The sequence below is a fragment of the Moschus berezovskii genome, chromosome 21, assembly GCF_049115385.1.
Source record: "Moschus berezovskii isolate FMDL1 chromosome 21, NW_MosBer_1.0, whole genome shotgun sequence".
Lineage (NCBI taxonomy): Eukaryota > Metazoa > Chordata > Mammalia > Artiodactyla > Moschidae > Moschus > Moschus berezovskii.
In genome coordinates, this window is record NC_142480.1 from 59014283 (window position 1) to 59086371 (window position 72089).

Consider the following 72089-nt stretch of genomic DNA (forward strand, 5'->3'; position numbering starts at 1 on the left):
GGGAGGGGGGCGAGCAAGAGAGAAAGAAGCTGAGAATGGAGCAGAAAGAATGATTGAGGAGATAATGGCTAAAAAAGTCAGAAAATTGGTGAATGATCTCAAATTCAAGAAACACTATAATTATAATTATAATAAATAACAGTAAATCTGCACCTAGAAATATTATATTACAATTGGCAAAAACAAAATATTAAAGAGAAAATCTTAAAAAAAATATTTCAATGTGAGAAAAGGCAGATTTCCCAACTTTTCAAAAGAAAAAATAGGAGGCAGATGGTAATGGAAATTTTTTCTTAAAAAAAAATTAAATATTAAATTAAAATAACATCTAGCTGAAAATTTTATATCCAGCAAAAATTATTCTTTCAAATAAAAAGATAATTATAGCAATTTTTAGACAAAAATTGAGTTTAAGAGATATATTACCAGCATTCTTATACAAAAGAAGTGTTAAAAGAGATTTTCAGAGAGCAGAAACTAGTACCAGATGGAAGATCAAAGATCCAGAAAGAAATAAAAGCATAAATAGATGAAAATTAATATCAACTGTAGAAAAATAATGTCTTGTGTTTATATATTTAGAATTAAATTTTAGCAGTAGCATATAAATAAGAAGAGGAAAACAAAGGGCCCTAAATGTCTTGCATTGTCTGAAAATAAGTGTCAATCAATATGACATTGATAATCTCAGAAATGCACATCTTTCTCTAAGGTAGAGAAAGATAAAATAGCAAAAGAATATATGAGTGTCAAGCAACTGGAAAGAAAATGATTCAATTTAAAACAATATATGTATATATATATATTTCAAAGCATTTAATATATATAAAGAAAAAATAAACTTAGATCATCATAAAAAATAGAAATAATTGAATAAAATGATGCATGAAGCAAATATATCAGAAGTATACACATATAAATGGAGTAAGTCCTCTAAGTAAAAGAAAAACTCTGAACGTATTAAAAAGTCCAACTATATACTATAAATGATATCCAAAATATAATAAAAATATAATAAATTTGTAAACATTGAAAATAAAGAATGGAGAGGGATATAACATGTAAATATTGATCAAAAAGTAAGAAAGGTGTGTTTCGCTCTATTAATAGAACTTACAGTAAATTTGAAAGCAAGAAAAATTCAAGTGTAATAAAAATAATTCTAAGAATTCAAATTAGAATGCAACTAAGAACATAGCCTCAAAATACATAGAAAAAATGTGGACACAATTAAAAATAGAGACAGACCTATAATTATAGTGGGATATTTTAAAATATAACTCTCGGTAGTCAACAAAAATCAAAAAACAAAAATCAAATGGAAAAGTTAGTAAGGATGTGAAAATATACAATAACAATACTCACAAAATTGTCTTTGTAAAGATATGTAAAGCATGGCACCCCATTGTTGAAGAATACATATTTTTAATGCATATATGCAATATTTTTAAAAATTGACTGCATAATGAGCCATAAAGACAATAATCACAAATTTCAAAGGATCAAAATGATACAGAGTATGTTCTGATTTCAATAGTTATTATTTTAAACAACTAGTAACAAAAAGCTAGAAAAATATTCTTGTGTGTAAAAGTAATCTCTTGTAACTAACCCAGATGTCAAAGAAAAGTTAGCAACAGAAAGTTAAAAATATTTTCAACTAAAAGAAAATGAAATACTGCATATCCAAACACACAAGTAAAGCTTTTGCCCAATGGGATAAGTTCAGTAACATATATTAGAGAATAAAGAAGGTAGAAGTCAATCATGTAACCATTCATTTAAAAATTTGAGGAAAAAAAATGATAAAGTAAGCCCAAAGAAAGAAAATGATGGGAATTATATATAAAATCATTAAATAATGTAAAACTAATTTAAAATGGGACTTCCCTGGTGGCTCATCAGTAAAGAGTCTACAGGAGACTAGGGTTCAATCCCTGAGTGGTGAAGATCCCCTGGAGAAAGGAATGGCTACTCACTCCATATTCTTGCCTGGACAATTCCATGAACAGAGGAGCTTGTTGGGCTACAGTCCATGGGGTTGCTTAAAATGATGAGCACAGTAGTCTGTTATCTGCATACACTTAGGAAAAACAAAAAACAAAATTAAAAGACCTGTAGTAAGACTGATTAAAATGAGAAAGACTGCAAAAATAATTAACGTTAAGAAGGAAAATATAAACATCACTGCAGAGACTACGCACATTAAACAGAACACAAGAAGTGTTATAAACATGTTTAGCAATTTAAAAATTTAATTAAAATGAACAAATTCCTTAAAATAGAAAAATTGACATAAGAAATAGGAAAATATAAATCTGTAATTTTGTATGTGTCATTGCACTCACACACCAAAAAAAAAAGAAAGAAAAGAAGGGAAAGAGAAATTAAAAAAAAGAAGGGGGAGGGAGGGAGGAGAAAAGGAAGTACAAAATGCAGCCAAATGTCCAAATGGCATCATGGTTGAATTCCATCAAAATTTCAAGGGAAGAAATGCCCATTCTATTCACTCTTTAAATCTTTTCTTGAGGACAGCATAAATTCATTACCAAGATCTGATTACAATAAAGTAAAATTATTGTATCTAAATGCTAAAATTTTAACAAATGAAATAAAGCAAACTAAAAATATAATAGGCCATGGTAACTATTTGTATTGCTTCAAAGTAGGTTTAATATTTAAAAGAATCATTGGATTTACAGCATTAATCAAAGGAAAGAAACGTTTTGTGAACATTCCAGAGGATGCATCCAGAGCATCTGGACACCATTTAAATAGGTGTCAACAGCAAGAACATTGTGGTATATAAATATTAGTATGTGCATGCATGCTATGTCGCTTCGGTGGTGTCTCTTTGCGACCCTATGGATTATAGCCCACCAGGCTCCTCTGTCTATGGGTTCTCCAGGTAAGATAGCTAGAATGAGTTGCTATGCCTTCCTCCAGGGGATCATCTCGACCCAGGGATGGAACCTGCATCTCTTGCAATTCCTGCCTTGCAGGCAGATTCTTTATGCTGAACCACTTAGAAAGCCCAAATATTAACGCAGTGAGATACAATTCAGCAGTAAGAATGAACAAGCCAGAAATGTATACACATAACAACAAGTTGCATAAGATAATGCTGATCAAAAGAAGCCAATATGGATGAATAAATGTTTGATTTCATTCATATAAAGTGAAAACCCAAAAATTAAACCAGTGTTGAGGACGCAAGCTTAGGTGGTACAAAGAAAGGAAAAGGTGATTATATAAGTGCCAGGGTAATGATTACTTTTAGAAAGAGCTATTATTGTTGCTATTGTTAGGTTGATAAGTCACGTCCAAATCTTTGGTGACGCCATGCACTGTAGTCCTCCAGGTTGCTCTGCCCATGGGATTTTCCAGGCAAGAATACTGGAATGAGTTGCAATTTCCTTCTCCAGAGGATCTTCTAGGTCTAGGGATCAAACCCGTTCTCCTGCATGGTAGGCAGATTCTTTACCACTGACCCACCAGGGAAGCTGGCAGAAAAAGCTATAGGAGGTGTAATTGAGAGGAAGTAGCTTCTGGGATGTTCTGTTTTTTGACCTGGGTGGAATTATATGGATATTTATTTTGTGATAAATCATTGAGCTACTTATCTTTGTTTTGTACAGTTTATTCTTTTGCATAATTTGTGGCTGTATTTCATAAAACATCTTTATCAGTCATATACCACTCACAAGGAGAGCTGTAGATTTTAGTATCAAAGGCTATATCACAAATGTGAAAAGCTGATATTTAAAGAATTAGTACTCTAGTGACTCAACTTAGCAAATGCAAAACACCCCTTTTTTTTTGCCTTCCTTCTTATTTATGCTTCATGTAAGGACTAAATCAGCATGCTGCTGCTGCTGCTGCTAAGTCGCTTCAGTCGTGTCCGACTCTGTGCGACTCCATAGACGGCAGCCGGCTAGGCTCCGCCGTCCCTGGGATTCTCCAGGCAAGAACACTGGAGTGGGTTGCCATTTCCTTCTCCAATGTGTGAAAGTGAAAGTGAAATTGAAGTCTCTCAGTCGTGTCCGACTAGTAGCGACCCCATGGACTGCAGCCCACAAGGCTCCTCTGTCCATTCGATATTCTAGGCAAGAGTACTGGAGTGGCTTGCCATTGCCTTCTCTGCTAAATCAGCATAGAGACATACAAAATGTAAAAGCTCTACCCCAAAGGATAATTCTTATTTAATATCATTTTGAAATTCTGAATACGTCACGGTTAAGTGAACAGTGACCTTAGCCACAGAAAATACACCAAAAGATTTTGCTCATGCTATAATTTTGAGAATTGTGCTTGAAACATGAAGCATAAACATAAAACTACAGCAGGTAATTCACAGATTACAAAGTGAATAAATGAGTTTACCTGTGTAGTTTTTAAAAACAACATGAAAATTGCACTGAATGCATCTTTTTAAATCTGCTTTGATGTGCAAATACTTTAGCAAACACTCCATTCACTAGTTAGATTGTCACTTTAGATCTATCAAAACCAAGATGCTCCTCATGGAAAGAACCTAGGCAGAATTCTCCTTTTATTACTTCTAAAAGCACCCATCAGTAAGTTCTTATTAATGATTTCTCTTAATTTTGAACAGATCAAATCTGAGGCAAAATCTGAGGTAAGAAAGCATATTTGGGGAAGAATGACATGAGTTAGGAGAGTTGCAGTTGAAATGGGCAGTTTAGAAAGGAAGTCTCATCCTAAGAAAACTCTAAATTTGAAAGAAAGGAAAAATGGTATCAATATAGAATTCTACCAGAACTCAAACATTTCAGAAACATGGAAATCATACTTCACCGTATAATTGTTGCTGTGCGTTCACTAAGTCATGTATAACTTCTGCAACCTCATGGACTGTACACATCAGGCTTCCCGTCCTTCATTATCTCCCAGAGTTTGCTCAGATTCACGTTCATTGAATCCGCGATGCTCTTTAACCTTTTCATCTTCTGCCACCCCCTTTTCCTTTTGACTTCAATCTTTCCCAACCTCAGGGTCTTCCAATGAGTCAGCTCTTCATGTCAGGTGGCCAAAGTATTGAAGCTTCAGCTTCAACATCAGTCCTTCCAATGAATATTCAGGATTGATTTCCTTTAGGATTAATTGGTTTGATCTCCTTGCTGTCCTAGGGACTCTCAAGAGTCTTCTCCAGCACCACAATTTGAAAGCATCAATTCTTTGGCATTCAGCATTCTTTATGGTCCAACTCTTAGATGGGTACGTGACTACTCTACCGTGTAAACTCCAAAAAGGTCGAGGTATGTGAGATTTGAAAGAAGATGAGAAAGTAAAACAGATAGGAGAGGAGCAGAAAAGGAGAAAACTGGAGAAGTTCTGGAAAGGGACACAGTTTTTATGAGATTCTGAGCAGAGGGCAGCTACATAGAAGACTAGATACTGAGATAGAAAATTATTGTGCCCCAAGTCAAACACAACTCATCCCATATACATACACAGTGATTTTAATATTTGATGGTTTTTTCTACCCTTTTTTAGGTTCTTTTCCCAAATAGGTTATTACAGAGTATTGAGAAGAATTCCCTGTACTATACAGTAGATCCTTAAAGTTACCTCTTTAACATATAATAGTATGTATATGTCAATCCCACTCTCTCAATTTATCCCAGACGCTTCCCCTGACATAAACAAAAGTTTGTTTTCCACATCAAAGACTCTATTTCTGCTTTGTAAATACATGAATTTGTAGCATTTTTTTAGACTCCATGGGTAAGCCTTAAGTTGTGTGTTTATGTGTGTGTGTGTTATTTGCTCAGTTGTGTCTGACTCTTTGCAACCCCATGGACTGTAGCCCACCAGGCTCCTCTGTCCATGTAATTCTCCACACAAGAACACTGGTGTGGATAGCCATTGCCTTCTCCAGGGGATCTTCCCGATCCCTGGATCAAACCCGAGTCTCCTGCATTTCAGGCAGGTTCTTTACTGTCTGAGCCACCAATTTTTTTTTCAGAATCATAAAGATGCATATCCGACTAACTTGTATCAGTCAAGAGAAATCCCTTCTGCTGTGATTAAGGGGAAGATGGTTTAAAATGGCTCCTGGCAGAGAAATATAAAATTATTAAAAATAGAATCCTGATGGGAACCATTTAGCAGTTCAGGTCAAGTCCTGCAAAGGGCCAGCCTCCAAGCACTCTGTTCCTCCAGCAGAGAGATTAGGGAAGCTCTTGGTCCAGGGGCAGCAGAGGGCACTCCAGGCCACATCAGGTTAAGTTGTGGTCACTTTATCTCTTGTTGTTGACGCAAAGTCCCGAGGCCAGGGCCCAGAGTTTTCCTGCAGAAATGTGTTTACAAGCAGGTCAAGGACTTGTAGACAGATAACCATTAGCAAAACAGCTTTTCTATTGACAACAGAGCAAAGAAAGGTGTGTTTGCTGATGAATTATCACTTGCTACTTAAAGGGGTGGGGGGGAAGCTCAACCAAATCACTAAATCCCAGCTTTCTTACCCCAGGACTGAATTTTCTGAGTAAAAAGAACTGCTTCTTGTTTTTCTCACTGTTAGTCACACCTTACCAATGCAGAGAAGTCTGCAATGACACTTTTTAGCCTTCAACAATGACAATAAATTATTCATTTGTATCTTATTGAGATGAAGAAATGATTTTATGCTGGAACTAGGAAAAAATCAAATAAATAGCAAGAAAGTATTTAAATCTCTTGAGCAAGCCTTGGGAGTACTTTATTGCCAGGGAAAGGGGATTCTCAAAAACCAGCTGAGACCTTCTGGTTTGAACCTGTGTCATGACCTTAAGGCTGCTGATATTTGGGGTGAAATTCTAAATACATAAGGACTGAAGACAGAAGAAAGGAAAGATCCCAGGAAGTGGAGGCAAGTGGAGGAAAAGCCAAAGAAAACCAATCAAAAAACAAACAAACAAAACAACTTCAAACAACAAAACTGTGGGTGATCAGAATCCACAGGAATGGAAAGCTGAGCTGTTGAACATGTTTAAAGCTTTGAAAACCGTAGCTTATTTCGGCTCAGAGTGTGATGTAACGGGTGCATAGAAACTGGGGAGAAATGAGCCTATCCTGACATGGCTACTTTTATGCTAAAGAAAGGAACTGGCATTTTCACTAAAGAAGAAAAATCTGAACTTGGAAATCTGTGCATGGGTAAATATGAGCTGTCTCCTTAGAAAGATACTTCTCAATTAGTTTTCTTTTCATCCCTCTCGCCTTTGGCTCTCAGCTCTCTTATGCACACCCCCCGCCTCCCCCTCCCTCACCCTCCACACACACAGAGTTCTGCACTAGCCAAGGGTCAGAAAGGTTCCTGCCGATTTCTCTCCATAGAAGTCCTGACAATGTGGCATGTGCAGTGTCCACAATGACATGCCACTCAAAATCCCTCCCTTCCGATTGTCCCTCCCTTTAAAGGAGACAGCCAATGTGAATGAAACAATTTTTTTCCCCAGGGACATCTGACTTGCTTTTATTAACCCAGATACAAAGTGCCACTCAGAGGCTTCGGACAGTCGAATTCTTTATTTCCTTAACTGGCAATTCGTTTGACCCTCAAGAATAGTATTAAAGCTCCATCGTGTTTCATATTATTTATTTTATGCTCCCACTGCTCCACAAAGCATGCTTCTAAAAACATTGTCATGTGCCGTAAAGTCTTATTACAAGGACGTTTGAAACGGTTTCATCTTAACATGCTTCTGTCACTCAAATTGGAAAACTTTATGCTAGTTCCTTTCCAAGCTGTTAAAGATTAGCTTGATGTAGATAAGACTATTCCCCAAACTCATTATCTGTCTTCCAAATGCACCTTAAGGACTCCTTAATAAAGTCAAGGTTACGCGAAGAGTATCTTACTGAAAACCAGTGAATGACTATTAATAAATCTGCATTAGAGAGGAGTTATTTCGTCTCTGCCTCTCATCTTTACAATGAATGGTCCTTCTCTTTTATTAGCTTTTTCAAACAATACGGCTATTTCTTAATTTTCCCTGGTGGCTCAGACGGTAAAGAATCCACCTGCAATGCGGGAAACCTGGGTTTGATGACTGGATCAGGAAGATCCCCTGGAGAAGGGAATGGTAACCCATTCCAGTATTCTTGCATGGAGAATTCCATGAACAGAGGAGCCTGGTGGGCTACAGTCCACGGGAGCCTGGTGGGCTACAGTCCACAGGGTTGCGAAGACTCGGACACAACTGAACGACTTTCATTTACTTCACTTTATATTACCAACAAATCTGTAGCAACCAGTTGGAAGAAGCTAGAAAATAACTCTACCAGTTTATAAACAGATGTAGGCCACCTATTCTACTGTATTTGTTACACAAATATCTTTGACCTCTACGTCACCCCAAAATTAAAACTCCACCCCATCCCATATCTTTCTTACTAGCTTATAACACACACACACACACACACCTTCTTCCTAAATAAAAACATGAATAGTTCCCATCTGACCATTATGCTTTTAGTTCTGGTGGAAGAAAATTCCAGTCCATATAATTAATGTAACAGGTGTTTCTCCAGTTTGTACAGATCTAAAAATACCATGGACTTGCAAAGTCAGTAATTCTACCGTCACCTGTATCTCTAAGTAACTGGAATTCCACCCAATGTTGTTCCTACTATTTAGTTATTCACTAAATCTGCACCTTTCCTACTTCATACAGTTAATATCACATGTTGCATATTTAAGAATCACCTCTTTAATTCTGGAGTCAGGCTTTCTAACTTTTCTGCATTCTCCTGCTTTCTTCACCAGACTGAGGACCCCAGAGTTATTTGGAATGTGGCTTCATAGATATCTTAAGTCATCAGGTGGTTAATCACTCAGCCGTGTCCGACTCTTTGTGAGCCCATGGACTATAGCCCACCAGGCTCCTCTGTCCATGGGATTCTCCAGGCAAGAAAGATTACTGGAGTGGGTTGCTGTTCCCTTCTCCAGGGGATCTTTCCAACCCAGGGATCGAACCCACATCTCTGGCACTGCAGGCAGATTCTTTACCATCTGAGCCACCAGGGAAGCCACCTTATGAGAGTCATCAGGAGGTTCTGTCATAAGGTAAGATTATTTCCTAGTGGAATTTTTACATATCTACTTTTACTACATACAGCAAAGTGTATGCACATCTTTAAAGACTTCTGAATAACAGAGAAATCTTTTATCAGCGGTTCCTTTCTGGAAAATCCTAGCCAGGCTCAAATCTTTTGGTTGAAAGCTTTTTACCAGGGTTCTTTCAAGCACTGGCTTTCTAAGAGTGATTCTCTCACTTTTCTGATGTAAGTCTAAACTCCAGTGTATGCGAATCATCTGTATTTATTGATCACGTCGGGGTAAGCCAAAATCACCATCCGCAGACATATAATCATATTAACAGTAATAGTGCTACAGCAGGCCAATGATATATGGACCCTACAGAGGCTGCTCCAACTCGACTCCTTGGAATGAGTCTGGACTCATAATAATGTTGCTTAAACTGCACCTTCACACACTTGAATATGAGTAAATAGAATCTTTGTTCCCTGGGTTACATCTTCTCAGTCGAGAGGCTCACCCACTGTTTAATGCCTTCCTGGTAGCCTGAGTTCCACATCCCAGTTTATAGCCCACAGTCAGCAGATTTCCCAATGGGAAAGGACAAATCTGGCTGCAAGTTACAGAGAAAAACATGAAATAAAGATTTCTCAATGTGTCTTCCATTTTGTTCTCTGAAAGACATTCCGGGCTGTTTTGGTTCTGCAGTTCTCCCAAAGGAAGCCAGCCTGGCCTTCTGTCTGCCTTCTCCCCACATTTCCCTCCTGTGTGACAGACGAGTGATGGAGAGGAAGGGCAGGTGCCAAGGAGGCCTACGGAGTGAGCTGTAGGGCAGCGGTGTCACCGGCTCCTGTAGACGGCAACCCCCTGCATCAGTGGGCTTTCAAGGGTGGGGTAAGTACGGTCACTCCAGATGGTCCCCCCACGACTAATCCCAGCAACCCCGGGGGGATCCGTCCTGATGGGGAAGTGAATAACTCACAGGAAAAAAGAGATTTAAGAGACAGAGGTTGCAAATGAACCTATAACTGAAAGCCTTTAAAATATTTTTATGTCCTGTAAGAGAGAATCATAAAAGCAGCACATGAAATAAAGAAAATATCAATGACATTTTATACATTTTAAATTAGTGATAATGAGTACTGTATATTTTAACTTCCATTTGCCATCTTTTACATGCTGTAAATTTTCAGGATCTTCCTCTGGCTTCTGTTACACTGAGACACTTGGAGATTTAAAAAAAAAAAAAGTATATCAAAACATACTTAAAAACAACTCAAATATCGTATATATGTTCAATGCCTTCTGGAATTTGTGATTCACTGGGGTCCTGAGATCAACTCTTTTCTGGCCTTGTTGATCTACTTATGAACCATCACCAGAGACAGGAAAGTACAGTGGTCAAGTAACACATTTACATTTAGACCTGAATTAAAACCCCAGATCCATCATTTGCTAGCCATTTAAATTTCTATAAAAGTGAATAATAAAATAGTAATTAACTTCCCAAGTGGTGCAATGGTACAGAATCTGCCTGCCAATGCAGGAGAGGCAAGAGACATGGGTTCAATCCCTGGATCAATAAGATCCCCTGGAGGAGGAAATGGCAACCCGCTTCAGTATTCTTGCCTGGAGAACCCCACAGACAGAGAAGTCTGACAAGCTACAGTCCATGGGGTTGCAAAGAGTCAGACACGAATGAACTACTGAACACACACACAGTCATTGAAATTAAGGAAAAATGACATGATATATTTTATACAACTGTTTAACAATGTACAGTTTTGTTTTCTGATCTGTAAAATTGGACAATATTATTAACTTCAAAAGTTTATTGGGATAATTAAATTATTTAAGAAGTATTTGTCTTGTCTCACCGATCACAGCCAACAACCAATGACTGGTCTTGCCCATACACACATGCAAACATACACACATACATAACATACATGGCTAGCTATATGTGTGTTTATCAGTTCAGTTCAGTTCAGTCGCTCAGTCGTGTCCGACTCTCCGCGACCCCATGAATCACAGCACGCCAGGCCTCCCTGTCTATCACCAACTCCCGGAGTTCACTCAAACCCATGTCCACAGAGTCGGTGATGCCATCCAGCCATCTCATTCTCTGTCGTCCCCTTCTCCTCCCGCCCCCAATCCCTCCCAGCATCAGAGTCTTTTCCAGTGAGTCAACTTGTTGCATGAGGTGGCCAAAGTATTGCAGTTTCCGCTTTAGCATCAGTCCTTCCAATGAACACCCAGGATTGATTTCCTTTAGAATGGACTGGTTGGATCTCCTTGCAGTCCAAGGGACTCTCAAGAGTCTTCTCCAACACCAGAGTTCAAAAGCATCAATTCTTCGGTGATCAGCTTTCTTCACAGTCCAACTCTCACATACCAAAATTCTTGATATTGCATAAATATATCACTGATTACTGTCTCACTTACTGGATCTGATGCATGATGGTACAGGGCTCCTGTGGCTTCAGATATTGATACCTCCTAGGTACTTGGCATTGGAAAGCTTAATTTGATCCATCAGCCAGAATTGCAGAAGGCATAGCTCATGCTAACGTTCCTAATAAGGCATCTGGTGTCTCTCTACCCTGGTGGCACAGATGGTAAAGAATCTGACTGCAGTGCAGGAGACCTGGGTTCCATCCTTGGGCCAGGAAGATTCCCCTGGAGAAGGGATGTCTGTCTACTTCAGTATTCCTAGAGAATTCCATGGACAGAGAAGCCTGCCTGGCTATGGTCCATGGGGTCACATGACTGAGCAACTATTTTCTTTTTTCTTTTTGATTCAGACATAGTCATTTTTCTCTGTAAATAAATTAAAATGTATATATGCTTTATATATATTTAATACATATGTATAAAATTTCAAAATATTTTACTTCTAGTCATTCTAGTGAGTATGATTGTGTGTTAAATTTATGTTTTCCTGATGATTATACTGAGCACTTTCTTATGTGTTTACTATTCATTTTCATATTTTCATACCTTCTTTGGTGAAGTGTTTGTTAAAATTCTTTGCCTACCTAACTGGGTTCTTTGTCTTTTTACAGTTGATTTGAAGGAGTTCTGTAAAAGTTCTGGATACAAATTTTTGTCAAGTATGAGATATGTTAAATATTTCCAGTCTATAATGGAACCTTCTGAGGAACCAAAATGATTTTGAAAAATACCATATTTGTTAATCTCATGGTTACTGCTTTATGTATCTGTGTAAGAAATTGTTTTTCACTCCAAGGTTGTGAATATATCCCCCTTTGTTTTCTTCCAGAAGCTCTATGGTTCAGAGTTCACATTCTGGCCTTAACTCCAGTTGGTTTTTGTATGGGAATAAGATAAGGATTGAAGTTAACTTTTTCTAAATGTGTATTAAGATGCTCTAGGAATATTTGTTTAAAATGTTTTCCCATCCCTCATTGAAACTGATCAAAAATCAGTTGTCTGTATATATCTAAATCCAATTGTGTGTAGCTTATTCAGTTTGTTATCTACATGTCCATTCTTAAGATGAAACTACAATACCTTGATTATTATAGTTTTATAAATCTTAAAATTAAATAGTATAATTCCTTAAGCTTTATCTTCTTTTACAAAATTGTTTTAACTACCTAAATTCTTTGAATGTACATATACACTTTTAAGTTAGCTTGTGTGTGTGGTTACACTAAGTCACTTCACTCCCATCTGGCTTTGTGACCCTATGGCTGTAGCCCGCCAGGCTCCTCTGCCCATGGGATTCTCCAGCCAAGAATACTGGAATGGGTTGCTATTTCCTACTCTAGGAGGTGTTCCTGACTCAGAGATAGAATCTGCCCTGAGTTTCTTATATCTCCTGCATTGGCAGGTGGGTTCTTTACTACTTGGGCCACCTGGGAAGCCCAAATTAGCTTGCAAATGTGTACAAATTAGCTTTCTGGGACTTTGACTGGGATCATGTTGTACCTATAGATTAGTCTGGGGATAACATATCAACTTTATTAATCTCAAAAAACTAGCATTTGACCTTATTGATGGTTCTATATTGAACATCAATATCATTGATTTCTTATTTTATTTTGATTAGTTTTTTCTTTTACTTATTTTGGGTTTAATTTACTTTTGTTTTTTCATTATCTTAATGTGGAAGTGCAAATTATTGATTTTACCTTTTTTTTAATTTGATCTATAAACTTTTAAAGTTATAAAATTTTCTATTAACCTTACTTCCACTGCATTCAACAAATATAATATATTGTGTTTTCACTATTATTTAACCCAAAATGTTTTCTAATTTTTGCTTATGATTTACTTTTGGATCTATATTTTATGTAGAGGTTTGCTGATGAATTTCCAAATACTTAGAGAATTTTAAGAAATATCTAATAATGATATCATATCTCATCACTATTAATTTCTAAGAACTAATGTGGTCAGATGATATTTACTGAATGATTTCATGTTTTCAGTATGTATTAAACATGTCTTAGTATCCATTCAATATTCTGTTTTAATAAATGCTCCATGTATATTTGTTAAATAGTAAAAAGAAGTGTTAGTATATCAGTTGTGTCCAGCTCTTTGTGACTCCAGGGACTGTAGCCCACCAGGCTCCTCTATCCATGGAATTCTCCAGGCCATATTTGTTAGATAATATTCAATAAATGTTAACTAGATCACATTGGATAATAACGCTTTTGATATCATCTGTATTTTTGTTGTTTGTTTGGGGTTTTTTTTTGGTTTGACTGTTTTATCAGATATTGAGAAAATGTTGTTAAAATCTCAAACTATGCTTTGTGTTTATTTTCCTCTTTATTTCTGCCAAATTTTCTCTCACGTATATAAAAGTTTTAAAAGGGCATACACAATTAATATCGTTATAGCTCTTAATGAACTTGATCCTTTCAACATTATAAAAAAACAAATTTAGTACTGTTTTTCAAAGTTTAATATTTTTTATAGGCACACCATAGTACATGTTTTTTTCAAACATTTAATTCAAAATTATATGTTTGCTTATATTTTTTAAAAACATGTGTTTCAATTCTCTTTAATTGAGTCTAGAAATGTATGTCTTTTAAGAGATTGTCTAATCAATTGACAAGGTAATTATCAATATGATTTAATTAAGCTCTTCTATCTTGAATTTTTTTCACATTTACCCCATTTCTTTCCTACTTTTTTGTTGTCTTTTGTATTAAGCATTTAGCTATATTTCTGCACTCTATTTGATGAATCTTCCAGTGATTGCAAAGGCAATGGCAACCCACTCTAGTACTCTTGCCTGGAAAATCCCATGGAAGGAGGAGCCTGGTGGGCTGCAGTCCATGGGGTCACTAAGAGCCAGACACAATTGAACGACTTCACTTTCACTTTTCACTTTCATGCATTGGAGAAGGAAACGGCAACCCACTCCAGTGTTCTTGCCTGGAGAATCCCAGGGACGGGGGAGCCTGGTGGGCTGCCGTCTATAGGGTCGCACAGAGTCGGACACGACTGAAGCGACTTAGCAGCAGCAATCATTGTCTACCTTCAAATAATATTATACAATTTTTAAAACAATGTAAGAATCTTAAAATTCAATGCAATTTATCTTCCTCTCACCTTTGTTCTTTTTTTAATATTTTATTGTTATATATGCTATATGTCATGCAATATAGTATTATTATTTTTGCTTTAAAAAGACATGAGTCTTTTAAAACTTTGTGTCTATATGAAATGAAAGTTCTCTAAAAACAAACCTTTTATGTTTACCAAGATACCATTTCCGGTATAATCTTTAATTTTTCCTGAAGAAGATCCTCAGTTCCATCTGCTGTTATAATTTTCCTTTTGCTAAAAAAATTCTCATTTTAGCATACATTATAGTGTTAAATTTTATGTTTGAATTGCTTGAGATTTAATTCCAGCTGAAAAATATTTTTAAAATTTTTGGAGAAAACCTCTGAGTTTGGAATACAGGAAAAAAATGTGAATTTCTATTTTTCTCCTCAACCCTCCCATATGAACACTCAGGAATAAGAGTTCCATTTCACCATCACTCCGAACGATGAATATTAATCAATGATATTTCAGGCATCAGGAAAATACCCACCTGCCTGGCACGCAGGAGTCCCTCTGGCATTTGGGTATCTTATTTTGGGGTGACAAATACCAAAATGCCTCCGAGGTCTCTGTTAGAAGAGATGTCAAGGATGTGTCAGAGGATGTCAGGCCAACTATTGGTCTGTGCCCAGCAGGACACATCTACAGAGGAAATTAAAGGCTTCCAGGGCAGTAATTTACCTGGAAGAAAGAAGAAACTAAGCACAAACATCACTAGCCAGTAAGAGAGTTCATCCCCTCAGTCTCTCCAGGAGAAAGGACAATGACTCTGAGTCATGAATTTTTTTCACCAGAATATAAGGAAAATCTCTATGGACACTTGTAAGAAATTTAGGGATATATGCTCTTATTACTCTGAGTGTGCTAGTTGTATGTGGTTGGCCAAAAAGTTCATTTGGGTTTCCCAGAAGCTGTTATCAGTTCAGTTCAGTCGCTATCATGCCCGACTCTTTGCGACCCCATGGACTGTAACACACCAGACTTCCCTGTCCTTCACCAACTCCCAAAGCTCACTCAAACTCATGTCCATCAAGTCGGTGATGCCATCCAACCATCTCATCCTTTGTCAGCCCCTTTTCCTCCTGACTTCAATCTATCCCAGCATCAGGGTCTTTTCCAATGAGTCAGTTCTCATCAGGTGGCCAGTGTATTGGAGTTTCAGCTTCACCATCAGTCCTTCCAGTGAATGTTCAGGACTGATCTCCTTTAGGATTGACTGGTTGGATCTATAAGCTGTTACAGAAAAACCCAAATGAACATTTTGGCCAGCCCAATATTTATATGCTCATAAGACTACAGATACGTGAATTGTGTAGTGATAATGACAGAAGCATGGAGAAAAAGATTGTTGGATTTGACTGAACACAGACGTAAACTTCTAAATTCTAGTTAAAACTTGGAAATTAACTAAAGCAAATGGTGAACTCAGGAAAAATCAAAACTAAAAAAAATAATAATAATAACTATTACATTTTAAAAGTTCTTAGAATAGAATATCTTTTTTAGAAACAAGTGAAAGCAATTTTTAAAAAAAATTCTTTAACAAAAGAAAAGAACATAGAAAATAAACATATCAAGGGTATTTAAAAATGCCTAGTAGTCAAAAAATGCAAAGAAATATAATAATAAGATAATTTAATTATAAAATGGTAAAGATGTTTTAATGATATATCCAACAATGTGAAGGTCCATTCATAAAGAATTAAGAAGCTTTAAGAAATTATGTTTTCATCTATTCATGGGAATCTATACAACCATTCAAAATTATTTAAAAGAAAATATGACAGCATAGAAGAAAACCTATATTCTGATGTCAAAGAAAAAGCAAGTTACAGAGCACAATGATCTCACTTAAAAAAGTGATACTATATAAATCAACAAGACTGTAAGGATATATGCATGTAGCTCTTATCAATACGGAAGTTAAATTTCCGGGACTGTAATGAATGAGAAAACTGCAATTATATTAAGAGTTAATGGGAAATAAGGGTTTTACTGGAAAAACAATAAAATGCATTACACTTAAAGTAACCTGTTACAAAGTGAAAGAGATATGTAGAGTTAAAAAATACCTGCTTTTGTAATTAATCATACTACTGATTTGCCATCTTCAATCTCCCAGTGAAATGTTATTTTTAACACCATTTATGGGCAAAGACAATATATTCCACTAATTGTATTTCACCTACACACTATTTGGATTTGAAAATTTTTAACTTTTATTAGTATTTTGTTTTTGAACCTGTGTTTCCCTTTTGTATATTTTTTTAACAGATATCAGAAATTTAAATAGTCCTTTGGCTTTTGTACACAATCACATTTTGCATGTCTCTTGTGATATTTTTATATATAAAAGGGATGGAGTTTAAAGCAGTCTCATCATGTTACACTTATTCAAGGAAATTGAATTGAATGCTATATATGTAAATAGTTTGTGGGTTTTAAATTTTGGCATGATAATACAAAACAATATCAGCTCAAACCTTTGGTTGGCAAAGCTGAAATTGGCAAAGGATTATGATATCTCAAAATATAAATCATGATTTTCTGGGTAGAATTATAAAGATTTTTATCCCACTGTATTGTTATATAATTTTCCAAATTTCTAAAATAGCATGTCATAATCAGAAAAAAATAATGAAAGCTATATATCTCTCTATATAGATATAGATATAGATTTGTGGTTGTTTGGGGGAAAATAGCTCTAGAAATTATTCTGGAGGTGCACTAGATGTTAATAAGTGAGTGGGGTTCCCCTTCCCCCACCAACCAGAAGACACAGCATCTTACAGTGTCATTTGAGGGTAATAGGAAGACATAAATTTGTGTCTTTGAGCCCTGAAAATATCTTGTCTGGTCTCAAGAAGAAATGTGTAATAAAATAATTTGAGAAGTCAATAGCAATTGCCCACATATGTATGCCCAATTTCATGATGCATGTAAAGCTTAAAAAAATTATTTAACCTGATACTAGTGCAAATGAAGTTTGATGTATGAGTATGCCAATTCCCTTTGAGATTGCCATTTTAAGAAATAGTAATAAAAACCCAAAGGAGAAAAAAAAAAGAAAAGAAAAAGAAAACATCCTTTCCCTGGAAACAAAATTGAATTTTCAGCACTTCGCAGTTTTGAATTTCACATGAAGATGACCTTAAAAACAGTGACCATTAAAACAGTTGTTAGAAAAGTATATTATTTACACGGCATGCACTTTTGAAATAGAGGTTACAGGAAGACATAATCGGACCGTACAGTGTAACCTACTTTGAAAGGTGTAGGCAGCATAGCAAAAAATGTCCTTACATCACACTTGTCAAGAAACAGAAGTTTTATTACCAAGGAATTTCACTTTTGCTGCTTATTCTTAACACTAGCCCAGGGACTGAGCGGATTTGTTGATCTAATATAGATAGCGATGTCTTGGGTTTGTTCAGATTTATATGGACAGCATCTGGGGATCAGGAATTACATTTAAAATGTAATAAAATGTCCCCGTGCACTTTAACTTACAAATACTATACTTAAAAAAGTAAACATCAAATAGTATCAGGTATCTTTCAAGAAAATGTTGACATAGCTCAAGGAGCTCATACAGATATCTTTGAATCATTTCTAAGTAAACTTAATAAACTCATTTTTGTATTCTATAGCTGTACAATAAGCGATCGTACCTGGGAGAAAAAGAGATACCAAAGCATATAGTCTCATTTGCTCATACTACATGCTTTCTAGTTAAAATAAAAAAGATGTTTTTCTAACACTATCAGAAAGATCCATTCAAACTAAAAGTAAGCACATATAAAGGGCAATCTATTACCAAGAGACTACAACAAAAATATCAGTAATCACACATAAAAGAGCAAGAACACTCACAGTATTCTTGAATCATGCTCCTGAAGCATTCATATCACGGTCAGAGTTACCATTAGACTCTGGTGTTCCAGAATAAAGGCACTTTCATTTAATTTTTTAAAAAATCTTTGGACCAAGAAACACCCTCCTTATACTTCCTAAATGACAAAACTAGGAAATTCACTTAAACTGGATTAAAATACAATTGAACTAAAAAAGAAAGAAAAAAAAATAGTCTCCATTTTTCAAATTGCAAGTTTTACTTTTGTTTTCATGTCTAAGCTACTATTAACAAGAACCTTCCCCCCACTACTCAAATCCCAATCCACTCATATTCCTGATTTGTTTGATTCACGGCCAGACCACTGAGAATGCACAATTCTGTTGTTGTTTAGTTGCTAAGTCATGTCTGACTCTTTCACGGCTCCATGGACTGTAGTCACCAGGCTCCTCCGTCCATGGGATTTTCCAGGCAAGAACACTTGAGTGGGTTACCATTTCCTTCTCCAGGGGATCTTCCCAATCCAGGGATCAAACCCACATTTCTTGCATTGCAGGTGGATTCTTTACCATCTGAGCCACCAGGGAAGCCCATACTTCAGTTAGGAAGATAATAAGTGGGCTAGGAAGAAGGCTACAGTTCTATAGGCTTGCAGAGTTGAAAACAAGTTTCTATTGGAATAGCTAAATGTAAACAACTTTAACAAACCATACTTTGAGGAATGATATTCTCAGTCAGCGTTTTTAACCTATGGAACCTCACAGCACAGTCAATAAATGCAAAAGCAAACAAACAAAACCTGCTTTATAGTATTTGAAGATTTTGTCCCAGATATTTATTTTCATTGTAAGTAACATTAATAGAAATTTGTTTACTTTTAATAACCTGCTTGTGGCAGAGAAAGTTACCTTCTAACACCAAGATATGGACCATCATTATCATATTTCACCCAGTTCCATTTTGACTAAAATATTTTTTTAAAAGCCTGCCTATGAAAATTATAGATCTATATTATATATACTAAAACTTATAAGATTACTGATTTATATAATTTCCATCTTAGATTATAGATATAGGAGTTTGATAAGGTTTATATATCATCCTTAGTTCAATTTGCTTTTAATGAAAGGGGGGAAAGCATTTTTTTTTTTTTGTCATTTAGTGTCAGAGTTTTTTCTGAAAAGACACTGAATGGTGTGAATCTTTGTATGTAAGTGTGTATTGGTATGTGAGAGAGGGTGAAAGCAAAAATGGGAGGAAGAGAGAGAAAGAGACAAGACGTTTTCTTAGAATTTCTTCAATACCAAACCTTTTGCAAAGCATTCCACAAAATGAGTTTTCATTTTCCCAGATAGATTGGGAAGCCATGCATACGGTATATGCCTTATGTGACTTAAAACACAAAAACACCAAAGGAGCATATTTTTAAAGTAGAGCCTATCACCTCTGAACTGAGGACATTTCTTTCAATATCTGGAACCAAACACAGAGTTCCTGGCAAAACTACTTCTCTTTAGAACTCATCAAAATGAAATAGCTTCTGTCTCTAAATTGCAAACTAAGGTGTCCATCTCCTATGGGTACATTTTGCACTCAGTGTCCGAGGGCTCATGCCTCCTTAATTCAACCAACTGCATATCTATTAGTTCACTGGATGGAACAATTCCATCTGCAGTTGGTTTCATCTGTGGGTGTGGAGCGTGGATACTGAGTCTACCTGTGCTGTTCCATTTTATGTAAGGAAATCGAGCATCTGCAGATTTGGGTATCCATGGGGTCCTGAAACCAATTCTTGTGGTTGCCCAGGGATGTCTCTACTCTGATGACATCAAAGAAACATTATTTCTGAGCAATTTTTGAAAAATTAAATGAACATAAATAGCTTTAATGTGATTATTTATTGGAAAAACATGTTTTCCAAAACCTCCTTAGGCAAGTTGCCACTCTGGGAGTGAAAAGAAACAATGATGCCAAAGTTACCTTGTCCAGGACATTGATTTCTGCTAGGCAGAAATGGGTATCAATGCCTTTCTTTTTTTCATCTAATTTTTACTGAAATTCAACTAGATGCCAGGCACAATGCTAGGCTCTTTTCAAAATCTGACAGGAGAAGTCTGAAGAATCCACTTGAAGTTCAAGACTTCTAACAGTTTTACTTTACATGGGATAGTTATTTTGTTGATGGAAACAATGTGCTGGTATTATTAATTCATAAGGTCAGAAAAGTGATACTTGAGTTTATGATAAATATCAAAAGTTAAGATGAAAATCTCTATTCTAGAGATAGAAGATGGAAAATAAGAAACCCAACACCAACGTTTTGAAAATTTCAAGCAGAATTTTGAGCTATCAACCAAAAATTAAACAAAAATGCAGATAATTAAGATTACTGTCGTTGTTCAGTCTCCAAGTCCTGTCCTACTCTTCACCACCCGTGGACTGCAGCACACCAGGCCTCTCTGTCTCTCACCTTCTCCCAGAGTTTCCCAAGTTCGTGTCCACTGAATCGATGATGCCATCCAACCATCTCATCCACCCATCTCAACCTCATTGCTCTCTTCTCCTCCTGCCTTCAGTCTTTTCCAGCATCAGGGTTTTTTCCAATGAGTTGACTTGTTTGCATCAGATAGCCAAATAATTGGAGCTTCAGCTTCGGCATCAGTCCTTCCGATGAGTATTCAGGGTTGATTTCATTTAAGATTGACTGGTTTCATCTTCTTTCTGTCCAAGGGTCTCTCAAGAATCTTCTGCAGCAGCACAATTTGAAAGCATCAGTTCTTCGGTGCTCTGCTTTCTTTATGGTCCAGATTAACCGGGTAAGAATCCCTGTATCTATGTATCTCTCTGTCTAGAAACATCTATTCATCTATCTTACCCATCTATCCATTAAAAGGAGCATAAAGGAAATCAACTTTATAAAATAATAAAATTTCATTTAAGATTCAAAATTCATTGGAATTGTATTAAATCATGATTAATGATGGGTTAGTGATATTCTCTTGTGAGCCAAGACCAAGTACTTATTAGTCCCTGCATTAGCCACATTTAAGGAAAACATCAACTGATAGGAAACATGGTCTCTACCAAGAGAGAAATTACAAAGTCCCAACACTCTCATTTAATGAGATTCTATTACTCTTGGGTCGTGTACAGGATTTAATAGTGTGTGAGTTACAAATATCTAGAGGTGCCTCACAGCAGAACAATTCTATATTCTGTGTTTTTCTATTAATATATTACCATGAAAATTCCAGTCTTACTCTTTGGTCATGACTTTGTCATCTGTGAAATTAGGGTATTAGACAAAATGATGTATAAAGGTACTTCTAGACCTAAAATTCTGAGCATACTTTTTCTATTTTTAATCTGGTTTTAAATTTTTGACTTTTTATTGTCATTCTAGGTTAAGGGATGAGGCAAGACATTCCAGAGTACAAATTATATCAATTTTTCACCCTCTATTCATTATAAGCATGAATAGCAAAAAGTAGATGATCTCTGTAAGGTTTATAAAATGCATTAAAATAGTATAGAACCTTATGAACTTTAGGTTTTTTCCTAATCTTAAATATTATTACATTATTAGGTGGTCTAAGTTTTCCTTCATATTCTCCAGATAGTTCTTATAAAACTGTGTTGCAGCTATCACACACACAGTGCTGCTAAAATCAGGAAAATTAAAGTTGAAAAAATGCAGAAAAGTTATGCTGCTCTAAGAAAAAATTTCCTCTTGCATGTTCTTTTTCTGTGCTTGTCCATTTGTATGCAGGCATACATTTGCATTTGTAATCATTTTATAGATACAATTTTTGTGTTCATTTTTTTAAAATTTAACTTTCATAACAGTCATTTTCTTACATTGTTCTGCATCTTTGCTTTTCTCTTTAGCGCAACTCCTACTACTTAGAACTACTTTCTGGAACTGGAAATATCCTACCAGGTAGCAGTTAAATGTTTATTTTTCCCTTGCCCTTACCAACATTTTTGATACCTTGCCTTATTGAAATAGAGATAGTTATTCCAATAATAGATCAACAGGTACTTTAGATCTATTCTCATTTTGATAGTACTGCATCTAATTAGCAGACACATACTTTAAAAGGAATAGAAAACATTAAAGTTAGTACAGATGGAAACAATAACAATGATTAAAGGACAGGAAAATGGGACCCCTGAGGAAAGATAAAAGGAGATGGAATTATTTGTTCTTCAGAGAAGAAAACCAAAAACTGAGGGGTAGTTTTATAATGTTCTTTAAAGAATGTGCAGAATTATCATAAGAATGAATGTTTCTTGTTGTTTCTTCCATTTTGTAATAGCCCGTGGATAAATAGGTTTAAATTGTGGTTAAGGTGGTCTTAAAGATCGAATGATGGCTGACATACCTCTGAGATGGAGCTCCGAGAAACAGTCGACCAGGAAATATTTGAGGGGTAGGCAGTACTCAGGTGTTTCCCACCTTGCTAAGGGGAATGTTTCCCACCTTGCTAAATCACCATATGTTGATTATAAGTTGTTCCATTATCTCTTCCTTCAGAGCACTGCTTATTTTCCAGAGGGACCAGTATCTATTCTCAGTAATTATAGCCTCTGATTAATGTATCTGTGTTGCAGACACCTAACCGTTGCTATGAGGTATATCACAATGGATACCAAGTTGTGAGTGTGTGTCCTTAGTCGCCCAGTCCTGTCTGCCTTTATGCAACCCCATGGACTATAGCCTGCCAGGCTCCTCTGTCCATGGATTTCCCATTCAAGAATAGTGGAGCAAGTTGCCAGTTCCTCCTCCAGGGAATATTCCAGACCCAGGGATCAAACCCGTGTTTCTTGTGTCTCCTACATTGGCAGGCAGATTCTTTACCACAGCACCACCTGGGAAAACAAACTAGTTCCCTAGTGGATACCAAACTAGTTCCCCACAGAAGATTTGCCCTTCAATCCCTACTCCTTTTACCTGGGTGATTGAGTGCTGTTGAATGTCAAGATCCCAAAAACAAAGAATTTTACTTAATATTATTCTGTTTCTCCCACAGTCTCTCTTCTGCTTTCAGTTCAGCTCAGTCGCTCAGTCGTGTCCGACTCTTTGCAACCCCATGAATCACAGCACGCCAGGCCTCCCTGTCCATCACCAACTCCCGGAGTTCACTCACACTCATGTCCACAGAGTCGGTGATGCCATCCAGCCATCTCATTCTCTGTCGTCCCCTTCTCCTCCTGCCCCCAGTCCCTCCCAGCGTCAGACTCTTTTCCAGTGAGTCAACTCTTCGCATGAGGTGGCCAAAGTATTGGAGTTTCAGCTGCAGCATCAGTCCTTCCAATGAACACCCAGGACTCATCTCCTTTAGAATGGACTGGTTGGATCTCCTTGCAGCCCAAGGGGCTCTCAAGAGTCTTCTCCAGCACCACAGTTCAAAAGCATCAATTCTTTGGTGATCAGCTTTCTTCACAGTCCAACTCTCACATCCATACATGACCACTGGAAAAACCATAGCCTTGACTAGATGGACCTTGGTTGGCAAAGTAATGTCTCTGCTTTTTCATATGTTATCTAGGTTGGCCATAACTTTCCTTCCAAGGAGTAAGCGTCTTTTAATTTCATGGCTGCAATCAGTATCCGCAGTGATTTTGGAGCCCAAAAAATAAAGTCTGACACTATTTCCACTGTTTCCCCATCTATTTGCCCTGAAGTGATGGGACCAGATGCCATGATCTTAGTTTTCTGAATGTTGAGCTTCAAGCCAACTTTTTCCACTCTCCTCTTTCACTTTCATCAAGAGGCTTTTTAGTTCCTCTTCACTTTCTGACATAAGGGTGTGGTATCATCTGTCTATCTGAGGTTATTGATATTTCTCCCGGCAATCTTGATTCCAGCCTGTGCTTCTTCCAGCCCAGAGTTCCTCATATGTACTCTGCATATAAGTTAAATAAGCAGAGTGACAATATACAGCCTCGATGTACTCCTTTTCCTATTTGGAACCGGTCTGTTGTTCCATGTCCAGTTCTAACTGTTGTTTCCTGACCTGCATACAGGTTTCTCAAGAGGCAAGTCAAGTGGTCTGGTATTCCCATCTCTTTCAGAATTTTCCACAGTTTGTTGTGATCCACACAGTCTTCCACTTTAGTCAGTCTAATCAGCATATTCAGCCAGCTGCTCAGATATGTATTCTACTAATGAAAAATTTTGGAGACCTTATGATAGGAAAAAATGTATATCAACTAGGTATTAGTTTTTCATATGTTATAATTTTTTCAGTTCAGTTCAGTCGCTCAGTTGCGTCTGACTCTGCGACCCATGGATTGCAGCACACCAGGCTTCCCTGTCCTTCACCAACTCCCAGAGCTTACTCAAACTCATGTCTATCGAGTCAGTGATGCCATCCAACCATCTCATCTCTGTCATTCCTTTCTCCTCCTGCCTTCAATCTTTCCCAGCATCAGGGTCTTTTCTAGTGAATCAGTTCTTCACATAGGTGGCCAAAGTATTGCAGTTTCAGCTTCAGCATCAGTCATTCCAATGAATATTCAGGACTGATTTCCTTTAGGATAGACAGGTTGGATCTATCACTTTTTTAAGTAATTATAAAAATACCCTTTTAAGAAAATTACTCTCTCAGAACCATTTCTTGTTTCCCTTATTTTTAATCCTTAGAATTATATGAAGTCTCTAATATTATCCACAGCTCCCATGCCACAAGAACAGAGACCTATGACTTCTCTTTTTTAGTGGGTCAAAAATTGTTCTATTTCTGCACTATGATTCTTTAAATTCTTAAAAGCAGCAATTACCCCACCATTTTAGGAAGACTCCATTTCATAACAATTTACCATGCAGACTCTGGGCTTCCCAGGTGGCACCAGTGGTAAAGAACCTGCCTGCCAATGTATGAAGATGTAAGAGACCTGGCTTCGATCCCTGGGTCGGGAAGATCCTCTGGAGGAGGGCACGGCAGCCTACGCCAGTATTCTTGCCTGGAGAATCCCATGGACAGACAATCCTGTGGCTACAGTCCACAGGATAGCACTGCACTCCAAGCTCAATGGTCAGGACTACCTTTCCACTGGGAAGCAACACTGATGGTTTTCCTGCGAATGATCCCATTATCTACCTTGTAATGCTCTGGTCCTGCCATCTCCATGCCACAGCATTGCACTGGGTCTAGGGCAGCTGAGAGTGGAGTACGAGACTTATATGATACTATATGATATCACTTACACACAATTTAAAAGCAATACAAGTGAATGCACATGCAAAATAGAAACAAACTCACAGATATAGGGGCTTCACTGGTGGCTCATTGATGAAGAACACGCCTGTCAATGCAGGAGATGGAGGTTCGATCCCTGGGTCAAGAAGATCCCCTGGAGGAGGAAATGGCAACCCACTCCAGTATTCTTGCCTGGAGAATCCCATGGACAGAGGAGCCTGGTGGGTCTATGAGGTCACAAAGAGTTGGGTGACTTAGCAACTAAACAGCAACAGATATCCCATTATAAAATTTTCTTTTCAGTGTCCACTATTAAAACAAACAAAAACAAAAAAAACTGTATTCATGTGTTTAATAGACTATGATGATTTATGATCAGGATATCCCTCCTATATTGTACAAGTTTTCAGATTTACTTCGTTTATTCTTTTTCCTTCCTCTCATCACTATCAACTATATCATCTGCCCTCTGATATCAAGAAGTCCTATTTTATTAAGACTTTAGCCAGGACTTCCTTGATGGCTCAGTGGTGAAGAATCCCTGCTGACATGGGGGACATCGGTTCGATCCCTGGTCCAGAAAGATTCTACATACCCTGGGTCAACTAAGCATGGGCACCGCAACTACTGATCCTGATTTCTGGAGCCCTTGAACCACAACTACCAAAACTCGTGCACCCTGGAGCCTGTGCTCAACAAGAGAAGCCATTGCAGTGAGAAACTCTCCACAAAAGTAGCCCCTGCTCTCCACAACTAGAGAAAGCCTGCACGCTGCAATAAAGAACCAGCACAGCCAAAAATAAATTTTTTAAAAAAAAGGACTTTCACCAAACATAAACATTACTACTGGAGAAGGAAATGGCAATCCACTCCAGTATTCTTGTCTGGGAAATCTCATGGACAGAGGAGCTTGGTGGTCTATACAGTCCATGGGGTTGCAAAGAGTCAAACATGACTTAGCAACTAAACAACAATAAATCATTACTACATTTCTCTCCCTGGGAAAATTTCAGTGTCAGATATTAAAATAATAACAAAAGCTGTCTCAGCGTCATCACTCTAGATATGAGCCCTGGTTCAGCCACTCTGTGGTTTTGTGACTCTGGTCATGTCACTTTTTCACAGACCTTAGACATTAGTATCTTGACCTAGAAAGCAAGAATTATAAAACACAAGGTTTTAAATGGGTTAATACATTTAAAGAGCCCAGCAGAATATCTGGCAATTGCACAGCTGAAATAAAGTTTTAACCCTCATAGCCCTGAATTCACTGAGTTAATATAATAGGAATTTGGGATTAACACACATACATTATTATGTATAAAATAGATAACCAACAAGGACGTACTGTAAAGCACAGGGACCTTTACTCAATATTCTGTAAAAACCTATATGGGAAAAGAATCTGAAAAAAATAAATATGAAACTAATTGTTGTTGCTGCTCAGTTGCTAAGTCATGTTCGATTCTCTGGGACCCCGTGGACTACAGCATGCCATGCCTCCCCGTCCTCCACTGTCTCCCACAGTTTGCTCGAGTTAATGTCCATTAAGTCAGTAATGCTGTCTAAACATCTCCCTCTGCCACCCTCTTCACCTTTTGACTTCAATCTTTCCCATCATCAGGGTCTTTTCCAATAAGTGGGCTCTTCACATTGGGTGGCCCAAAGCATTGGAGCTTGAGCTTTAGCATCAGTCCTTCCAAAGAATATTCAGGGTTGATTTCCTTTAGGATTGACTGGTTTGATCTCCTTGATTAGCTGAAACTAATACAATATTGTCAATAACTGTATTCTAATAACATTTAAAAATAAATAAAAATGATCATTAAACTAAATTAAATATATGAGAGAATTTTATCAGCTACAGAGCTCTGATTGTTACTGATAATTTCTTAACCATTTTTGGCATTTATCTTCTTCCTGCTTGCATCTCTGTGCTTCTTTACACTTGATGCAAGGATTGTTGTGAACTTTGTGTCAATCTTCATGCTTCAAGCAGATTTGCCAAGAAGAATTTGGGACGCTTCTGTTTTGCAATCTCAGGCCAGCCTGGAATCTTGGCATACCTGCTCAAGGAGCCTTGGAATACCTGCTATTGGGATCTCTCTCAGTTTTAGGTAAAGGATAAATTAGGAGATTCAAACAGACTGGAACTACCTCACAAAACAAAGTACAAAACACACCTTCTTATTTTCTTTGTAAGTTAATTAATAACTCAGTAAATGTAACTAACCTAACTTGGACTTGTGAAAGTACAGGGCTTCTAGCCATAAATTAGTCTTTACTCAATTTGAGATAATTGCAAATTAGCAAAGTGACTTTAATAGGGTACAGGATCCAGTGAAGGGGGCCAACTGTGTTCTACTATCTCCTGATATTAAAGATCAAATATTGTGTATATGTACCAAAGCTTTCTTATCCATTCATCTGCAAATGGACACCTAGGTTGCTTCCATGTCCTTGCTATTATAAACAGTGCTGCAATGAACATTGGAGTACATGTGTCTCTTTCAATTCTGGTTTCCTCAGTGTGTGGAGTATTTTTCATCCATCAAAAAGAATGCATTTGAATCAGTTCTAATGAGGTGGATGAAATTGGAGCCTATTATACAGAGTGAAGTAAGCCAGAAAGAAAAACACCAATACAGTATACTAACACATATATATGGAATTTAGAAAGATGGTAACCTTAACCCTGTATACGAGACAGCAAAAGAGACATAGGTATATAGAACAGTCTTCGGGACTCTGTGGGAGAGGATGAAGGTGGGATGATTTGGGAGAATGGCATTGTAGCATGTATATTATCATATGTGAAACGAATCACCAGCCCAGGTTCAATGCATGATACAGGATGCTTGGGGCTGGTGCACAGGGATGACCTGGAGGGACGATATGGGGAAGAGGGAGGTGGGAGGGGGGTTTAAGAAAGAGAACACATGTACACCCGGGGCAGATCCGTGTCAATGTATGGCAAAAACAACCAATATATTAATGTAAGGTAATTTGCCTCCAATAAAATTAAAAAATAAATTAAAAAAAAAGATCAAATACTTAGGAAATGGTAAGCTATGTCCACAGGACTTAGAGGTAAATTTTATTGGTGTTATACTAGATATTCAAAGTATGTTGCTAACATCTCTTTGAGAAACAAGGGGAAGAAAAATATTGCTTGATATAAATTTCTTTCAAATAAGATTGATTTTAGCTGTGATTGAAAAGAGAAAAAAAAAATTGCACCAGCAAGTGAAAAGCAAACTGTGGAAGTTGTATTTTAAAAGAAAATTTCCTCTTTAAATGCATATTTATAGTATCAGATTGAATTAACATTTACTATGAGGTAAAAGGTTTTGTTAATGGTTTCTGGTGAAAACTTAAGAAGAAATCTGTGGAATAGAAATAATTATCCACAGGTTCTAGATTAAAGACTGAAACCCTAGTAAGGAAATCAGTTAAATAAAACAAACAGCAGTAGCAAAGTCCCATTATTCTGATACTCAGTCCAACACCATTTAACCAACCTGTCTCCTCCTCACTTACAATGTGTCCTTGACTGTGATTGTCAGAAGCCCCAAGAAATGATCCTACGGTGAGATCCAACAGTGTGGAGCCAACTGTTATACTCTGTGACTGAGTTCTTTGTAGATACACTTCCTAAGTTTTTACAGGCATCTCATTTAAATGGACTTATACCTTGGAGTGTATATAGAATGCCCAAATGAAACAGTTAATGTGTCTGGAGTATAGTAGATGGATAGCAAGTTTTATTGAATTATACTCTGCATGCCTTATCAGTTCAGTTTAGTCACTCAGTCACATCTGACTCTTTGTGACCCCATGGACTGCAGCACGCCAGGCTTCCCTGTCCATCACCAACTCCCAAGGAACTTTGCTGGCAAAGTAATGTCTCTGGTTTCTAATATGCTGTCTATGTTGGTCATAGCTTTTCTTCCAAGGAGCAAGCATCTTTTAAGTTCATGGCTGCAGTCACCATCTGCACTCATTTTGGAACCCAAGAAAGAAAGTCTCTCCCTGTCCATTGTTTCCCCATCTATTTGCTACGAAGTTATGGGACTGGATGCCATGATCTTTATTTTTTGAATGTTGAGTTTTAAGCCTGCTTTTTCACTCTCCTCTTTCACCTTCATCAAGAGCCTCTTTAGTTTCTCTTCACTTTCTGCCATAAGGGTGGTGTCATCTGCATATCTGAGGTTATTAACATTTCGCCCTGCAATCTTGATTCCAACATGTGCTTCATCTAGCCTGGCATTTTGCATGATGTACTCTGCATGTAAGTTAAATAAGCAGGGTGACAATATTCAACCTTGACATACTCCTTTCCCAATTTGGAACCAGTCTATTGTTTTATGTACAGTTCTAACTGTTGCTTCTTGAGGTGGATACAGATTTCTCAGGGGGCAGATAAGGTGTTCTGGTATTCCCATCTCTTGAAGAATTTTCCAATTTGTTGTGATCCACACAGTCAAAGGCTTTGGCATAGTCAATAAAGCAGAGATAGTTGTTTTACTGGAACTCTCTTGCATTTTCTATGATCCAGTGGATGCTGGCAATTTGATCTCTGGTTCCTCTGCCTTTTCTAAATCCATCTTGAACATCTGGAAATTCTCAGTTCACATAGTGTTGAAGCCTAGCTTGGAGAATTTTGAGCATTACTTTGCAAGGCTGTGAGATGTGTACAATTGTGTGGTAGTTTGAACATTGTTGGCATTGCCTTTCTTTGGGATTGGAATGAAAACTGACCTGGAGAAGTGAATGGTTACCCACTCCAGTATTCTTGCCTGGAGGCCTGGAGAATCCCATGGACTGAGGAGCCTGGGACCACACAGAGTCTGACACAACTAAGCGACTGTAACTGTCACTTTATATTTTACATGTATGTGTTTTTAAACACAAAACTAGTTTGTACTATATTTCTCTTTTAAATGAGCTATTTTCATTTACTACATCATAAATATTTGTCCATATCATTAAAAGATTTTCTATGGGCTGATTGTTAATATCAGCAAGTTATTGTAGGCTTTCATCATGGAAGCTAATATTGTAGGCTTTCTTTCTTTCATTAACTGTTTTCTAATTATAAAGCATTATTATAGCTGGGAGATTTTCATTTTTAAAACTTATTCATTATCAAAGATTTTAAACTTTTGTAAAGTAACCAAATTAACAGCAGAGTTAGTATCTAGTGTGTGTTTACATGCTGAATTTGGCATCATCAGGATTACGTACATTCTGAAATAAACTGCGAATTTTTCCATCTTTTTGCCTAAATTCTTTACTTTCTTAAAGACCATAATTTTCAAATTTTTTTTGATAAATTTGAAGCCAGCTACCCTTCAAACGAGTTGACTCACTGGAAAAGACTCTGATGCTGGGAAAGGTTGGGGGCGGGAGGAGAAGGGGACAACAGAGAATGAGATGGCTGGATGGCATCACCGACTCTGTGGACATGAGTTTGAGGGAACTCCGGGAGTTGGTGATGGACAGGGAGGCCTGGAGTGCTGTGATTCATGTGGTCACAGAGAGTCTGACACGACTAAGCGACTGAACTGAACTGAACTGAACCCTTCAAACTATCTTGACTAAGTGTACTTTTTTAGTCATTGTTATATTGTTCTAAAGTTATTGATACATTAATGCTTATAAATTTAATTTTGGTAATTTTTGCTTTCTTATAAAAATCTATTATATTGAGGTTTTCAAATTTATTAATATTGATTAATAAATTTGAAATATATATCTTTTCTTTTCAAAAGTTTTTCCACTATATATTTATAGACCCTTTTCCATATATAATTTTGCATGCCTTCACCTTTAATTTTTTAAATTATGATTTCTAGAGAGGCTTTTACAGAGACATTCCCCAAAGCTATGACCTCTGATGTTTCTCCATTTTAGAATTTTGAGTATTTTATCACCAATTATATATTTATATATATTTTTGGTAAGTTTTCCAAGGAACCTGATTAAAAAAATGGTACTCTCTGGTTTTGGGAAATAATTCTCAATATACCTACAAAAACTTAACATTAGTTTGCTAATTCTTCTGCTAGAATTGTACTTTTGTTGCATATTTATTGGAGATACTTTTTCCTAGATTTCCATGTTTTGTCATTTGGCTCTGTGATTTTTTAGTACTATAAAATTATCTGTTTAATATTGTGTCCTGATATCTTTTTTCCATTCTCCTTGCTTTTCTGTGTGTGATTCATCTTGACTTGTGTAATATAATCTGGAGCTTCTTTTATTTTTCCTTTATATATTTTAGTAATATCCCTTTATAATAGCATAAAATTCAATATTGTTCTGTGACTCAAAATTTAAAGTGAATGAAAGTCACTCAGTCGTGTTCAGCTCTTTGCGACTCAATGGGCTATACAGTCCATGGAATTCTCCAGACCAGAATAATGGAGTGGAGCCTTCCCTTCTCCAGGGTATCTTCCCAGTCCAGGGATCGAACCCAGGTCTCCCACATTGCAGGCAGATTCTTTACCAGCTGAGCCACAAATGTATTTGTCATTTAATAGAAAAGTTTAAGGCAGTCATGTTTGTCAACTTATATTTGTTCTTATCACAGTCTGCTAAACTTTCTGAATTTTCTGTTTCCTTTCTCTCTCTTTTTTTTTTTTAATGTCCCCATGATAAGTTGGTTTAGAGAATTGTCACTGTATTTTTTAGTGGTTGCCCTTTTGATTACTTCAAATCTACTGGAATCTAACATTTTTTCTAATTAAGCATGTCAGGGGCTTCCCTGGTGGCTCAGATGGTTAAGAATCTGCCTGCAAAGAGGCAGATCTGACTTTCATCCCCAGGTCATTAAGAACCCCTGGCGAAGGGAATGGCTGCCCATTCCAGAATTCTTTGCCTGGGGAATTCCATGGACAGAGGAGCCTGGCAGGCTACAGTCCAGGGGGTCCCAAAGAGTTGGATATGACTGAGTGACTTCACTTCAAGCATGTCAAGATTCATATTTAGATTTTCAGCATACTTTTGCATCTTTTTCCCATTCCTCTCTCCAGAGGAGAGAGGTTTTTATTTGGTTTTTATTGGTTCTTATTTGCACAATATGGAATTTTTCCATATTATAATTAATAAATCATTGCTTTTACATGATTTATGCTGAATTTTTCTCAAATGTTTTTTAATGCATTTGTTCATTCAAATCATTGAATATCTCAGATTTTCCATTGCAACAGTCTTTATTCTGATTCACCTCTGAATCAGCTGAACCACATCTCAAGTCTGCCTTCTCCTCTAAATGCACTGTCTGCTGAACCCATCGAGTCAATGTCCTGCTTCCACTCTCATTGTCTTTTTACAGAGGGACTTTTCTCTAGTTGTTCACACTTCCTCCTCACTCAGCTCTGTTTCTCACTTCCCTCTGCCTTATAAACTCTGTTCACCTGTCTGGGTCAAGGAACCTTGTTTGTTTCCTTGTTTCCCAGAGTGTCTGAAGCATACTTGGGTGTCCTGCTTTCTCATGGGAGAATTATGACTCGCATCAATCATTTGCCCTTCATTTACAAAAATTCTTCAAACGTTGTTTATGTAGTGAGCACTTCCCTAATTTTGAGTACTTCTTGTTTCTTACTCTATATCTTATTATTTCCATGTCGGATTACTGATAAAATACAGGACACCTAGTTAATTTTTATTTCAGACAAACAACAAACAAATTTTTCAAATAAGTAGGTCCCATGCTTGTTTACTGTTGTTGTTTTGCTTAATCTGGAAATGTGATTTCCAGTGGAAATCTGAGTGGGAGAGAAGGAGTTATAAACTGTGCCATCTACCCAGAAATCTACCTTTTCCCCTATCTTTCCCCTCTTTGATTTCTCCCCCAATTTATGTAGTGTATTTAGTACTTAATATTTAACTTATGAGAAATAACTATAGCAATCTACCTGGATTGCTTCCTAAGAAGTCCATTGGCCCAGTCTTAAGGTTCCAACTCGACTCAGCCCAACTGAAAAGAGTACTGTGCTAGATGTTATACAACAGCAAACTTGATCAAACAGCATCCAGAATTGCCCATCGGTCACACAGCCCCTTTATTTTATTAGAGTATATGCATGGACACCCTTGCTTTGCAAAGATCTGATGTCACTGAGGAGAATGTGCTGCTGCTGCTAAGTCACTTCAGTCGTGTCTGACTCTGTGCGACCCCATAGATAGTGGCCTACCAGGCTCCCCCGTCCCTGGGATTCTCCAGGCAAGAACACTGGAGTGGGTAACGTAGCACCCTCCAAAGTAGAGACTGTGAGCTGCCGCAAGCTAGGAGAGCACACACTGCTCCTGCTGATTAAAAAAATGCACAGATGTGAGAGTTGCAAGTTAAGTTTTAAAATTTGGGACAAAATAACAACTGCAGGGAGAAGGCAATGGCACCCCACTCCAGTACTCTTGCCTAGAAAATCCCATGGACGGAGGAGCCTGGTAGGCTGCAGTCCATGGGGTCGCTAAGAGTCGGACATGACTGAGCAACTTCACTTTCCCTTTTCCCTTTCATGCATTGGAGAAGGAAATGGCAACCCACTCCAGTATTCTTGCCTGGAGAAACGCAGGGATGGGGGAGCCTGGTGGGCTGCCGTCTCTGGGGTTGCACAGAGTCAGACACAGCTGAAGCGACTTAACAGCAGCAGCAGCAAAGACTGCAGCCGAGGAGACAGCACCTCAGGCAGCAGTTGAGCAACTGCTCCAAAGAGGCAATGAAGGAAGGTCAATAGATAAGATCTTTGTGAAGGAGAGGTTCAGTGCAATCAGCCCTTACTTTACAGAAGCTTTCCTGCTAGTCATGAGGAGCTGATGTCACCAGAAAAGGATTTGGTGATTTTCTAGATTTGAAGAGATGCAAGGATTGGGATCACAAAATCAGTTCCTGAAAATATTTAACTATCTGAAGATCTGTTCTACCAGTTTCCCTGGAGCACAGAGTGCCTCACTCTCCACCCGGAATCCCCCTCAGAGGGGTGTTGAAGGTCAGCAGCTGCAGTAGCACAGGGTTCAGTCTCACAGAGGCAGATGGCAAAGGCCCTTGTTTGAAAGTGAAAGTGAAGTTGCTCAGTCGTGTCCGACTCTTTGCGACCGCATGGACTGTAGCCTACTAGGCTCCTCAGTCCATGGATTTTTCCAGGCAAGAGTACTGCAGTGGGTTGACATTTCCTTCTCCAGGGAATCTTCCCAACCCAGGGATCAAACCCGGGTCTCCCGCACTGCAGGCAGACGCTTCACCATCTGAGCTACCAGGGAGGCAAAAAATTGGCCTTAGAGGGGGCACCCAGATTTGAACTGGGGACCTTGTTGTTTAGTTGCTGGCAAATGATCTCAGCAAGTGCCAATTTGTAGTTGACACTCCACAGATCTCATTGTGGTTTCCTCCAAATTTTTAAATTTGTGATTTGATTTTGTGCTTGTGATTTGTCTGTAGTGCACTGACACACCTTGTGCGTGATTTGGAATCTCACTCCTAACTCATTCCTAACATGATCAGACATGATTTTTTTGCCAAACTGGTGGATGTCAGAAGGTATAACATTATTTAATTTACATTTCCCAAATTAATAAGGATATTTAATATCTTTTCAAGTGTTTCTTGGTCAACCTAATTTCTTGTTTAGTTGAATTACCTATTAATTATTTTTGTACATTTTTGGGAAGTTTATCTTATTTTTGTTATATGCATGTGTGCTCAGTCGTATCCAACTCTTTGGTACCCTATGGTCTGTAGCCCACGAGGCTCTTCTGTCCATGGGATTTTCCAGGTAAGAATACTTGAGTGGATTACCATTTCCTCCTCCAGGGGATCTTCCTGACCTAGGGATTGAACCTGTGTCTCCTATATTACAGGCAGCTTCTTTCCTGCTTGAGCCATCAGGGAAGATGTTTTTGTTACGAGTTCTTTATATTTTCTACAAACTAATCCCTGTGCATTATATAGAAATATATTCTCTCAGTCAAGTCCTTCTCTTTAACTTTGTTTATTGGATCTTTGTTTACTAAGACTATCAAGTAGAACTCAGACTAAAGTAGAATTTAAAACTTGAAGATTCAATGGACAGATCTACTTCTCATTTTATGGAAGAGAAAACTGAGGGTGATAAAATATGTATTGGGTTGACCAAAACAGTTTGTTCTAAGATTACCCTATCAGTTAGTGGTTGGAAAAAAAAAGGAAAGAAATTAGATCTCTTGATTTCTGGGTTAATATATTGGAGCCATGCCAACATATTCTTCACTGGACTCTGGTTAAAGTTGTATTCTTAGAGGAAAACTTATATATATATATATATACACACACACACACACACACATATATATACACACACACCAAAACCCACACACACATCCACTACTAATTCATTGTGTCTTGAATTATTCATATGCTGATTTTTTTTCAACAAAGGCTACACTCAAGTGTAAAGTACCTTTTGAGAGTTCTCCTTTCTTCCTCTGTCTTTCCTTTCTGCTAGGCCTCATTTGATAGCCATGAACTGTGGATAAAGAATAAATATGGCTTTTCTGTACCCCAGGACTATCCTCTGCCTTATTTATGTCTGACCTGGTACAGCACTGCTGACCTTGGAAAGTTTAATTGAGGCTGGAATTATATGGCACAGCTTGAGGCCACCTGAATTTAGAGGGTGTGACATACACAAAGACACACACACGTTGAGGACAGAAGAGTCTGATGAGCTGATGTATGCGTGTGTGTCTTTAGCTGTGCTGAAAATGACAGTAGTGAAAAAACCTATTGTGATTGGTATTGGGCAGAATTCTCACAAAACAATACAATATGCCTACATACTTCTATAATTAAAGCAGAGTTTATTGGTTAAAGAAATGCAGAATTACTTAAATATGTAAGCTATCAAGATGAAATAGAAAGCATAGACAGTTGTAACTAATTCAAGGGATTCTATGAAATATTTCTTAACCATTTTAATAAAAGTTCAAGTGATTAATGAATGTTGACATTTCCAGTATGTTAAGACAATTTAATAATGTAAAAGCAAACAAAAGTTTCACTAATTGATTTATTTTAGATAAGCATTTAGATTTTTTAAAGCTATCCAAAGTGATCAATTACAAAAAAAAAAAAAAAAAAACCAAAGTTCGATTGTGTTTAATAAGATTATAACCAAGATTTTAGATCTGATTTGTACATGAAACCAAAGACATTGCTACTGAAAAGAAAATATTGTTAATGTTTTATTAATTTACTTGATTTGTAATCAGTTACACTCCTAGCCATTTATTCCCTAATTATCATTTTACTATATAGTTGGTTTTGAACTGTTTTAGAACAGATGCCATTGCAGGTAAACCTGAAAATTAAAGCAGGTAGTGTTATTCACGGTACTTTTATCTAATTAATTAAAAAGCTACCCTCTTTTTCAGGGATGTTATTATATATCCTCCGTAATCAGTTAAGAACATACCAACGCCCAAAAATACATAGCAAAATGTTTCCAAATTAAAGAAGAACAAGGTCAAATTTTTATTTCATCCAGCATAACTAAAAGTAGTTCTGAAAGTTTTCTTAAAATAACAACAGAATAAACAGATTAATAGATGATATTTGCAAACATATAATTTATATATATTATATACAGCATAACACACACACATATATGTATGAAAAAATCTCTAGAAAACATACTTTTTAATAACTAAATAGCTGGAAAAGATTTATTTCTTTCCTTTCATACATATAAATATATTACACATATTTTTTTTTTCCCTACAGATAATGTTGTAAGTATGAATAGTGCCCCGAATTTGTGAAACACAAAGGAAGAAGTCAAGTTTAGCCACAGGTCATTCTAAATTCACACACATAGAAGGTGGACACAGAGAAGCAGATAATTATGCCCATAGGCACCCACATAAACTCCTCCACAAACAAGGTTTATAACTGTAAGTGAAACTCAAGATGTCACCAAATCACAGCATAGATTCATTAATCAAAAGAGTAAAACTATTTTAAAATTAGTTCTCAAAGGGACAAGACCTCTTTTGGTTACCAATTCTTTCTCATATAATATAAACAACGAATATACAAACATCTCAATAATTTTTAAAATTTAAAATCAATTATCACACCAATTTAAGTAAGAGAAGATTAAGAACTTATGTCCACATTCTGCCATGAGTTCCAGGATCTGGAGATTTTGTTTTGCTAAGAGTGCCAGACAAATTAAATTCCCCTAATAATGATTGTGTTCTAATTAAGAAATCTGGATTGATAAATAAGAATAATGGTAAGTATGATTATCAGCCCTTGCACAGCATTATGTGCCAGATACTATTCTAAACACCTTGCACACAGTAATTCATTGATTGTAGTTACTAATTAATTAAACATCCTTGCTTGCCCTAGAAAGGAATTTTACTTGACTATACAGAGATAATACAGAAGCAGAGTTTTTTGCATAAATAGTAAGACGCATGGAGAATAAGGTGTTCAGCCTTTATCCAACCTCACACTGATTTCTTATTCTGGGTCAGATCCCAGAAGCCACCACAATGTATGAGAATTCTGTTTTAAAATGAATAGAAATATTTTTTGATACCACATCTTAAATTTTTTTAGTAAGAAATCTAGACAGTTTGAGAGGCAAAAGAAAAAATAAAGTGGACAGCCTTAAATGTGCTAGCTATAATGACTCAGCATCTTAATAATTAATTTGGAGAGATTTTACTTTCATTTTCCGTGTTCCACATATGCCTGGATTTCTCAATACCTTCTGAATACCAACAACATCCTAGGTCCATAAAAATTTTTATCTGATAATGTTAAATAGCAGGATACTCCAAATTTGAAATTTTCTTTAAAAATAGGTATCAGGTTATGACACTGTAACTGTCACAATTGTCTGGATGAGCTATTCCTGATGGATTTCTTGTTTTGCTTGTGATGGCTAAATTCACTAATGATTTGATATCCAGAGCTATATGTGTAATTTGTAATATGTGACCCATTTATTGCACTGAATTTACTATGCTTAGGAAGGATTATTGCCACAGTCAATAGAAACTGTTACTGAAATTTGATAATACAGGTTTCCCCTCTCAATGTGGCAGGAACTGCAGTTATAAAGAATTATGTAAGGCTTGCTCTATTTTTCAATACTGAGATATGTACGTATATATTTTTTTATAACCAAATTGGTTTCTTTATTCATGGTAAAGACTATTGACACATATTGCTTGCAAACAGTATAGATACAAAATTATAAAAATAAACCAGCAGATATTTAAGGGCAAATGCAAAGCTTCACATTAGATCATTAAAGATTTTGTATGCCTTTGTATACTATAAGTTATCATTAACTAAATAAGGTGGAAACCAGCAAGTATCATATACCACCATTTGTGTTTTTAAAATGAGAAATACAGACAAATACTCTCTCCTATCATCTATAAATAAATGCTTTAAAACAGAAACTCAACTAGATAAATGTATAGATACATATATACACACACATGTATATATATATATATATAATCATACCATATAAGAACAAAAGATAAAATCAAATACAATGGCTTAAATATCTACTATCCAAATAGGGCACACTTTCCCTTCCATGAGCCATCCCAAGACAGATATAAACTGACTGTGCAGCATGCTGACAGATGTGCTGTATTATGCAGGGAGACATTTTATGACTGAAGGCGATTGCCCTGTAGAGGTGCAGCCGACACCATGGACCACTTCACCTGAGACCACAGATCACACTCAAGTTGCCGGCCCCAGAGGCCTTATCATCCCAGGGAACCACTAAAGTCCATTTTTGTCAAGATCTCAATTCTTTTCCTTTCCTTGAGGTCAATAGAGTCAAAGGCACTGAGGTGGCCCACCCAGACCTACACACATTCACTTTTGGGGGGATTCACCTTAGTAAAATCTATCTACCTTAGGTCAATTTAAATTCCACCATGGAACATGAAATATCGGTAAGTATCCATTACTTATAGAACCTTTGAATCCTTAGAGAATTCTATACCTTTAAAATAATAATAAAAACGATAAGATAAAAACACTATGAATTTTCCCTAAAGAGCATCTTAAGCAGAGTTCCTGCCACTGCTTTTTTTTTTTTTTTTTTAAATCTGTGTTTTGATTCCTGGTGATTTCTATTCAGTCACTCCTGCTTTTATCACTAGGCTTCCATGCGGGTTTATGGGATTACTTTCTTAAGTGTGTAAATAAGGTCTATTTATTCAAATGACAAACTTTACTGAAAGATCCACAAGGCTTCAATCTGAAGCTGTCACATCTTTAACATGACTCCAGCAAAGTTTATTTCTGCAACTGTGAATAGAATTCCAGCACTGATGAAGATCCTACACATTTATGATGAGTAATATAGGAACAAAAGTACCGAGCCTGGAAAGAAATATTTTTGGATTTCTTATTTATTACATTTTTAATAGAAACTCAGGGAAAGCCTTATCTGCTGTCATTTGGTTTAAATTCCACAGTACTTTTTGTATTTGACCAAATTCCCTTATCTCTTATTTCCTTGTATTCTGCTGTGCCAGCCTCCTAGCAGTTGATATACTTATCTGTGGTTTTATAATAAAGTTTTAGCTTCTACTGAGGGAAAAGAGGGAAAAAAAATAGAAAAGGCAAAGCTGCTCCTTAGATGCTAAATATACAGGCAGCCTGCGTCCATTATATGGCTTTGAGATGGTTGCCTGTTCTTGGGTTTATTTGTGAAGCTTTGGGGGTTAGTTCTATGCATCCAATTAAGAGGTGGACACTGTGCCCAGTGTCATATCTCTGATTTATTTATAGAACAAGAGATGATACAGTGTACAAGGTGTAAAAATGGGATAAAAACTTTGCACACACACATACAAACACACATCAAAACAGAAATAAAAAGAGTACAGAAAGAATGGAGATATATATAAATATACATAACTGATTCTATATATGTGTGTGTGTGTACATATATATAAAACTGATTCACTTTGCTGTACACCTGAAATTAACACAATGTTATAAATCAACTACACTCCAATAAAAATTTTGAAACAAAACAGATTAAAGTTGAAAAAAGGAGGGGGGTGGGTTCAGTTCAGTTTAGCTCAGTTCAGTCGCTCAGTCGTGTCCGACTCTCCGCGACCCCATGAATCACAGCACGCCAGGCCAGTGGTCAGTCCAAATTAAGCTATTATCTCTGTTTCAGACCTGAAGGGAAACTGGATAATTTTTGGCCCACCAACCTGATTTGATATTAAGTACTGTATTTTTGGCCACCTCATGCGACGAGTTGACTCACTGGAAAAGAATCTGATGCTGGGAGGGATTGGGGGTGGGAGGAGACAGGGACGACAGAGAATGAGATGGTTGGATGGCATCACCAACTCGATGGACATGAGTTTGAGTGAACTCCGGGAGTTGGTGATGGACAGGGAGGCCTGGCATGCTATAATTCATGGGGTCGCAAAGTCAGACACGACTGAGTGACTGAACTGAACTGAACTGAACTGTATTTTAATCCCCATTTAAAAGGTAAAATTTAAAATAAACAAACAATTTACAACAAAATGTGAAAAAGTTAGATAGTTTTGGGAATCCAAACGATCTAATGTCTTGATAGGGTATGGATTCTAAAAGTCTCATAGTCCTCATGCAAGGAGATGAGATATAAATTCATGAACAAATGAACACACTACTCCAAGTAATTGCAGACAATGATATTCTTTCTCAGAGGGTTTGGAAAGGTGAGTCTTTCATGTTGCTGACTGGTCTAGAGAGATTCAATCCAACAAGCAGTTTGCTAAGTATTTACAATGTGCTTTCTAAAGGAGATCGATCCTGGGTGTTCATTGGAAGGAGTGATGCTAAAGCTGAAACTCCAATACCTTGGCCACCTCATGTGAAGAGTTGACTCACTGGAAAAGAGTCTGATGCTGGGAGGGATTGGGGGCAGGAGGAGAAGGGAATGACGGAGAATGAGATGGCTGGATGGCATCACCGACTCGATGGACATGAGTTTGAGTGAACTCTGGGAGTTGCTGATGGACAGGGAGGCCTGGTGTGCTGTGATTCATGGGGTCGCAAAAAGTCAGTCACGACTGAGCGACTGAACTGAACTGAGACTCTCTCCTGAGGACTAGTGGCTCTTGCTTAGATTAGCAAGGTGTGATTCTGACCTACAATTTAGAACTGTTGTGCCATACATATATATATGCGCATATCCATACATATGGGCTTAACCAGTGGCTCAGCAGTAAAGAATCTGCCTTCAGTGCAGGAGACATGGGCTTGATCCCTGGGTTGGTGAGATCTCCTGCAGGAGGGTATGGCAACCCACTCCAGTATTCTTGCCTGCAAAATCACAGGGACAGAGGAGCCCGGGAGGCTATAGTCCATAGGGCAGGAAAGACAAGAGTGAAGCGACTGCATATTTGTACATATATAAACTCATATGACCTATGAAACTCACTTAATTCATCTGTAAAATGGAGATCCTACCACCCGCTTGAAGAAAAGAAGCAGAATTCATTTGGAGTCCTTGCTGAAATGCATATGATCAAATGATTTTACTGGCTCTGTAGATCCATATAATCTTCTAAGAAAAATGGACTCCCATTGAATTTCTTTGAGAAAACAGCTCTGCTTTCCAAAGCAAAATCGGATTCCATGATTGTTCTGAATTACGAGGGCTCAAAATACTCTAATTTTAAGTGCCCTCTAAAACATCCCTTCTGAGTCCACTTGGCCCAGTTTGCCACGAGGGTGCAGTTACACGGTGCAGAAAACAAATACTTTGCTCCCAGTCAGGAACCATTTGGTGCTGTCCCGAAGCCTGTGGTCTTGGAAACAGACAAGCTGCCACTTTTCACTGGCAGTAAATTCACCAAAACTTCTCTGTGAATGTGCACAAGCAAGACAGAGGGTCTCCTCCTCCTTGTATTCCCCAACAAATACAAATTCCTTGTATTTTGCCTCCGTGACACAGTACAATAAACCTGCAGAATAAGCAAGGCGGGACTCGCACTGCAAACTCTGGATGCTTCTGCAGGGAACAAACCGATTAGATTATTTCCACCATCTTCTGCTGTGTCAGAATGTGACAACTATACCTTTTCATTTCCCAGCCAGCCTTCAGGAGATGGAAGATTTAGTATCCTTTCGCACACTTTAAGTCTGAGAAACTTCTCCTTATGGCTTCTGATGAGTCCTGGAGGCTGGAAAAGAAATCAAGTTGCCTGAGATTGGCGGCAAAGATTCATATTAAGCTGCTCCCATTTGCAGCAGAGATGCTGGTGGCACTTTGCAAATATTGTCACCATTGACCCGCAGAGGTGGTACATCTCCACCTCTGAGCACCGCTTTCATGTCAGCAAATGAGCTGTTTTCAATCCCTGTTCCACATTTTTTTTCTGCTATTTTGTCAGGTTCCAAGCTGAGACTGTCAACATTACTATAACTTGTGATCTCACACAGCCATCAGTTGAAAACAATTTCCATGCACATTTATTCAGGCCAAGCCACAAGCAGGAGGTCCCAAGGTGGCAGGTTCTTGCATTACTCTAATCCAGTTACCACTGAGTTAAAATGCTTTCATTACAGTTTCAAACCCCTGGGAGAAAGTAGGTATGACAAGCTGGGCTCTGCTTATTATGTTTTAAACCAAGACTGACTCCAAGAAATAGTAGCAAGACTGAGCTGGTATATTTGTACCTACTTCCCTTCTTCTGTCTTTCTTGGTTCGTGTTTTGAATGCTTCTTAACTTGAACTCTCTTCAAGATCATTGGGCCCACCTTGCTGGAGATTTGGAGAACAAAAATACAAGCAATTATTATAAATACATTACTTATTTCTGAAAAATCCTTTGGAAACCTTAGATGTCTTGGACAGGCTTTAACCTGCCCCTCACCCCCTCTGCTCAACTCAGATATTTTGAAACTGTCTAAACTTAGTCACCGAAGCAGTGGTGAATTATTAAAAATTAACTACTTTCTTAACTACTTCCTTAATCATTACAGATGACACTCTAAATCAAATATTTAAGGTATAATTTGATGTAAAGCAACTTATTTATTCAATTAATATTTATGAAACAGCTACTTAAATGTAAGTACTGTGCTAAACCTGATACCTCAAAGGAGGAGATGTAACCGTCATACCAAACTTTTCTGGGTTTACAATATTCATGGGCAAACTGGACAAATAAGCATCTAATACTTATAATTTAAGATATGTGCTATAACAGGAGAAGGAAAGAAGCTGGGAAGTAAAATCTCAAGGTGCCTTCAGAGACCCATCTCAGAGAAAAGCTACGAAGGCTTCCTGCAGGAAATAACACCTGTGATATCCCTAAAGGAATACAATATGATTTAGAGGAAGAACGGACCTTTCATGTGGCAGAATCAGCAATGCTTAACAGAGAAAGACTAGGAAGGATTTTGAAAGAGAAAACAAGCTAAAGTAAACTTCAGCTTATCAAATGCACATTCCTGCAACTTCATATGCATTGGCTGCTAATGATGCCCATTTCCGAGTATCTGAAGCTTATGTCATTTAAGGGTCCAAACTTTATTATTCTATTTTTGCTTCAGCCAAAGATGCCACTCTTAAAGGCATCCCCTCATTCTTTGCCTTTCCAATCAGGAAAGCCCCAATAACTTCGGTACTTGCCTAGTGAAAGAAATGAGAAATTATTTTGAAAGTGACTTCTCTTCTCATCCAGTTTTTAAGATCTTTGAAATTCTGGATCTTATTTTTTATGCTTTCTGCACTCTTAGCTCATATTATGTACTGAATTTTTATTTGTGGGATGAATAAGGCTTGAAGGAATGTACGTGTGCATATGTGAATTTATGTCATGAGTTGGAGGGACAGAAAGGAGACTGCATGGCTAAGGTGCAATTACTGCAGGACAGGGAAAGAGGGAATGATATCAGTTAGAGAGTTGGGTGTAGACAGAAGAAGTGAATTGTGCAGAGCTATTGGAGAGACTCAGTTTTTATTATGAGGGAGATGGGTGGGCCCTCAATTCCAGGATGGTAAGTGATATGATCTGACTGCCTTTTGATAACTGTCTGTCAGTGTACAGGAGTCGTAGGTGGAGTTGGAGGGGGGCGGGTGGTAGGGAGGAAGGATATTGCGACAACCTAGTGAGAACTGGCGGTGGAGGGGAGCAGAGTGCCAACAGTCAAGGTGATGAGAGGCGGTGAGATTCTGGACAGACTTTGAAAGATGACAAGGCTTGCTGATGGACCAGAATTTGGAAATCAACAGAAGAAAAGACACAAAGAAAACACTGGGATTTTCATTTCAGCAAACTATCAAAAGACTTCATTTTTCTTGGGGGGAAAAATGAGGCATAAGAAACCAAACCCAATGAAAACAAAACTTCTGTTTTCTCATCCTGGAGAGTAAGGGAGAAAATAGATTTCTTCATAGAAGAACAATGAAATGGAACTTCTTGGTTTCAGAGTTGAGAATATGTCTCTGAATCGACTTTCCACAGACTCATGGCCTGCATAATCATGGAAAAGTCACTGAACTGTGTTCAGTATTCTCATGCATAAAAGAGCAGTAATAATAGCACTTACTTCACAGAAGAGTTGTGAGTACAAAATAAGAAAATCTGTGTAAAATGACATCAGAGTGACTGACATAGTCATCGCTCAACACTTACCAGAAAAACAAACTGCTTTTGTGAAATGAGAGAAAAACTAACCATTTCAAAGGTGATGAAATTTCCCATAAACCATGAGAAACTGTCCTCATATTAGCAGGTAAATAATTTCCTTTTTTGCAAAGCAGATTCTTAGTAACATGAAGTTGGGCACCTGAAATTGAGGTGTTGATAGAATATAAACAGTATGGTCCACATTTTTCAAAGAACATATAGCTTAGTGGAGGGGACAGATGTGTGTACAATATTATGTGATAGTCAATGAAAATTGAATGAGAATAGTGATTTTTTTCTACTGAGAGTGGAATTAGTTTGATGAGAGTTTCTAAATGGGAATAAAAGCTCTAGACTATAGTGATGGTACTTGCTGAATAAAAAATCAAAACATGTGACCTGAGAAACATAGTCATGGGAAAAAAGAGAGTCAAACATTTGAAATCTGGGCTATCTTACAAAGTTCAACATTGATAACAATTTTAATGTGCATCACATCATAATAATGATTACACAAAGTACTATAAAAAATGTCTGCTTTCCAATATTCAAATAGCTAAGCTCCCCTGCGGGAATACACCACCTTTTCCCTAAGAGAAACCCAGAGATACAGTAAGCCAAGTCCCGAATCTAGAGTGCTTATCTGAACTAAAATCAAAACCTTCAAGTTTGTTGCCTTGCCATTATTAATGGATGCTTAACACCCTGCTAAGCTGGGCTAGCACTCAGCTGTTTTCTTAAAGTTGGTTGAATAACTGGTATTCTTCCTGCTCACAAAGTCTTTGTTAATGTGCATATTGCAAAATCATCCTGAGTAAACAGTCTGTGTCATCTGTATTGAAGGGAAGTAATGTATGGATTAGTGCATAATAGCCTGGGTTAGGGAGAAAAGTGAGTCACTAAAGTAACTGGTTCAAAAGAATAAATAACTAAATCATTATCTTGATGCCTGACTTAAAATGCTTTAGCTCTCAAAGGCATAATGTCTAAAATATAAAGACCATTGTGTAAAGCCCTATTATGGACTGCAGTTTGGTAGTTTATGATGGAAAACTATGGGCTAAGCATACGCTTAAAACACAGGATTTAGAAGAAAAAAATGGAAAGGAACTATTATGATTTTTCAGCTAAATTTTTTTTCCCTAATGGTGAAAATTAGAAGCTATTGCCATGAAAGAGATATGGTATGTAGAAATAAATTGCTTTACATGTCAGGTATTGATCTATCTGGAAGCATCTTCTTCAAAAGGATTTTAATGCAGTTATTGTATCTATTCTCCGTTTCTGATACATGGGACCTATAGACATTTGACATGCCTGTCATCAAGGACATCACAATTAAAGCAGGTATGGCAAATAGATTTCAGGGATGTATCAGTGACAGTGGTCAGTAGAAGCTACCCTCTGGCACTTCTTTTGAGAGGAGTGCTGACTCATCAGGAGAGATTATTGTGATCCACTCGTCAGGTCTGGCAGGGATGTTGTAACAGAAGTGAAGGCTCAAACATTAAATGTTTGACAACAGTGATCTAGTGGAAGGAGTAGACAAAGATGTGCAATAAAATGCTAACGGAAGTGGTCTGGGGGCATACAAGTAGTGAGATGGTCAGGGAAGATTCTTTAAAGGGGAGATTACTTTTGGTTTGAGTCTTAAAGGATGATCAGGTGTATAACAGTGTTATAGACTGAATGTGTGTGTTCCCCCCAAGTTTGTATTTTGGAACCCTAATCTTTAATGTTATGGTAGGAGGAGATGGGGCTTTAGGGATAAAATTAGGGATAGGTGAGGTCAAGATCATGGAGCTGCCATAATGAGATTGGGACATTAGAAGAGGAGGCCTGAGGGCTAATCTCCTCTCTCTCTTAGCCATCTGAGGAGCTAGCAAGAAACCAGCTATCTGCAATGAGAACGAGAATCCCCACTTCATACTGAATACGCCAGCTCCTTGTTCTTAGACTCCCATCCTCCAGAACTGTGAGAAATAAATACTTGTTTAAGTCACCTGATGTGTAGCGATTTCTTATGGCAGCCCAATCTAGGATAAGTGGGTAGATGATGTTGCAAAAAGCACTCCTGAGGAACCCAAGACTTTTAAACACACAGAAAGGTAAAAAGGGGCATGGATTGTTCGAGTAGTTACAAGAAGTTTGATATTTCTACAGGACAGAATATAAGCTGAACTTGCCAAGCCCAACCTTTCCCAAGTTCTCTTGAAGTCCTATTATTTTTCAAACCTATTTCATTCTCTTAATGTCAGCCATCCCTCTAGTCTCAAACATTATCACTTTTTACCTAAGGCATCACGGTGACAACTGGTTTTGCATATCCACAGTTTATTCATTCATTCAACGACTTTATTGAGGCATCATTTACATACCATAAAACTCATTTGTTTTGAGTACACAATTCAGTGATTTTTAGCAAATTCAAAATGTTGCGTAACCATCATCACATTCTGATTTTAGATCACCCCAAAGATTTTTTGTGACTATTTTCAATCACTTCCTACTCCCCTCTGGCATTTCATGCATGCTCAGTAGCTAAGTAGTGTCCGACTCTTTGTGACCGCATGGACTGTAGCCCACCAAGCCCCTCTATCCATGGGATTTCCTAGGCAAGAACACTGGAGTGGGTTACCATTTCCTCCTCCAGAGGATATTCCTGACCCAGGGAATGAACCTAACCCTAACACCATCTCTAACCCTAACTGCTCCCACTGAATCCCCAGTCAGATACTAATCCACTTCTGTCTCCATAGATTTGTTTTTCTGAGGAACTTCATGTATATGACATCATTCTATAGTTAATGTTTTGTGTCTGGTTTCTTTCACCTAGCATAGTGTTTTTTAATTTCATCAATGTTGGGGCAAATATAAGTACTTTGCTTTTTGTTCTATTGCAGAATAATATTCCATTGTATGGATATATCATATTTTATTTACCCATTCACCAGTTGATAGACATTTGGACTGTTTCTACTTTTGGTTATTGTGAACAAAGGTACCATGGACATACACATACATATTTTGGTGTGGACATATGTTTTCATTTCTCTTGTTTAGATAACTAGAAATGGGATTTCTGGGTCATATGGTAAATTTAAGACACTGCCAAACTCTTCAACAGTGACCATACTATTTTTATATTCCCATCAGCAATGGGAAAACATATTCCCATCTCCAGTTTTTTTTCTCCACACTCTGTCAGAGGTTCTTTTCAAAATTTTTATGACATGATATTCTACAACTGTGTGTGAAGAATTTCAATGGCTTCTAGCTGTTCTCAGAGTAAAAAACCAAATTCTTAACAGAATCTATGAGGTCAAGGAAGAGGTCTGGTCCTTGGTCACCTCTTACGTCACCTCTTCATTTCTTCACATCCCCTTCCTCTCTACTCCAGTGAGAGTAGTATTCCTTCAGTCCTTTAAACATAGTGAATTCCCACAAGAGAGTCTTCGTAAATGCTATGCCCAAGGCTTGACTGCTTCCCCCATATTTGCTGTTTCTTTGCTTCCTTAACAATGTCTACCCATCAGTTATGTATAAGATCAGGTACCATGTGCTCAGCAGAATCTTCCCTAAATCCCCAGGCTAGATCAGACTTCTACATGCTATATTTTGCATTTTATTGATCTCAGTTTATGATTGTGCATTCATTTATTTAATGGTCTCTCTCCACCAACAGAATCTAAGCTTCCTGGAGGAGGGATCATGTTAGCCTGCTCACAATACTACATAGGAAGCATCAATAAATATTTATTCAATGAATAAAGAAAGGAGAAAATAGAAAGATGTGATTGGAGAGGTAGAGATGGATCAGTTCAGTTCAGTTGCTCAGTCGTGTTCAACTCTTTGTGACCCCATGAACCACAGCACTCTAGGCCTCCCTGTCCATCACCAACTCCCAGAGTTCACCCAAACCCATGTCCATTGAGTCAGTAATGCCATCCAACCATCTCATCCTCTGTTGTCCCCTTCTCCTCCTGCCCTCAATCTTTCCCAGCATCAGAGTCTTTTCCAATGAGTCAGCTCTTCGCATCAGGTGGCCAAAGTATTGGTGTTTCAGCTTCATCATCAGTCCTTCCAATGAACACCCAGGACTGATCTCCTTTAGGATGGACTGGTTGCATCTGCTTGCAGTCCAAGGGACTCTCAAGAGTCTTCTCCAACACCACAGTTCAAAAGCATCAATTCCTTAGCATTCAGTTTTCTTTATAGTCCAACTCTCACAGCCATACATGACAACTGGAAAAACCATAGCCTTGACGTATCAGATCACAAAAAACCATGGACATCTTTTGCGGGGATGTGTAAACTACCACAAAATTGCACTCATCTCACAAGCTAGTAAAGTCATGCTCAAAATCCTCCAAGCCAGGCTTCAGCAATATGTGAACCATGAACTTCCAGATGTTCAAGCAGGTTTTAGAAAATGCAGAGGAACCAGAGATCAAATTGCCAACATCCGCTGGATCATGGAGAAAGCAAGAGAGTTCCAGAAAAACATCTATTTCTGCTTCATCGACTATGCCAAAGCCTTTGACTGTGTGGATCACAATAAACTGTGGAAAATTCTGAAAGAGATGGGAATACCAGACCACCTGACCTGCCTCTTGAGAAACCTGTATGCAGGTCAGGAAGCAACAGTCAGAACTGGCCATGAAACAACAGACTGGTTCCAAATAGGAAAAGGATTATGTCAAGGTTGTATATTGTCACCCTGCTTATTTAACTTATATGCAGAGCACATCATGAGGAACGCTGGGCTGGAAGAAGCACAAGCTGGAATCAAGATTGTCAGGAGAAATATCAATAACCTCAGATATGCAGATAACACAACCCTAATGGCAGAAAGTGAAGAGGAACTAAAAAGCCTCTTGATGAAAGTGAAAGAGGAGAGTGAAAAGGTTGGCTTGAAGCTCAACATTCAGTAAACGAAGATCATGGCATCTGGTCCCATCACTTCATGGGAAATAGATGGGGAAACAGTGGAAACAGTGTCAGACTTTGTTTTTTGGGGCTCCAAAATCACTGTGGATGCTGATTGCAGCCATGAAATTAAAAGACGCTTACTCCTTGGAAGGAAAGTTAGGACCAACCTAGATAGTATATTAAAAAGCAGAGACATTACTTTGCCAACCAAGGTCCGTCTAGTCAAGGCTATGGTTTTTCCAGTGGTCATGTATGGATGTGAGAGTTGGACTGTGAAGAAAGCTGATCGCCGAAGAATTGATGCTTTTGAACTGTGGTGCTGGAGAAGACTCTTGAGAGTTCCTTGGACTGCAAGGAAATCCAACCAGTCCATTCTAGAGGAGATCAATCCTGGGTGTTCATTGGAAGGACTGATGCTAAAGCTGAAACTCCAATACTTTGGTTACCTCAAGCGGAGTTGACTCACTGGAAAAGAGTCTGATGCTGGGAAGGATTGAGGGTGTGAGGAGAAGGGGACGACAGAGAATGAGATGGCTGGATGGCATCACCGACTCGATGGACATGAGTTTGAGTGAACTCTGGGAGTTGGTGATGGACAGGGAGGCCTGGCATGCTGTGATACATGGTGTCGCAAAGAGTCGGACACGACTGAGCGACTGAACTGAACTGAACTGTACGTTATCCAACAAGTTGGACAGCAATTAATACTTTCAGATGGATAGAAACAGATTTATATTTGAATTAGCTCTCTTCAGTTTCTTTATGAATAAAGTATTTAAAGAAGTAAAAGAAACAGAAATCCTACATTAGAGGTGGACACTGAGAAAGGGTTTCAATTCAAGAAAAACTAAGATGCCTTCAGTGTTCCAGCTTGATAAGACAGATATAAGCTACTCATCAAAAGAAAATGATTATTGTACAATGGAGTGTGTGAGTGTGTGAGTCTGGAGTGGATAAAGAAATAACTAGCATAAGTAGCCTAGAGATTATCATAAAAGCCTTAAAATAGAGTATAGGTGAATAGACCTAAGATGACAAAACCTTGGGTAATACCAACATGCAGCATACCTAGAGTTGAAAGAAAGAAGAAATCAGCAAGCCAAGGGGAGTCTAAGAAGAACCATGAGACAATAACATAGGATAAAAGTGCTATGACATAAATCTCAGCAATGATTTTTTGGATATGATACCAAAAATATAAGCAAAAAATTTGAAAAAAAAATAGGACTTCATCAGCTAAGAAGCTTCTGCACAGAAACAGAAACAGTCAACAAAACGAAAAGGCAACCAACAGAATGAGAGAAAATATTTGCAAGTCACACATCCAATAAGCCTTTAAAATCCAAAATATATAAGCAACTCATAAATCAATAGCAAAAAAAAAAAGAATAGTACAAATGAAAAGAAGGCAAAGGGCCTAAATAGACATGTTTCCAAACAAGATATCAAGTGACCAAAAGGTAAATGTAAAAGTGCTCAGCATCACTAATCATTCAGTTCAGTTCAGTTCAGTTCAGTTGCTCAGTTGTGTCCGACTCTTTGCGACCCCATGAATCGCAGCATGCCTGGCCTCATTAGAGAAATGCAAATTAAACTGCCATGAAATGTCACCACAAACCTTCTATAATATCTATCATCAAAAAGACAAGAGAAACAAACTAAATGTCCATCAACAATAAATGGATAAAGAAGATGTGGTATGTATAAACAATGGAATATTGCTCAGCCATAAAATGATTGAAATACCATCATTTGCAGCAACATGGAGGGACCTAGAAATTATCATACTAAGTGAGGTAAGTCAGAGAATGACAAATATCATGACAATCACTTACACGTGTAATATAAAAAAGTGGTACAAATTAACTTACTTACAAACAGAGCCACAGATGTAGAAAACACTATGGTTACCAAAGGAGATAGTGGGGTTAGGAAGATAAATTAAGAGTTTGGGATTAACATATACACAGTGCTATAGATACGGAATAGATAAACCACAAGGCCCTACTGTATAGCACAGGGAGCTATACTCAATATCTTGCAATAAACCTTAATGGAAAAGAATATGAAAAAATATATATACATACGAATAACTGAATCACTTTGTTTATACCTGAAACTAACATAACATTGTGAGTCAGCTACAGTTCAATTTAAAAAAAAAAGACACAAGATAATGAGTGCCAGTGAGGAGGTGGGGAACAGTTGGTGAGAAGGGTAATTGGCCTAGCCACTATGGAAAACAACTTGGATGTCTTAGAAGAACTTTAAAATACAACTACCATTTTATCCAACAATCTCACTTTTGGGTATACACCGTAAAGAAATAAGATCTCTATCCTCAAGAGACATTTGCACCCTTATATTTATTGCAGCATTATTTGTAACAGTCAAGACATAGAAACAACCTGTGTCTATCAATAAATAAATAAATAAAATGCATAAAGGGAACCTCCCTGGTGGACTGTGGCTAAGACTCTGCAACCCCAATGCTTTGGCCTGGGTTTGTTCCATGCCAGGTTGGTGAGTAAGATCCCACATGCCACAACTAAAAATCCCCCACCATGACAAAGATCAAAATTCTGCATGGCACGACTAAGACCCACCACAGCCAAATAAATATTTTCAAATACACACACACACACACACTTACTGTATATTTACTGTATTTTATACATATTTACATGTATATTTACTGTATATATATATACACACACACAGATTTAGTAAGATATCAATACTATTCAGCCATAAAAGTAAGGAAATTCTGCCATTTGTGAGAGTATGGCTGAATCTTGAGGGGGTTATGCACAGTGAAACAAGTTAGGTAGAGAAAGACAAATACAGTATAATCTCAGAAGCAAAATCTGAAACAACAAAACTCATCAAAACAAAGATGAAATTTGTGGTTGTCAGAGGTAGGGCTAATAGCTGGGAGAACTGGATGAAGGTGGTCAAACTTCTAGTTACAAGATAAATTAAGTCCTACAGATGTAATGAATAGCATGGTGACTATGGATATCAATTGTCGTTTAGTCACTAAGCCATGTCTGACTCTTTTGTGACCCTATGGACTGTAGCCTACCAGGTTTCTCTGTCCATGGGATTTCCCAAGCAAAAATACTGGAGTGATTTGTCATTTCCTTCTCCGGGGGATCTTCTCAACCTAGGAGTCGAGCTCACGCCTCCTGCATTGCAGGTGGATTCTTTACCATTGAGCCACCGATTGTTTTGTATATTTGAAAGTTGCTAAGAGAGTATATATTAAAAGTTCTCATCACAAGGAAAAAACATTTTGTAACTATGTTGGGTATTGGATGTTAACTAAATTTATTGTAGTAATTATTTCAGAAGTATAGAAATATAAAATTACTATGCTATACATCTGAAACTTACACTATGTTATATGTCAATTATAACTTCATAAAACTGGGAGAAAACAAAACAAAGCCAATAAGAGTCTAAGGAGGACCAGGAGGGAGGAACATGCTGAGAATCATTACAAGAGAGCTTCTGGAAGGAGGGAGAAAGAGGTCACCATTGCTATGCATAATTAGTTATCTCTCAAATAAGGGCTATGAAGGTCCATGGTTTTACCTGGGGGAAAAGTTGATCGATAGAATTTCATCTGCCACATTGTTGTATCTAGTGGTGCAGAATGCTTTCTGATAAATTTTCTGTGGTTTAGTAAATGCTTTATTTTGGGTTCACATAAGAGTTTGTTTAGGAGATAATTTAGAATTAAAAAAAAAAGAAACGAAATGGAAAAGCAAGACTTCTTAACTCTGCCCAAGTCTCTGTCTTGCTTTCTTCCTTTCCAATCTGTTTTGACATCAAGACTACCTTGTTTTGTCAACTGTGCTGGAGACAGATAAGGATGGCAGGTATGCAGCTTAGTAATCATGAAGTCTCAAGTTGTCTTGATATCTGCCAATAGCTAAAACACTGCTTTTAAGTCTGAAGTCTGCTCATTCACTTTTCTTGCTATTCAAGTTTAGTGACACACCCAAAAAATACTATCATTACCCGTAAGAAAACTAAAATGCAAATAAATGCATTTTTAAAAGTCCAACTATCTTCTGTTTTTTAAAAAAATATTTTTCTAAAAAAAATTAATCTAAGTCAATCAAATTCACATTTAAGGCTGTTATGAACTGTCAAAAAATAAAAATATTATACTCAAAAAGAGTAATCATAAATCTAGAGTGGAACTCCATAGACATTTTCATAACTAAATTTGAAAGTTTAGCAATCGGTTATGTGGTAAACCTATGTACCAAAAATATCCTCATAATTTGGACAATCTCTTTAAAATTTTTAAAAAACACAGTTAATATTTAAATAGAAAAGGCTATTTTAAAACAGTAACACTAATAATTCCATAGATGTGCTATGAAATTGCAAAACTAATGCCTACTTATTTTCCAGCTTAATAGAGTATTTAAGTTAATCATCAGGTATACTATAAATCAGACAATTATTTCTAAAAATAGATTATTTTTCAAAAACATAAGAAATTCTCCTTGCTAATATTTCTCACTTTGGGAATTACAGTTTTGAAAGAAATAGTTTTGAAATGTTCTTTGGGGCAAAATTTAAAAATTATCAGTAGACCTCAAAAATTAGAATAGGTATATATCAACTTGGCTATGAAATGAAATTAAAACTTAGATTTTTAACTGGGGTCAAAAGAAAAATATAGGAGTTCCCATATAAGAGAAAAGGAATGCCCATATACCAAGTCAAAGATTTCTTTAACTTTAGGTGAAGGATTTGTGTTCAGAAACTGAACAGCTTGAATGTGAATCACCTCTCCTCACTCACATGGTAAATAACACTTGGAAAGTTTTCTACCTATCTTTCTCTGTGAGATGCATCTTATAATTCTATTATAGTGTTTTAATGATAAAAGGTTGAATTAAATGTGTAAAGTACTTAGAAAACTGTTGATGCATCCTTAATATTAATGATTGCTACTAATTAATATTATCACTGGAAGTAAAATGTGCCAGAATTTTGCTAGAAGCGTCCTATAACAAGGGATATAACATCTGAACGTTATTATCTTTCAGAGTCATGATCTACAAATTTAAAATAGAAATTAAGTTTAAAAATTAGAGTGCCAACAAATCATGTAATATAATTTCTGAGTGTACTACACTATTTATCATATCCCACCTGTTCATTTATTTTAGATAAAAGCAAGTTTTTATTTTAAAATTGTCAATAAAAATATGGTATCAATGGTGTTGATTAGAAAGATCCAGAATATGCTCCTGGATATAAAGAAAGACAGTATAGCAGGCTAACTCTTAATGAAAACAATTCAAAAATCTGGAAGATATTTAGATATAGACACACACATGGCATCATATGTAAATATGTTTAACAATTATATGAACCACAGACACACACATATCACACATCCAATCTAAGTATCCAAGGGCTACTTATGCAACAAAGATAAGGAAGCCAAGATTCCAGAGATAAGAGAAGCACAGCAAAATTAACCTCTCATTTGATATCATTTTTATCCTTGAGGCAATTTTTTATTCCCAAGACCAATTGATATGCACTGCAGAAAGTGTCCACTGAGAAACTGAGAATCTGAAAGACTGAGCAGTCCTTCGTAGCCAGTCTGACAGTATTGGAGTTCAGAGCCCATAAAGTCTAGGGGCTATCATAAACAGCCAGCGTTCTGAATTGGGAACTCAGAATATACAATTTCTAGTGTTAAAGAGAAAGCGGAAATAAACTAGTTCTGAAAAAGGCCTAAGCTCAGCTTTAAATCAACTTAATTGATGATTGGATTAAAAGAAAGCAATTTACTACTCCTCAGACAGTTTGCTAAAGCAAAAGTAAATTCTCACTAAAAGAAAATCAGTTCAGTTCAGTTCAGTCGCTTAGTCGTGTCCAACTCTTTGCGACCCCATGAACCACAGCACACCAGGCCTCCCTGTCCATCACCAACTCCCGGAGTTCACTCAGACTCATGTCCATCGAGCTGGTGATGCCATCCAGCCATCTCATTCTCTGTCATCCCCATCTCCTCCTACCCCCAATCCCTCCCAGCATCAGACTTTTTTCCAGTGAGTCAACTCGTCGCATGATGTGGCCAAAGTATTGCAGTTTCAGCTTTAGCATCAGTCCTTCCAATGAACACCCAGGACTGATCTCCTTTAGAATGGACTGGTTGGATCTCCTTAATAGCAGCTTCCAAAGCCTCAAATTGTTTCTGAATTTTTTTTCATATATAAGATCAAGAATTCAGTAAAAGAATTTATTAGATTTTCAAAGAAAACTAACTTACCAAAAGTCAATAGAAAAAATGCACAACAAAAATAAACCATAGGAGTTCCAGATATTGGAATTATCAGTCCTGAATTTTAAAATAATAGTAGGCAGCAACCAACAAGAGGCTCATATCCAAAATTACAAGCAGTTCATAGAATTTAATATTGGAAAACTGTAACCGAGTCCCAGCTCGTACTTCTCACCACACAAAAAACTGAGAGCTGAGTTATTGGGGCAAGAAATAGTGATTTTACTCAAAAAGCCAGCGAACTGAGAAAACGGTGCACTCACGCTCTGAACCATCTCGCCTGAGTGAGAATTCAGGCTTCTTCTACACTAAAATGGGAGGGAGTAAAGTCAAACATTTCATGGAGTATGAGGTTAACAGATGCAAACTGCTACTCATAAAGTAGATAAGCAATAAGGATTTACTGTACAGCACAGGGAATTATAGCCAATATCTTATACTAAACGATAATGGAATGTAATCAGAAAAAGAAAACTGAATCACTATGCTGTAAGCCTGAAATTAATACAATATTATAAATCAACTATAATTAAAAAATAAAATAATTATGTTCAAGATTAATATTAATATGTATAAGATTTTGAAAGTAAATGAAATTGAAATGAAGAAAGAGTAATTAGAAATTCTTTAAGTGAAGAGTAAGATAACTGATATTAAGAACCCAAATGGGGGCCTTGCTCACTGAAGCTTGGTCTCCCCGTGTCGTTCTTTCTCTTTTTCCGTCCTTTTCTCTATTCTCCTTTTTCTGGTTGAGATCCTTGGAGCGCTGGGCCCTCTGAGTTTACTTATCTGCCTGGGCTTCTAAGACCCACTCGAGGGGGTGCCCTGGTGGGGTACCTCAAGTGATTCGAGAGGGCGCCTGCGGCCTACGTAAACAGAGCAAGCCCCGTGCTGGGGTTTTACTGGTTTCCAGCGTAAACCAAGGAATCATCAGCCCCTGTCTCTCTTTCTCTCTCTCTCTAACGCCGACGCCGTTCATCCCGAGGATACCCTGGGTCATATCGGGGCTGGACCCCGATACCTTGGAACACGCCCGACTGTGTGAGCCTGCTGAATAACACCATCACCACCAAGAACTTGCAGCCTCCTGCCCTGCCTGGCAGCATCTCTCAGGCACTCAGCCAGACCCTCCAGAGGACAAGCCCCAGTGAGGAGTACTGGAGACATCTCTCAGGCGAGAGACGCCCGGCTCCCGGCGGCGCAGACGCGAGAGACGCCCGGCTCCCGGCGGCGCAGACGCGAGAGACGCCCGGCTCCCGGCGGCGCAGACGCGAGAGACGCCCGGCTCCCGGCGGCGCAGACGCGAGAGACGCCCGGCTCCCGGCGGCGCAGACGCGAGAGACGCCCGGCTCCCGGCGCAACCGACCACGTGCAGAATCGTGGCTGAGAGGAGCTGCCCCGCACCCAGGGTTAGGGCGGTGGCCGAGAGGAGCTGTACCACGTCCAGGAGGCGGTGGCTGCTTGGGCACCGGAGGGCCGGGAGGAGCTGATCCACATTCAAAGCAGGAGGGGCGGCCTTGAGGAGATACCCCTCGTCCAAGGTAAGGTGCAGCGGCTGTGCCTTGCTGGAGCAGCTGGGAAGAGATACTCCACGACCAAGTGGAATATAAGAATCCAGTGTTCTGGGGAGGAAGGAACAAGACGGCGAGACCACTTTCTTCCCCACAAATTCATCAGAAGAACATTTGAACGTGGAGTAAAGTCCACAAAACAACTTCTGAATACTGGCAGAGGACATCAGGCTCCCAGAAAAGTAGCCCATTGTCTTCTAAAGGAAAGAGAAGAAATCCAGCTCCACCCACCAGAACACAGACACATGCTTCCCTAACCAGGGAACCTGGACAAGTCACCTGTCCAACCCCACACACAGCGAAGAAACTACATAATAAAGAGAACTCCACAAACTGCAAGAAGAGGGAAAGGACACCCCAAGCAAAGCAATATAAGCAAGATGAAGAGGCAGAGAAATACCCAGCAAGTAAAGGAACAAGATAATTGCCCACCAACACAAACAAAAGAAGAAGATATAGGGAATCTACCTGATAAAGAATTTCGAATTTTGATGGTGAAAATGATTCAAAATCTTGAAAGTAAAATGGAGTTACAGATAAATAACCTGGAGAAAAGGATTGAGAAGATGGAAGAAAGATTTAATAAGGACTTAGAAGAAATAAAAAAGAGTCAATATACAATGAATAATGCAATAGATGAGATCAGAAACACTCTGGAGGGAACAAACAGTAGAATAACAGAGGCAGAAGACAGGATAAGCGAACTAGAAGATAGAATTGTAGAAATAAATGAAACAGAGAGGAAAAAAGAAAAACGAATTAAAAGAAATGAGGACAATATTAGAGACCTCTGGGACAATGTTAAATGCTCCAACATTCGAATCATAGGAGTCCCAGAAGAAGAAGACAAAAAGAAAGACCATGAGAGAATACTTGAGGAGATAATAGTTGAAAACTTCCCTAAAATGGGGAGAGAAATAATCACCCAAGTCCAAGAAATCCAGAGAGTCCCCAACAGGATAAACCCAAGGCGAAGTACTCCAAGACACATATTAATCAAATTAACAAAGATCAAACACAAAGAACAAATATTAAAAGCAGCAAGGGAAAAGCAGCAAATAACACTCAAGGGGATTCCCATAAGGATAACAGCTGATCTTTCAACAGAAACTCTTCAGGCCAGAAGGGAGTGGCAAGATATACTTAAAGTGATGAAAGAAAATAACCTACAGCCCAGATTACTATACCCAGCAAGGATCTCATTCAAATATGAAGGAGAAATCAAAAGCTTTACAGACAAGCAAAAGCTGAGGGAATTCAGCATCACCAAACCAGCTCTCCAACAAATGCTAAAGGATCTTCTATAGACAGGAATTACAGAAAGAGTGTATAAACTTGAACCCAAAGCAATAAAGAAAATGGCTACGGGATCGTACTTTTCAATAATTACCTTAAACGTAAATGGGTTGAATGCCCCAACCAAAAGACAAAGGCTGGCTGAATGGATACAAAAACAAAACCCCCATATATGTTGTCTACAAGAGACCCACCTCAAAACGAGGGACGCATACAGACTGAAAGTGAAGGGCTGGAAAAAGATAGTCCATGCAAATAGAGACCAAAAGAAAGCAGGAGTAGCAATACTCATATCAGATAAAATAGACTTTAAAACAAAGGCTGTGAAACGAGACAAAGAAGGAAACTACATAATGATCAAAGGATCAATCCAAGAAGAAGATATAACAATTATAAATATTTATGCACCTAACATAGGAGCACCGCAATATGTAAGACAATTACTAACGAGTATGAAAGGGGAAATTAACAATAACACAATAATAGTGGGAGATTTTAACACCCCACTTACATCTATGGATAGATCAACTAAACAGAAAATTAACAAGGAAACACAATCTTTAAATGATATAATAGAAGAATTAGACCTAATAGATATCTATAGGACATTTCACCCCAAAACAATGAATTTCACCTTTTTCTCAAGCGCACACGGAAACTTTTCCAGGATAGATCACATCCTGGGACATAAATCTAGCCTTGGTAAATTCAAAAATATTGAAATCATTCCAAGCATCTTTTCTGACCACAATTCAGTAAGATTAGATCTCAATTACAGGAGAATAACTGTTAAAAGTGCCAACATATGGAGACTGAACAACACGCTGCTGAATAATGAACAAATCATAGAAGAAATCAAAAGAGACATCAAAATATGCATAGAAATGAATGAAAATGAAAATACAACAACCCAAAACCTCTGGGACACTGTAAAAGCAGTGCTAAGGGGGAAGTTCATAACAATACAGGCACACCTCAAGAAACAAGAAAAAAGTCAACTAAATAACCTAACTCTACATCTAAAGCAACTAGAAAAGGAAGAAATGAAGAACCCCAGGGTCAGTAGAAGGAAAGAAATCATAAAAATTAGGGCAGAGATAAATGCAAAAGAAACAAAAGAGACCATAGCAAAAATCAACAAAGCCAAAAGCTGGTTCTTTGAGAAGGTGAATAAAATTGACAAACCACTAGCCAGACTCATCAAGAAACAAAGGGAGAAGAACCAAATCAATAAAATTAGAAATGAAAATGGAGAGATCACAACTGACAACACAGAAATACAAAGGATTATTAGAGAATACTATCAGCAATTATATGGCAATAAAATGAATAACCTGGAAGAAATGGACAAATTCCTAGAAAAGTACAACTTTTCAAAACTGAACCAGGAAGAAATAGAAAATCTGAACAAACCCATCACAAGCACAGAAATTGAAACTGTAATCAAAAATCTCCCAGCAAACAAAAGCCCAGGTCCAGACGGCTTCACAGCTGAATTCTACCAAAAATTTAGAGAAGAGCTAACACCTATTCTACTCAAACTCTTCCAGAAAATAGCTGAGGAAGGGAAACTTCCAAACTCATTCTATGAGGCCACCATCACCCTAATCCCAAAACCTGGTAAAGACCCCACAAAAAAAGAAAACTATAGGCCAATATCACTGATGAACATAGATGCAAAAATCCTTAACAAAATTCTAGCAATCAGAATCCAACAATACATTAAGAAGATCATACATCATGACCAAGTGGGCTTTATCCCAGGAATGCAAGGATTCTTCAATATCCGCAAATCAATCAACGTAATACACCACATTAACAAACTGAAAAATAAAAATCATATGATTATTTCAATAGATGCAGAGAAAGCCTTCGACAAAATTCAACATCCATTTTTGATAAAAACCCTCCAGAAAGTGGGAATTGAAGGGACATACCTCAACATAATAAAAGCTATATATGACAAACCCACAGCAAACATTATCCTCAATGGTGAAAAACTGAAAGCATTTCCCCTAAAGTCAGGAACAAGACAAGGTTGCCCACTCTCACCACTACTATTCAACATAGTTCTGGAAGTTTTGGCCACAGCAATCAGAGCAGAAAAAGACATAAAAGGAATACAAATTGGAAAAGAAGAAGTAAAGCTTTCACTGTTCGCTGATGACATGATCCTCTACACAGAAAACCCTAAAGACTCTACCAGAAAACTACTAGAGCTAATCAATGATTACAGTAAAGTTGCAGGATATAAAATCAACACACAGAAATCCCTTGCATTCCTATACACTAACAATGAGAAAATAGAAAGAGAAATTAAGGAAACTATTCCATTCACTGTTGCAATGAAAACAATTAAATACTTAGGAATATATCTACCTAAGGAAACAAAAGACTTGTACATAGAAAACTATAAAACACTAGTGAAAGTAATCAAAGAGGACACGAATAGATGGAGAAATATACCGTGTTCGTGGATTGGAAGAATAAATATTGTAAAAATGAGTATACTACCCAAAGTAATTTATACATTCAATGCAATCCCTATCAAGCTACCAACAATATTTTTCACAGAACTAGAACAAATAATCTCACAATTTGTATGGAAATACAAAAAACCTCGAATAGCCAAAGCAATCTTGAGGAAGAAGAATGGAACTGGGGGAATTAACCTGCCGGACTTCAGGCTCTATTACAAAGCCACAGTCATCAAGACAGTATGGTACTGGCATAAAGACAGAAATATAGATCAATGGAACAAAATAGAAAGCCCAGAGATAAACCCACGCTCCTATGGACACCTTATCTTCGACAAAGGAGGCAAGAATATAAAATGGAGAAAAGACAGTCTCTTTAACAAGTGGTGCTGGGAAAACTGGTCAGCCACTTGTAAAAGAATGAAACTAGAACACTTCCTAACACCATACACCAAAATAAACTCAAAATGGATTAAAGATCTAAATGTAAGACCAGAAACTATAAAACTCCTAGAGGAGAACGTAGGCAAAACACTCTCCGACATAAATCACAGCAGGATCCTCCAAGACCCACCTCCCAGAATATTGGAAATAAAAGCAAAAATAAACAAATGGGACCTAATTAAAATTAAAAGCTTCTGCACAGCAAAGGAAACTCTAAGCAAGGTGAGAAGACAGCCTTCAGAATGGGAGAAAATAATAGCAAATGAAGCAACTGATAAAGGATTAATCTCCAAATTATACAAGCAGCTCCTGCAGCTTAATTCCAGAAAACTAAGTGACCCAATCAAAAAATGGGCCAAAGAACTAAACAGACATTTCTCCAAAGAAGACATAAAGATGGCTAACAAACACATGAAAAAATGCTCAACATCCCTCATCATCAGAGAAATGCAAATCAAAACCACAATGAGATACCATTTCACACCAGTCAGAATGACTGCTATCCAAAAGTCTACATGCAATAAGTGCTGGAGAGGGTGTGGAGAGAAGGGAACCCTCTTACACTGTTGGTGGGAATGCAAACTAGTACAGCCACTATGGAGAACAGTGTGGAGATTCCTCAGAAAACTGGAAATAGAACTGCCATATGATCCAGCGATCGCACTCCTGGGCATACATACCGAGGAAACCAGAATTGAAAGAGACACATGTACTCCAATGTTCATTGCAGCACTGTTTATAATAGCCAGGACATGGAAGCAACCTAGATGTCCATCTGCAGATGAATGGATAAGAAAGCTTTGGTACATATACACAATGGAGTATTTCTCAGCCATCAAAAAGAATGCATTTGAATCAGTTTTAATGAGGTGGATGAAATTGGAGCCAATTATACAGAGTGAAGTAAGCCAGAAAGAAGAACATCAATACTGTATATTAATGCATATATATGGAATTTAGAAAAATGGTAACCTGAACCCTGTATAAGAGACTGCAAAAGAGACATAGGCATTTAGAACAGTCTTTGGGACTCTGTGGGAGAGGGTGAAGGTGGAATGATTGGGGAGAATGGAATTGTAGCATGTATATTATCATAAGTGACCAGTCCAGGTTCGACGCATACATTTTCCTCTGTTCATTTCTTTGCATTTGTGCTTTTTTAATAAAATTCTTTTTTAGAAATAAAAAAAAATTAAAAAAAAAATAAAGCATGTAGGAAAGAAAGACAGATTACATTTAGGGAAATAAAGATAAGAATGAATGCTAGTCCAAATTGAGATGTGTTGTAAGGTTACAGTCACAGTGGATTTACTATAAAAATGTAATCTCATTAATAATTGTGTTGATTACATGTTTACGTAATACTCTGGAGATTAATATTTTGGGTTAAATAAAATATATTACTAAAACTAAAAAAAAAAAAAAAAGAACCCAAATGAAGCACTTATCAACAAACTAAACAATCTAAAAGAAGATTAGTGAACTGGAGGGTAGTTTAGAAGGAAATATCCAGACTGGATAACCCAAAGAGGGAGAGACATGGGTGGCACAAAAGCAAAAAATAATGTGAGAAAGCTATGCTGCTGCTGCTAAGTCGCTTCAGTCGTGTCCGACTCTGTGCGACCCTATAGACGGCAGCCCACCAGGCTCCCCCGTCCCTGGGATTCTCCAGGCAAGAACACTGGAGTGGGTTGCCATTTCCTTCTCCAATGCATAAAAGTGAAAAGTGAAAGGAAAGTCACTCAGTCGTGTCCGACTCTTAGCGATCCCATGGACTGCAGCCCACCAGGCTCCTCCATCCATGGGATTTTCCAGGCAAGAGTTTTGGAGTGGAGTATAATAAAAAATCTAACACATTTATACTTGAAAGCCAGAATTTGTGAAGAAAGAGAAAATGGGACAGAAACATAAATGAAGAGATTAGCTTAAGAGCTTTTCAAATATGTTTAATGCATCCATCCCCAAACAAAATAAATACAAAGAATGTGCTACTTGTGTTTATCAGATCAAAATTTCTGAACATCAAGAACAAATAAATCACCTTAAAAGAATCTAGACAAAGGATATACATCTTGAAAAAATGAAACTAAACTTGAGAATAAGCTTTTCAACAGAAGATGTCCAGAAAATAGTGGACTATGATCCTTAGAGTGATGCAACAAAATTTCTAGTACCAACACAGTGTTATACTCAGTGAACATGTACTTCAAGATTGAAAACAAAATACAGAAAATCTCAGATGAAAACAAAACATTTAATGCCAGCAATTCTGCATTAAGAAACTTAAGCATGCTCTTCAGACAGAAGACAGATGACTGCAGATGGAAACACTGAACTACAGAAAGGAAAAGAATGAAAAAAGGATAATATGTAGGTAAATAGATACAATTATGCATAAATAATTAAAATTATATATTTTTGGATTTTAAATATAGATTTAACTAAAATACATGTCACCTATAACACAAATAACATATACAAGTTGTAAATTCCTAAGGTTCTTGAGTGGTCCAAATATTGTTAAAAATACTACTTTTAACAAGAATATGGGTTGGTAGGTCTATGTAGCAATAAAATGATATAAAGGAAATAAACCAAGAGACTGAACACGGAATTCTTCGTGGTTGGAGGGGGGGGACGGGAAACATAAAGAAGGGCCAAAAATAAAAATAAAGAAAAAGTACAGTGAAACTAGACTAATAGAAAGCAAATAATAAAATGAGAAATGAAAGCATAGCATATTAACAGCTAAGCAATTATAAGTACAATAAGTGTTCTAATTAAAAGATAATTTTCTCAAACTGTATAAAGTTCGCTATACTGTTTATCAAAATACATTAAACATAAGAAACCAAAAAACAGTGCAAATAATGGTAGAGATCTTTAAGTCATGAAATACATCTATAGATAATTAAAACTATTTCATAATATTAAAAGGGCAATTCTATCAAAAAGATTAAAATATTTAAAAACAAGAATGTAACAAACAGCATGACTGTAAGTACATAAATCTAAAATTGTCAGCACTAAAAGGAAAAGTAGATTTTAACATATCTCTCTCAATATCTTGGAGAAGGCAATGGCAACCCACTCCAGTATTCTTGCCTGGAAAATTCCGCGGACACAGGAGCCTGGTGGGCTGCAGTCCGTGGGGTCGCTTAGAGTCGAACACGACTGATAGGCTTCACTTTCACTTTTCACTTTCATGCATTGGAGAAGGAAACGGCAACCCACTCCGGTGTTATTGCCTGGAGAATCCCAGAGATGGGGGAACCTGGTGGGCTGCCGTCTCTGGGGTCGCACAGAGTCGGACACGACTGAAGCAACTTGGCAGCAGCAGCAGCTCTCAATATCTAATAGAGCAATATAGAAAAAATTCAGTTAAAATATAGGACATCTGAACATGACTGGCCATTGTGACCTAGTCAAGACATTCAGATAACACTGTATCTAGTATTACTTTTAACATTCTTTTCAAGTTTATGCTGCCAAGTTTATCTAAAATTACCCATATAATTAACAAATCTAAAAAATTTTTAATTTTTTGAAATAATGTAGACTGCATCTCTGACAGTGTTATAGTTAAACTAGAAATTGATTTTGTAAAATGACACTCTAAATAATGTCATTTATTTGTAAATAAAGCATTGCAAAATATCATAATTGAAAAATTTTTGAACAGAATAACAGTGAGTATATGACATTATTTAATTTGTAGGATGACGTTAATATCATTCTGAGAAGAAAAAATTTAGCCTTGTATATAGACTTGAGAAAGGAAGAAAGGCTAAAAAATTTAAATATCTTTATACTCACATCATGAAAAGTTAAAATATTGAAACTAAAGACTGTAGAGCACAAGGGATAATAACAAATATTAATTGAAGACATAAAAAAATAAACATACAATAGAACCAAAAAAGCCAATTGTCATATATCTGTAAACAATATTTAAACTGTTAAAATTCTTACAAGATTGATCAAGAATAAAAGAGAAAAGACACAAGAATCAACATGAGAAATAAAAATGGGAAATGCAATACAAATATGTACAAAAAGGCATGTTTCAGAAGGTCATCAAGACATTTTTCATAAAAGTCCCAAGCTCTGAAATTGTCCAAAAGTCGATCAATAGGAAAAATAAAAAAGCTATGGAATATTTCTGCAATGGAATACTATACAATAATGAGACTGAAAAACTACTACACAATTTGTTACGTGGATAAATTCAATCTTGTCCAGTTTATCTTCATCATCTAAATAGCCCTTGGCTGAGATGAGCTACCCTGTGCCCAGGGTTAGGGCGGTTGCCGAGAGGAGCTGTACCACGTTCAGGAGGCGGTGGCTGCTTGGGCACAGTAGGGCCAAGAGGAGCTGATCTACATTCAAAGCAGGAGGCGCGGCCTTGAGGAGATACCCCTCGTCCAAGGTTATTACAGATTACCGAGCAGAGTTGCCTGTGCTATACAGTACAGGTCCTTGCTGACTACAAATTCTAATTATAGCAGTGTATACGAGAGGAGCTACCCCACGTCCAACAGGCGGTGGCTGCGCGGGCGCAGGAGGGCCGAGAGGAGCTACTCCGCGTTCAAGGTCAGGAGGGGCGGCCTTGAGGAGATACTCCTCACCCAAGGTAAGGTACAGTGGCTGCACTTTGCTGGAGCAGCTGTGAAGAGATTTTCCACGATCAAGGTAAGAGAAACCCAAATAAGACGGTAGGTATTGCTAGGGGGCACCAGAGGGCAGACAAACTGAAATCATAATCACAGGAAACTAGCCGATCTGATCACATGGACCACAGCCGAATGTGGTCCACTGGAGAAGGGAATGGCAAACCACTTCAGTATACTTGCCTTGAGAACCCCATGAACAGTATCAAAGGGCAAAATGATAGGATACTGAATGAGGAATTCCCCAGGTCGGTAGGTGCCCAGTATGCTACTGGAGCTCAGTGGAGAAATAACTATAGAAGGAATAATGGGATGGAGCAAAAGCAAAACCAATACCCAGTTGTGGATGTGACCAGTGATAGAAGCAAGGTCCGGTGCTGTAAAGAGCAATATTGCATAGGAACCTGGAATGTTAGGTCCATGAATCAAGGCAAATTGGAAGTGGTCAAACAGGAGATGACAAGAGTGAATGTCGACATTCTAGGAATCAGTGAACTAAAATGGACTGGAATGGGTGAATTTAACTCGGATGACCATTATATCTACTACTGTGGACAGGAATCCCTTAGAAGAAATGGAGTAGCCATCATGGTCAACAAAAGAGTCCGAAATGCAGTACTTGGATGCAATCTTAAAAATGACAGGATGATTTCTGTTCGTTTCCAAGGCAAACCATTCAATATTACAGTAATCCAGGCCTATGCCCCAACCAGTAATGCTGAAGAAGCCGAAGTTAATCGGTTCTATGAAGACCTACAAGACCTTTTAGAACTAACACCCAAAAAAGATGTCCTTTTCATTATAGGGGACTGGAATGCAAAAGTAGGAAGTCAAGAAACACCTGGAGTAACTGGCAAATTTGGCCTTGGAGCACGTAATGAAGCAGGGCAAAGGCTTATAGAGTTTTGTCAAGAGAATGCACTGGTCATAGCAAACACCCTCTTCCAACAACACAAGAGAAGACTCTACACATGGACATCACCAGATGGTCAACACCGAAATCAGATTGATTATATTCTTTGCAACCAAAGATGGAGAAGCTGTATACAGTTAGCGAAAACAAGACCAGGAGCTGAGTGTGGCTCAGATCATGAACTCTTTATTGCGAAGTTATCTTATTACTTAAATTGAAGAAAGTAGGGAAAACCACTAGACCATTCAGATATGACCTAAATCAAATCCCTTATGATTATACAGTGGAAGTGAGAAATATATTTAAGGGACTAGATCAGATAGATAGAGTGCCTGATGAACTCTGGACAGAGGTTCGTGACATTGTACAGGAGACAGGGACCAAGACCATCCCCATGGAAAAGAAATGCAAAAGAGCGAAATGGCTGTCTGAGGAGGCCTTACAAATAGCTGTGAAAAGAAGAGAGGCAAAAAGCAAAGGAGAAAAGGAAAGATAAAAGCATTTGAATGCAGAGTTCCAAAGAACAGCAAGGAGAGATAAGAAAGACTTCCTCAGTGATCAATGCAAAGAAATAGAGGAAAACAACAGAATAGGAAAAACAAGAGACCTCTTCAAGAAAATTAGAGATTCCAAGGGAACATTTCATGCAAAGATGGGCTCGATAAAGGACAGAAATGGTATGGACCTAACAGAAGCAGAAGATATTAAGAAGAGGTGGCAGGAATACACAGAAGAACTGTACAAAAAAGATCTTCACGACCAAGATAGTCACGATAATGTGATCACTGACCTAGAGCCAGACATCTTGGAATGTGAAGTCAAGTGGGCATTAGAAAGCATCACTACTAACAAAGCTAGTGGAGGTGATGGAATTCCAGTTGAGCTATTTCAAGTCTTGAAAGATGATGCTGTGAAAGTGCTGCACTCAATATGCCAGCAGATTTGGAAAACTCAGCAGTGGCCACAGGACTGGAAGAGGTCAGTCTTCATTCCAATCCCAAAGAAAGGCAATGCCAAAGAATGCTCAAACTACCGCACAATTGCACTCATCTCACACGCTAGTAAAGTCATGCTCAAAATTCTCCAAGCCAGGCTTCAGCAGTATGTAAACCGTGAACTCCCAGATGTTCAAGCAGGTTTTAGAAAAGGCAGAGGCACCAGAGATCAAATTGCCAACATCCGCTGGATCATGGAGAAAGCAAGAGAGTTCCAGAAAAACATCTATTTCTGCTTCATTGACTATGCCAAAGCCTTTGACTGTGTCAATCACAATAAACTGTGGAACATTCTGAAAGAGATGGGAATCCCAGACCACCTGACCTGCCTCTTGAGAAACCTGTATGCAGGTCAGGAAGCAACTGTTAGAACTGGACATGGAACAACAGACTGGTTCCAAATAGGAAAAGGTGTACGTCAAGGTTGTATTTTGTCACCTTGCTTATTTAACTTATATGCAGAGTACATCATGAGGAACGCTGGGCTGGAAGAAGCACAAGCTGGAATCAAGATTGCTGGGAGAAATATCAATAACCTCAGATATGCAGATGACACTACCCTTATGGCAGAAAGTGAAGAAGAACTCAAAAGCCTCTTGATGAAAGTGAAAGAGGAGAGAGAAAAGGTTGGCTTGAAGCTCAACATGGAAAAACAGTGGAAACAGTGTCAGACTTTGTTTTTTTGGGCTCCAAAATCACTGCAGATGCTGATTGCAGCCATAAAATTAAAAGACGCTTGCTCCTTAGAAGGAAAGTTATGACCAACCTTGATAGTATATTAAAAAGCAGAGACATTACTTTGCCAACCAAGGTCCGTCTAGTCAAGGCAATGGTTTTTCCCATGGTCATGTATGGATGTGAGAGTTGGACTGTGAAGGCTGATTGCCGAAGAATCGATGCTTTTGAACTGTGGTGTTGGAGAAGACTCTTGAGAGTCCCTTGGACTGCAAGGAGATCCAACCAGTCCATTCTAAAGGAGATCAATCCTGGATGTTCATTGGAGGGACTGATGCTAAAGCTGAAACTGCAATACTTTGGCCACCTCATGCGACGAGTTGACTCACTGGAAAAGACTCTGATGCTGGGAAAGGTTGGGGGCGGGAGGAGAAGGGGACGAGGGAGAATGAGATGGCTGGATGGCATCACCGACTCTGTGGACATGAATTTGAGTGAACTCCGGGAGTTGGTGATGGACAGGGAGGCCTGGCGTGCTGTGATTCATGGGGTCGCGGAGAGTCGGACACGACTGAGCGACTGAACTGAACTGAACTGAACTGAAATAGCCCTTGGATGTTTGGATTGTGGTGTGTGTGTGTGAATATATATTTATAGATGGTATGTGTATATTTATATTTGTAGATATCCCAGATTTTTGTGTTTTATCAAGACAATTAGTTTAAACAAACTACCCACTTAAATCCAGACACATACTCAAACTCTTTTATTATTATTAATTTATTCTTGGCTGCATTGGGTCTTCCTTGCTGCCTGTGGGCCTTCTCTAGTTGCAGAGTTGCAGTGAGTTGGGGGACAGGGAGCTGGGCCTGGGGATGGGGAAGGGGTACTCCCTAGTTGTGATGCCTGGGCTTCTCCTGCAGAGAATGGGCTCTAGGCACACACGGGCTTCAGTAGTTTTGGTGCACAGGCTGAGTTTCTCAAGGCACGTGGAATCTTCCAGGAGAAGGGATTGAACCTGTGTCCCCTGCATTGGCAGCAGATTTTTAATCCCTGGACCACCAAGGAAGTCTGATACTCAGAATCTTCATATGTACATACATTTTTATAAATAATTTTAAAATAAAATTTTATTTTAATCTAAAATAAAAATTCCCTTTACTTGTGGAATTTTAAATATATGGACTATGACAAATAATGTAGTCGTAACATAATGGATAAAAAAAAGCAGAAATCAAAGAATACCTACTGTATGATTCAGTTATATACATTTTATACAAAGGGAAAACTAACACACAGTTTTAAAGTTTGATTAGCTTTGTAATAGGGACAGGAAGAACACTTCTGTGATGATGATGGGGAAATTCTATTTCTCAATCTTGGTGACAGTCACTTGTGAAAATCTTGTACAAATTTGTTGATGTGATCACTTATGAGTTGAGGACTTTCCTGAATTTATGGTATACTTAAATAAAAATTCTTTAAAAAATTTTTAAAAATGTCCAGAGTATCATACTTCCCTTAGCACTGTGAAATTATAGATTTAGTTGTAAAAATAAGAGAAAGTATGTAAAATTTATTTGACAAAATTCCACTTCTGATTCACATTCAAAGTATCATTCACATTATTTCTAAAGAGCATTATAAATAGGTATGATTTTAAAATCAACAAAAAATAATATCACAAAGACTATTATAGAAAGCAATACTCTCTAAATATGAAGAACTCTCATATTTGCCACTTTATTACTTTTAAAGAAATATAATATAGAGTCCCCTGGAGAAGGAAATGGCCACCCACTCCAGTATCCTTGCCTGGAGAATCCCACGGACAGAGGAGTCTGGCAGGCCATGGTCCATAGAGTCACAGAGTTGGACACGACTGAAGCGACTAAGCATGAATGCATGCAATATAGAGTCATGCCAAATAATTTACATTATCCATAAGTTTAGATAGATGTAATCAATGTATATGTGTATATTTGTATATATACATTATTTATTTGTGTACTTGTATATGTGTATCTGATATATGTGTGTATGCATATGTATATATGAACAGATATATATGTGTGCATATGCATACACATGAAATGCTCACAAATGGTTATATATATATGGTACAGAAACAAGTCTTACGTTTTTCAAAAACTTGTAAGTTTCACTAAAATCTTTTAAACATTTTTTATGTCAGCTGAGTTCCCCTTCATTTTCACTTGTACTGATTTTATTATTCTGTGGCAATGGTACTTTTAACTTCTTAAGGACCTGGCACACTACTACCAGTGATCAAATTCAGTATAATAGTCCTGTGTGACAATTGTACAATGGTACAATACTATTGTTACAGTATTCAACTGCTGACTTTTTCCTCCTCAGTACTTGTTTTGCATCCATTTTCTGCATGTTATCTCTTCT